The 72,089-nt window shown below is 39.5% G+C and overlaps 2 protein-coding genes across 2 annotated transcripts in view; both read right to left on the bottom strand.

Moving 5' to 3' along the window:
- Positions 1 to 17,987, bottom strand: part of LOC114534204 (alpha-1,3/1,6-mannosyltransferase ALG2-like) — a 23,489-nt gene extending 5,502 nt beyond the window's left edge. Inside the window, exons 1-2 of the mRNA XM_028555761.1 lie at positions 17,521 to 17,987; positions 15,565 to 15,867 (exon numbers count right to left, since the gene is read on the bottom strand). Coding sequence (XP_028411562.1) covers positions 15,565 to 15,867; positions 17,521 to 17,977 — 760 coding nt within the window. The 5' untranslated portion in view covers positions 17,978 to 17,987. The remainder of the gene's footprint in view (positions 1 to 15,564; positions 15,868 to 17,520) is intronic.
- Positions 17,988 to 44,682: 26,695 nt separating this feature from the next.
- On the bottom strand, positions 44,683 to 70,055 carry LOC114534182. The gene is made up of 8 exons (XM_028555735.1): positions 69,941 to 70,055; positions 67,404 to 67,547; positions 57,543 to 57,633; positions 56,856 to 56,947; positions 51,411 to 51,626; positions 46,569 to 46,735; positions 45,686 to 46,089; positions 44,683 to 44,913 (listed from the first exon to the last, which is right to left on the bottom strand). Exons 1-8 carry the CDS (start codon positions 69,970 to 69,972, stop codon positions 44,683 to 44,685), a joined length of 1,377 nt encoding a protein of 458 aa, XP_028411536.1. The 5' UTR covers positions 69,973 to 70,055.
- Between the last annotated feature and the right edge of the window lie 2,034 nt (positions 70,056 to 72,089).

Genomic DNA, 72,089 nt, shown 5'->3' with positions numbered 1-72,089 from the left:
TATGCTGTTTTCAGAACATTTTTTGCTCCCAGAAACGCTACTTTGAGTTTAAACGCCTATATCTTGGCTAATATTGTATAGAAATTTACAAGGCTTACAATAAAATTTAAGTTAAACGCCACAAGTTCACAAATTTCTGCACCATCAAAGCTTCCCATGGTCATTACCATCATCCATGGTTTTGAGGAATTGAATAAAACAGATTTACGGGCGTGTTTGATAATTGAGATCTGTTCGTCAGTGATGTTAACGATTGTTTTAGCTCAAGCAATGGATTTATCAAAGAGTTCTTCGCTGATTGAAGGGTAGTAGTCGACGATATCAAAGGAAACGAAATTGTATTCTGATTTGTGTTCGATATTTTTGAACCAGTCAATCACAGATTGGGAGTTTCTACATTGATTTACTTTAATGGTTGATCGGATTTCCTGATTGATGGTGTCTAGAATGACTTTGCTGACTTTTCCGAGCTCGCTTTTTGCTGGATTTATTAATCGGCATTTGGGGTTCGATTCAAAGTTTTCTTTATGGTCTTTCAGGGTAATATAGGCTTCCGTTTCAGCCATAACATCGATTCGGTTGCTAATGTTCAGTTTAGAGGAAATTTCGCGTAGTTCACTGTTGATATCATCTGTTAGCTGTATGATAGTTAGGAGATTTGTATGATTCGCGTTAACACTTATTGTATTCATTGGAAATTTCGTAGATGTTCTTTGTTTTGTCGGCGAATACGTATACGTTTTTGAGGATTTGATGTTTCTTAATATTTTTTCTATCGTGTTGAGGAATGGTTCGTTGACTTTTCGGAAGGATATGTTTTGAACCAGCTTCACCAGATCATCTTCAAAGGGTCTTAACTCACTCACGGCTGGAGCATTTTTATTTGATGGTAGATCGTAAAAGTTCTTGTCCGTTATTTTCTCACCTTTCAAGAAAGAATGTGCTCTCCATCGTATTCTTTGTGCGACACTTTCCACTTTATGTATCAACGTTCTTCGACACTGATTTTGCGTCGGCAATCCGATGTTCTTTAACGAGTAGTTGAACCGTATCTTATTCATTTAACGAATTATAATTTATTCTCGTTACGAAGAGTGCACAACTGTTTCCAGGTGCTTTTTAATAGAAATTATAATGTAGTATTGTCGTCCGATCAAGAACGGAAAGTGCTCAATACAAGGCAATTTTGTAGAGCATTTAATTTAATGTTTTCATTACAATTTTTTAAAATGAATAAGTTGCTACTCCACGTTTCATGCAACAAGCTATCATCAGGCATTAATTTATACGGTTAAGATGTAGTAATGTAGTCGGTTCAACTACTCATAAAAGAACATCGGATTGCCGACGCAAAATCAACAATCCCCTGAAGCAAAGTAATTACACCTCCAAACTACATTTTTCAACCCAAGAAACCAAACCTTCAACCGAAAGCCAGTCCAAACGTAAAAGAGCCAGAAAAGTCATTTGGTTCAACCCGCCGTATAGTATAAGACCGTACAAACCAATGTCGCTCGGGAGTTCTTGAAGTTGATTGACAAACATTTTCCCAAATCGTCACCCCTCCATAAGATCTTAAACAGAAACACCGTCAAAGTTAGCTATAGCTGTATGAACAACATTAAAAGCGTCATATCAAAACACAATAAGCGCGTGTTGAAAGAAAATCATTCCCAACAACCCAACAAAGCTAACAAAAATAAAAACCTATGTAACTGCAGGAACATGAACGAGTGCCCACTAAACAATATGTGCTTGACGAAAGATCTCGTTTACAAAGCCGAAGTGGAAACCGAAGACTCCAAGGATACCAAAACGTACATTGGTATGACAGCGACAACATTTAAGAAAGATACAGAAATCACAACAATAATAATAATAATAATTTTCCATTTATATAGCGCGCATGTCCTAAAAAGTCCAAAGCGCTTTACAAGTATAAAAATAACTAAGATGCTAAATAGGTTAGCTATATAATAGCATGCATTTACTACTATTTACAAGGTTATAAAATATTAAAATGTACTGAACTATGTATAATGGAACTAAAAACTATAAAGTCTTATTATTATCCAGGAAAATTTTAAAAAGATATGTTTTTAAATTCTTTTTAAAAGATGATACAGTGGATGACTTGCGTAGATCATAAGGCAATCTATTCCAAAGTTTCGGTGCACAAACAGAAAACGATCTGTCACCATAGGTTTTATAGTTGGAAGGAGGCACGAATAGAAGTTCATTTCAAACAAAACGCAGAGATCGACTTGATTTTCTGTATTCCAAACAGCAAGACAGATAAGGTGGGCAGAATCCATTCAACATTTTAAACAATGAGGAGGATTTTGAAAACAATACGATAATGTATAGGGAGCCAGTGTAGTTGGATCAGGACTGGTGTAATATGATCGTATTTACGAGACATTGTAACAACTCGAGCAGCTGAGTTTTGGACTGATTGTAACTTCGAAATTAGACGTTTAGGTAGACCATACAGGAGGGAGTTACAGTAATCCAACTTTGCTGTTATTAAGGCATGGATTATAATATAATCTCAACTGAGTCTTTCGTCAAATATTTCCGGATTCTAGAAACGTTCCGCAAATGAAAGAACGATGATTTGCAAATTTGTTTGATATGCTCATCAAAAGAGAATGTTTCATCTAGCATAACACCAACTAGTAGCAGTAGCAACATAGGGAATCAATTCATCTCCAAATTTGATTTGATCAAGTAGAGGGCGAGGACGAAACTTAGAGTGCACAACAAGCGAGAGTGTTTCATCTTCATTCAGTTTTAATCCATTGAAGAGGATCCATTTGCGTATATCAGCTATGCAGTTCTCAATACGTGTCTTCGCAGAATCGGCATGACTATCAGCTTCAAAAGACACATATAGTTGAGTATCATCAGCAAATATGTGATATTTAAGATGATGACGTTTAATAATATCTGCTATAGGAGCTGTATACAACAAATAGAGAACGGGTCCAAGGAATGAGCCTTGCGGAACTCCAGTTTTCAAATCACGAGTAGAGGAAAATGTTCCATTGATATTTACAAATTGACGGCGGGAAGATAAATAAGATCTAAACCAGAGGAGAACAGTCCCAGTGATTCCGAAACGATTTTCCAGTCTAGACAGTAAGATATCATGACTTATGGTGTCGAATGCAGCCGATAAATCAAGAAGAACCAAGATAACCGGCTCTTTCCTGTCCAATGACTGCAAGATATCATTCTGCACCCGTAGTAGAGCCGTCTCTGTGCTGTTAAATGCCTTATAGAAGGATTGGAAAGCTTCATGCAAATTGTTTTGTGTGAGGTATTCATTAAGTTGAACGAACACTGCTTTTTCAATCACCTTCGACAAAAATTTGAGATTGGAAACAGACCGGAAGTTAGAAAATATTTCATAGTCAGCAGTGATCTTCTTTAGTAGTGGATTTAACATTGCAACCTTCAAGAGCTCCGGCATTGTCCCATTTTCCAATGAGAGATTTATTATCCTAGTATATACAGGAAGTAAGGTTTGATAACATTCTTTCAACACCGCCACCGGAATGGGATCAGGTAGGCAGGATTTCATCTTAGAATGGATCAAAAGTTCCCTGACGTCTAAGTCCGTTAGTTGTTTAAACGCACAAAATGAGGACATGGGCTTCTCGTTAACAACACAAGGTGGATTAAGAGCACTTCTTGCATGACATATTTCAACTTGAATTTTTTCAATTTTAGCAGTAAAGTAGTCGGCAAAAGAATTTGCCAGACTTTGATCGTTAAAAGCTTTTGGATATCTTAGATCAATATTTTTCTGAAGCAATCTATTTACTGTTTTGAATAATAATTTGGAATTGGTGGCATTTTCCGTTATCAATTTGTTGTAATATGCTTGCTTAGACTCATAAATCAATTTGTTAGCAGCTTTACATTGATTAACATAAGCTGTCCTATCACTCAGAGTTTTAGACAAGAGCCATTTTCTTTCAAGTTGTCGACGAAGCCTTTTTCCTTCAGTAATCTATAATCGTACCATGGTGCCTTCGGACGAATGGTAATCGTGCGTTGCTTTATGGGTGCATGCTTTTCCTGAAGATAGTGTAAGACTTCCTCATACTGATTACAAATAGATAATATGTCATTCGTGTCATTCAAGAGATTTGATTCATGAATATCTGCATTAAAAGCATTAAAATTAACACCTTTAAGTTTGCGGCAAGTAATTTTCTTTCTCTGACACGGTGGTCTGGACATATCCAAACAGAAACTAATTGCCGAGTGATCAGATATTTCCTGATCATAAACGTACAGATCACTAAAATGAATCATCAATATCAGTTCTAACCAAGACCAAATCCAACAAATGTCCACGTATATGCGTCGCTTGGTTCACTAGTTGCTTACAGTTGAACTCAATCACATCTAGAAATTGTTTTGCTTGAATGTCGTTTTGATCATCAATACGGAAATTGAAATAGATCTCCAAGAAGTAAAAATTCCGAAGCGGATAAAACAATCTCTTCGAGAAAACTTGAGAATTCCTCATAAAACAAATTGACTGTCAAACCATTATTTGACGAAGGCGGTGGACGATAAATAACAAGGACTCTGATGGACTTCGTACTCACAAAGGAAATATCCAGGCATTCAAATGATCTAAATTCTTTGTTATCTGAAGAATTACTAATGCAAATACTTTCTTTGTATGGGAAACCCACACCACCCCCGCAGCCTGTGGTTCTTGGTTTATGGACAAATTTATATCCTCTGGGACATAACTCGCGAATAATTAGTTCATCACCAGATTTATGAAGCCAAGTTTCAGTTATAGCCATTATATCAACGTCGTGTTCAACAACAAAGTCCTTGATAATCAAAGTCTTTTTACAGATTGATCTTGCGTTTAGTGTAGCAAACTTTATAGGATGCTTAATACAAGATGTAGAAACATTGACCACTGGAAGATTATTCAAATTTCGAGTCCCCAATCGAGTCCACGATTGTTGACAACGCTACGCCTACGCTTGTCTGCTTGAAGCGACCGATTTACAGTTATTCGCGTAGGAATCTCATGAAGGATTGGTCCAGGATTGATTGAAATATCCTTAAAAATCGTTATATCCGTAGGATCATGCCCAGGGATAGCCAAAGTTATTTGTCCATGTTTAGTCCAACACGAGATCACAGTTGATGTTCGATTAAACCCCGACATTGCCAAATTCAGCCGCATAGGTTTCACACCAACATTTACAAACTCACATTCAAATCTGTCAACAGCAATAACCATGTCATCGCGATTATAATCTGCATACACATTCTCGTCATTTACAGCATAGAATACTGTGTTAAATACTTTAAATCTCCCAACAAACAGCAGAAAAATCACAACATTTGACAGAGCACGAAAATCCATGCCTCTCGATCAATAGATGTTCCTGTCATTGGGGTCATTCCACTAGAGGTCATTCCACGACATACGAAGAGCAAACGAAACTTTTTAAGCATGATTGGAGATTGAAGATAAAAGGAAAAACATAATATTAAGTGGTCCATCGTATCCGTAGCAAATTCAATCAAGGCTGGAGGAAAACCCTGTAATTTATGTTTAGAAGAGAAATTGCAAATGCTACGTAATTGTAATTCTAAGTCGATCTTAAACAAAAAAAGTGAACTTTTCACGAGATGTGTGCACGTGCGCAAGTTCCACGCTGGACAGTTTAAACGAACACGCGTGAGCAAATATAGCGCGAGTAGTAATACGTGACATCTTAACCGTATAAATTAGTTGCCTGATGATTGCTTGTTGCATGAAACTTGAAGTAGCAACTTATTCATTTTAAAAAATTGTAATGAAAACATTAAATTAAATGCTCTACAAAATTGTCTTGTATTGAGCACTTTCCGAGTACATTATAATTCGATGATAATTCGATATATATAATATATATATATTATATATATATTATATATATATATATTATATATATTATATATATATAAGTATAATCTTGTATATATATAAGTATAATCTTGTTAATTATAATAACTTGTAGGTACACCACGTAAGTATTAAATACTGCAAAGCTTTCGGTCCGTTAACCCGGACCTTCATCAGTGCACTGATGAAGGTCCGGGTTAACGGACCGAAAGCTTTGCAGTATTTAATACTTACGTGGTGTACCTACAAGTTATTATAATTACTAAAGTCGCCATGCAATCATACAAGAAAATTATAATCTTGTTGTTCGAAAAGACAAAAGAGTGCTCAATACTATAAGATGTTATAGTAGAGCGAATTAAGTAGATGAAATTAAGTCTTAAAATGAATTTATTTAGCTATCGCTACTCTGAGTTTCACGATTATCTCGATCTTCAGGCGATTAAATTCAGTTCGTTGGATTGCGTGATTAACGGTCGGCTCACGCGCACTGTTAATGTTTGCGCGTGCGTTTGAAATTTCCAGCATAAAATTTATCGCGATGGCGGCATTTAGCATATAGTTCTGATCTTTTGTTTAAAAGTATATGCTCATCAGCTTTCATTAGGCAAAGTTTTTCTTCAATGCAGAGATTACAACGCTTTCCACCAGGTTTGTGAGGATAAGCATGACGCAGAATTGACCACTTCAACTCGAACTCCGTATTGTCTCTTTTCAATCCCCAGATATACTTTGAGAGCTCCGTCTCCTTTTCATACTTCTCGTTGTTAATTGACTTCTTGTGGTTACGGAATCTTTCTTTGAACGAATTTGCAGTCATTCCAATATATTCCTTAATTTGCCCGTCGACTGATGCCACCCTTGCCTTATACACAATGCTTTTAGTTAAGCAGTTCTTATTCAAAGGGCATTCTTTCGGATTTCTACAGTTGCAATTATCTTGAGTTGGAGCGACTATGGGTTTGGATAAAACTTGCTTGTTATGGCGAGATATTAAACTTTTAACGTTGGGCATGCAGCTATAGCTAACTTTTACTGTATTTCGGTTGAATAATTTGTGCAAAGGAGTTGTAGAGGGGAAGTGTTTATCGATAAGTTGTAGGAATATCCGAGCGATGTTTGTTTTCACTGATTTGCTAAATGGGGGGTTAAACCAGATGACGTTTCTTTGACGCTTACGTTTCGTGGATGGTGGAGAGGGCGGACAGCTGGACGAATATTGAAGGGGAACGTTGTAATTGCTCAACCCAAGTGCGTTTTCGTAGAAAGGTTTACATTCATCAAAGGATTGCTTGTCGGAAGAAAGTGCTGAGATACGTTTGTTGATGGATTTGGGAATTTGCTTTATGATTGATGGTGGATGGTTTGATCGGCTGTTGAGATACAATGGTTCGTTGTTTGGTTTCCTGTAGGGTGTGTATTTCCCATTGGTTAAATTCAGTGTAATGTCCAAAAAGTTGACAACTTGATGGTTAACTTCGGCCGTTATTTTTAGACCAAATTGCTGGAACATGTCATGCAGGATCTTCCTTGCATTGTCTGCACTCCTGCGGTTTACGCCTTTGATTACTGCAAGGCCATCGTCTCGGAAAAGCCCAACATATTCTTTGCCGAATTCATCCGCAAGTCTGTTTAGGACAAATAGACCAATCAACTCACAAATCTCGGCACCATCATAACTGCCCATGGTTACATCAAACAATGAATCGTTGCTTCGTTTTCTCCAAGCGTTACCGTTGTGGAATAAGAGGGATTTACGAGCGTGTTTGATTATAGAGATATCTTTGTCTGGGATGGAAATAAAGGATTGGGCCCAAACAATTGCTTGGTTGAGAAGATCTTCAGTGATAGAAGGGTAAAATTCAACTATGTCAAAAGACAAAAAGGTGTAGTTGGACTTATCTTCGATATTCTGGAACCAGTTGATGACAGATTTAGAATTTTTCCATTGGTTGACTTTTGTCGCACCTCTAATTTTTGAGTTGATGTTGTCTAGGATGACTTTGCTAATTTTTCCTAGTTCACTTTTAGATGGATTTATAAGTCGGCATTTCATGCTGGATGGAAAGTTTGGTTTGTGATCTTTAATTGTGATAAAGGCGTCGTGTTCAGCCATGGTATCGATGCGGTTTCCGATGGACAGATCATTAGTAATATCTCTAAGTTCTTCATTAATGACAGGTATATTGATATACTTGATTTGGACAACATTAATGACAGCGGCATGACATATATATATATATATATATATATATATATATATATATATATATATATATATATATATATATATATACACACAATACAATTGAAGATAAAGAAGTTAAAAACCGTTCGCTCGGTTACTCGAGTTTCACGCCTTTAAAAAGCGATCATCAGACTAACATTCCTTATATTTACAAAGCATTTATACCTAGAAAACATCCTTAAAATATTTACATAAGGCCAACAATTAAGTTGAATGCAAATTGCATAAGAGTTGAATAAAAAATAAAAATTGAATAAAAATTAGCATAAAAATTTGTTTTTGTGCCTACATGATGAAATTAGTTCTGACTTTTTGTTTAATAAATTGTTGTTGAGCATGACTGTTTGTGGAGCCCAGACTTGCGACGCGTAACAGATGGTACGAAGTCACTGATGGTTCGAAGACATCGAACGAGTTCAACGTCGAGCGACCAAGTTTATTTTATCTCTCCCGTTTAGAACCCCAATCAGCTACAAAGACGGCCTCTTAAAAACCGGACTCCTACCACTAACATACTGGCACGAATATTTGGACCTCCTCCACCTATTCAAACACCTTCAAAACTCCACCGATCCCAATATCTCTGTCAAACAACCTGGTCGTGCTACGAGAAGCAATCCAGCTGAAAATCCTAACCTTATCAACTTGAACATCCCTAAAGCGAACACTCTAACATTCCAAAACAGCTACCACTGCAGAACTCCAAGAATATTCAACTCTCTACCAACTCATCTTCGTAACTCTCAACTATCTGTTCACCGATTCAAAACTGGACTTCTGTCACATTAGACACCTAACCGAACATATATATGACGTAGACACTCCTCAAACGTTTAAAACAGTATGTATTAAATGTCATCTGTGTCGTTCATTATTAAGTCTTAGTGTTAAACTGTGTTGTTAAGTCACTATTTGTATAGTTCAATTCTAATAATTGTTGTAGTGACTTGTATCGTCTGTATTCTGCTCAGGCTAAAACCTTACGTCGTGTCCATCAGCTCGAAATGGAGGAGCTCACCCTGCAACAACGAAAGAAAGAGTTACAGCTGAGCGGAGAAATAGCCGCTGCCGAAGCTGAAAGAGACGTGTACGAGCAAGCCGAGGTCCAAGAGCTTAAGCAATCCGACCCTTCCCTGCTATTAGACGCTCGTACCGGAAGGTCAAAGAATCCCTTCGCAACCGAACCCACAGTGGACAATCAACATCAAAGTATGGAAAATACCCCAAGATCAATTCGAGGCAGGACTTCGCCAGCAACTTAACATCTACTCCACACGACGGATCGTTCCGACGAATTGTTGAAATACAAGACCAACAAAGCAACGCTCTCCAACAACTTATCCGCCAACAGCAACAGGGTGTCTTGGCTTTGACTCTGCCCCAACCAAGTATGCCAGTCTTCAGCGGAAACCCTGTCGACTATTGCGATTTCATCCGCTCCTTCGAGCATCAGATCGAGTCGAAAACCACAAGCCCAAGTGCACGACTCTACTACCTTGTTCAAAACACTAGCGGTTCTGTACAGGAACTCATGAAAAGCTGTTTTTCGATGAAAGAGGACGAAGGATAGGCAGAAGCTAGAAAACGCCTCAAAGAACGTTATGGAAAGGAGTACCGGATCGCCGCTGCCCACCTTCAACGGCTGGTCGACGGTCCATCAATCAAGAGCGAAGACACGAACGCCCTTCAGCAATTCTCGATACAACTAACCAGTTGCACAAACACGCTGGAGAAGATTGGATACCTACATAAGCTAAATAACTCGGAAAATCTGAGAAGGATAGTCGAACGCCTACCCTACGCGATGAGAGTCAAATGGCGAGACACAGTAGATCGGATCGTTGAAATAGAAGAGCGCGATGTCACAATAAAGGAGATTAACAAATTTGTAACTGCCAAGGCAAGAGCTGCAAATCATCCAGTCTTCGGAAAGATCGCCATAGAGAAACCCAAACCGCTTAAGCAGAATCAGAGGATATCACAATATGGAAAAGCTACAGGCTTCGCAACCCAATCAACCTCACAATCACCCAAATGTCCACAGTGTGGCTCCAAATTGGCTGTCTCGCTGTGATAAGTTTAAAAAACAGTCTCTAAAGAGAGAAGTTCGTCCGGGAAAAGAAACTTTGTATTAACTGCCTGTCAACTGGTCACTTCGTCCGCTCGTGCGAGAAAGAAAGTTTTTGTAAAGTTGATGGATGTGTCGGCAAGCATTCAACCTTTCTTCACCCGAAATTGTAACAACCCCTGAACACCAAGAAAATTGACTCCAAGCAGGAAGAGAAAATTCCGGAGGATCGTCGCTCTGAAGATAATCATTCCGAAACACAAGGTAACAACGCCAACAATGGTTACGTCAAGTCTAAGCCCGGTGGTAGTTCTCCAATCACAGGACTCGCAATCGTACCTATCGAAGTGAAAGCTAAAGGAAGCTCGAAGACGGTAAAAACTTACGCGTTCCTCGATTCAGGCTCGAATACCACCTTCTGCACCGAAAAATTGCTTGAAGAACTCGAGATCCACGGTACAAAGACGAAGCTGTCATTGACGACGATGCAAGCCGAAAATGTTCCGGAAGAATGTACAATGGTTAGCCTGGAGATCTCGGACCTCGCGGGCAATTCTGAAGTCAACCTCCCTACGGTGTATTCAAGGCCGAACTTGCCAATTCCGAAAAAGGCCATTGGAAGAGTAAATTCAATCGATGCAGACATTGGACTGCTTATTGGTAGCGATGTCCCGGAAGCTCTCCAACCTCGTGAAATGCGACAAAGTCAGAACGGTGGTCCATTCGCAACCCGAACGGCCCTTGGATGGGTCCTGAATGGTCCATTAGGCAGAAACGGAGCGAAGACTTCGACGGCGAACCTAGCTAATCTAACCTTGGACGAAAAATTCGAAAACCACTGCAACTACGAATTTAATGATTACAAATATGATACTAACCCAACAATGTCTCAGAACGATCGAAGGGCTCTCGGCATCATGGAAGAATCGGTTAAGATGGGAAATGGCCATTACGAGATCGCGCTCCCGTGGAAAAACTACCCACCAGACCTACCTCACAATAAAACCCAAGCCGAACATCGCTTACAATTGCTGAAAAAACGACTAAACAACAATCCCGAACTTCTTCGGAAATACCGAGATTTCATGGATAAACTATTCGAGAAAGACTACGCGAGCGAAGCAATCAACAACGAAGAAGGATCGTTAGGTACGCGCTGGTACCTCCCACATCATCCTGTCTTCCATCCACAAAAAACAGATAAAGTCAGAGTTGTTTTTAACTGTTCTGCGAAATACGACAACACTTCCCTTAACGACCGGCTCTTACAGGGGCCGGACCTAACCAACTCACTCGTCGGGGTGTTAACACGGTTCCGCGAAGAACCCATTGCGTTCATGTCCGACATCGAAGAAATGTTTCATCAAGTCCGCGTTCGACCAAGCGACAGAGATGCTCTACGATTTCTGTGGTGGCGGAACGGTAATCTCGAGAACCCTCCCGAAGAGTATCAAATGAACGTCCATTTGTTCGGCGGTACTTCTAGCCAAAGTTGTGCGAATTACGCACTGAAGAAAACGGCGATGGACAATGCATCGAACTTCCACGACAAAACCATCGAGACCGTCAAACGCAATTTTTATGTCGACGATTGTTTGAAATCAGTTCGCGACGAAGAAGAAGCAATCAAACTTTCGAAGGAATTACGCGAATTATTATCACTAGGAGGATTTAATTTCACGATCGAAGTGGTCGTCCAATTCTCGAAAGGTTATTGAATCCTTGCCGGAAGCAGAAAGAGCAGCTCAAGTCAAAGATTTGGATTTCGACAAGATTCCAATAGAAAGAGCGCTAGGCGTCAGGTGGAACGTGTCTTCAGGCACGTTCGGGTTCGCAATCGTGATTAAGGATCGACCGGCAACAAGACGAGGAATACTTTCGATCGTCAGTTCGATTTACGACCCCCTCGGATTCGTTGCTCCTTATATTCTCTCGGCAAAATTGATCTTACAAGAACTTTGTCGATTAAAGCTCGACTAGGACGATAAGATTCCTGATGAGAATCTAAAACACTGGCAAGCATGACTACACGATCTACCTCAACTTGAAAATTTAGCTGTCGAACGTTGCTTCAAACCAGCTACAATGAATGAGATCAAATCGACACAACTTCACCACTTGCCTCGCAGCAAGGTTACGGAGCTGTGTCCTATATTCGCATCGAAGACATATCGGGAAATGTCAAATGTTTGTTCGTGATGGGAAAATCCCGACTTGCGCCTATGAAGCCAGTAACGATACCCCGAATGGAGTTATCAGCGGCTGTAGTGTCTACGAAGCTCGACAAGATGTCAAGAAATGAATTGAGCTTGCCTACCGATCAATCTTTCTTTTGGACTGACAGCACTTGCGTTTTGCGCTACATTGAAAACACGACCAAGCGATTTCAGACGTTTGTCGCAAATCGAATAGCGACAATACATGATGCATCGACCCCCAAGCAATAGAATTACGTGGACACTCGTTCAAATCCTGCGGATGACACATCAAGAGGCGTGCCGGCAGACTCTCTTCTGCGATGGATCAAGGGTCCCGATTTCCTTACTAAGCCACCCGGAGAATGGCCAAGGAGACCTGAAGATCTGGGATCAACCACAGCGGTCCTAGACGACGACCCCGAAGTAAAGCACGGTTCGTTTGTTTGCGCTGCCAGTATAGCGCACGTTTCTAAGAAACAGTTTACGGATCAACTAATTGAAAGGTTTTCATCGTGGAGCAGATTAAGAAGAGTATTCGCCCTTATACTACGCTATATAAGAAATCTGCGTTCGCGACACCCAATCTCAACAGAAAGATCGGGGAGAATCCCTACCATCAGCAGATATCCCACCAATCAGTTTGACAGATCAATGCCGAACGTGAAGTTTTGAAACTTGTACAGCAGGGCTGCTTTGAGGAAGAGTTTCGACATCTTCAAAGTAAAAGATACAACAACTCGGTTAGCAATGCTAGCAGTATTGCAAAACTCGACCCTATCCTAGTCGACGGCCTCATTCGAGTCGGAGGTCGCATCCAACGAGCACAGATCAGCGATGACGCTCGTCACCCAATTATCCTTCCTAAAACCCACCACGTAGTCACCCTAATCACCAAATATTACCACCACGTCTCTGGTCACTCTGGGATAGAATACACGTTATCTTTGATAAGAGAGCGATTTTGGATAATCAAAGCACGGGCTACAGTTCGAAAGATATTGAATGCGTGTATTAGCTGCAGAAAAAGACAGTCTCCTGTCGTCGAACAAAAGATGGCAGGCCTCCCGGCAGATCGCGTAACCTACGGAAAACCCCCATTTTCCTCGATGAGAAAATTCCACGCTGCAGCTGGCCAATGGGACGCGTCCTTGACGTCTACACCAACCGTCGGGATGGTCTCGTGCGTTCTGTGAAAGTGAAGACAAGCTTATCGGTGTTGGTTCGACCAGTGGACAAGATTATCTTCCTGGAATCTGAAACTGCTCCAACAGACGATAAGTAGAAAATAATTAAGATTTAATAGACGGCGATAGCCAGGAGCAATATATACAAATATACACATATTCGATTAAATGCTAGTTTAGATTTATCATAAAGTTTCGAACCCATATAATTTTTAGGTAAAGGCTTCAATATCGCCTTTAAGGGGCCGGAATGTTGGTTTCGAAACGGACGGTCTTTCAAGTTGTTATTTTGTAAAAGACCTTCTGGCAAAAACAAGTTGTTATTTTCCGTTTCAGCGCAAAGATTTACATCAAATGCGTAAATTTGGTTAGGAAATGCGGTTGCCTTGCCTAGCCACACTATGTATCGACAACCCTCTCCACAAACTGTTAAACCGATCGAACATGAAGGTCAGTTACAGCTGTATGAGTAATATGGCAAATATTAAGAGCCATAATACAAAGATCCAACGTGAAACACGCGACGCCAACGACGAGTCCCCAGCTAATAAGTGCAATTGCCGTGTCAAATCCGATTGCCCGATTAATGGAGAATGTAAGACCAGCAATATAGTATACGAGGCAACAGTAACAGCCGAAGATCAAACCACAAGAAACTATATTGGTATGACAGACCACACTTTCAAAACCCAATATGCCGGTCACAAGCAATCCTTTGAAAAGAAGAAATACGCAATAAAAACATCGCTGTCGAAGTACCTCTGGAAATTAAAGAAATCAAGAATAAAGTATTCAATCAAGTGGTCAGTTATACAGCGAGACCGTGCTTACCGTGGTGGATCAAGACAATGCAACCTCTGCCTGGCGGAGAAACTTTGCATTTTAAATGCCGACAAGCGTTTCTTATTGAACAAAAAGTCAGAACTAATTTCATCATGTAGGCACAAAAACAAATTCAACTCTTATGCAATTTGCATTCAACTTAATTGTTGGCCTTATGTAAATACTTTAAGGTTGTTTTCTAGGTATAAATGCTTTGTAAATATATTATATATTAGTCTGATGATCGCTTTTTAAAGGCGTGACACTCGAGTAACCAAGCGAATGGTTTTTAACTTTTTTTATCTTCAATTGTATTATATATATATATATATATATATATATATATATATATATAATATATATATATATATATATATATATATATATATATATATATATATATATATATTACTAATTTGCAGTGCCTTTTACCAGTTAATTAGCATTATCATTAAATTACTGCTTTTTGGCTCTTTTCTGAAATTTTACTTCATCTCAGATATATAAAGCTGGGCTCTCATGTGCTTTTGAACAAGGCTCCTTTTCAAGGAAAACTGCATGCATGCCCGTCTATACGTGTCTTTATTCGTCTCTTAATTTTGAATGGACGAATATGAGATGACAATGCCGATGGCAAGCAATTCCTATATTTTAGGGACCCAGCGGTGGTAAACATATTCATATTATTAAACACAGGCTATATTGGGAAGGACAAACGATTTACTGTTAAAATTCTAATACCCTACAACTGAACTATACGCGGTGTGACTTTTTTTCTCAGACCCATTCCACGGGGGATTAATTCAAACTGCAATGAGTAACTCCAAAAATAGAGAAAATGGGGCCGGTTGTTCAAAAGCCGGTTAGCTTAACCCAGGGTTAACTCCAATTTGCACGTCTATCTTTTTTAATTACTCGTTTATGAAGTTGAACATGTTTTTTCACAAATATTTTGAGGACTAATAGAAGTCTTATTTTGTAAAGACTTGAAACAGCGGTGTAGAAGCATATAAACCAAAACAGCGAAGTGAAATTCAACCCAGAGTTAGCGCTAACCTGGCTTTGAACAACCGGCCCATTTTTTTTCCAAATAAGCAGACGTTCCATACCTGCCATAACCAAGTGAGTTTTTTTCCATTTTTCCAACGATATTTTATCTTTTAAGATCGCGAAGGCTTCCAGTGCCAATTGCAGATTCTTTTTTCTTTCAAAACGATTTATTGATAGAAAAATATGCTTGGCAGTTGCTGGAACTCCTTCTATATTGTCCTCCGAATCAATTCCTTGGTTGTATGCTTTGAAATTTAATGAAGGATACAGAACTCTTGGATTCGTATTTGTCAAAGATGTGAATGTTCTGAAGAAGGTTCGTGCTGTAAAGTTACTGTTAACAAGTATGCAATTTGCCATGCCTATAATGAAAAAAAATTAATCTATTAGACAAATGACGGTGATTATAATTAGTATGGTAGCAGATGTCATAACAATGATTCAATAAGAAGTGATTTGAAGATATTTTAAACCCCATTAGCCTGTATTTGCATTTGTATAATTACATGTTTCATCATATTGATGTGGATCACTTTGTTCAGCGCAGGATGAAATTTCACATCCAAATATAAAACATGCTGAATGATTAAAGTTTTAGAATCAATTTCAGAATGAGAATTAAAAAAGAAAGCTGTATAATATAAATATATTACACAGAAATTATATAAAAAATATCATACTAAATTATCATACTTAATATCATACCAAAAATGATTATCAAAAATCTGATCCAAATGGTCTATCAGACAATTTATCTTATCTGATTAACCATTGAAAACTGTACCATAGTATTCAATGGTTAGGTTGAACCATGCAACCGAAGATGAATTCCAACCATCTTTTTTAGAATTTTGTATCTGCGAAACGCAGATATATCGTGATCTCAAACATACCATATGTTAACACATAACCATTCAGCGATGGGCTTATATAATTAGCCAATCAGCGATTAGTTTATAATGCGCTTACACCACAACCTAGTTTAGTATAAAAGTTTTTCTGAACATGGAACTTATTCTCATGAGGTAAATAGTCAATCCCTTCGGAGATCAAAACAATTTTGCTGTCCAAACTAGATTGTTGTGAGCAGATACACATACGCTTAGCATACCTATTTTGTTATTTTAAAATGTTTTAATCAAGTCCCAACTTAGATAATAAAGATTAGTGAACCTAGCTGTTATGCCAAGCATTAAGAGGAAACATTTGCTCTGTCACTGCTTGTTCCAAGATCAGGCCCTTCAAACACGGAAACCATAACATAATGGATAATAGACCAATTAACTTACAATCTAGGTACGTACACCTTACTTATAATCTAAATCACTACGGCTAAAAAGAGCATACCAAAATTAGTATAATTGCCAAAATGTCAAGTATTACAAAAAATATAGCCATGCAAAGTAGCCAATTTTGTATACTTTTTAACTGTTGTAGGCCGAAATCGTTTAACTAATTTAGTCACACACTTCCTGCCTAGTAAAAAAATTAAACAAAATTGCCAAATTAACATGGCTATATTTTCTGTACTTTTTGCTGCCAAATTTGGTAATTTTACTAAATTAGGACGCACATTTCGTAAATTTCTGTGAGGTCATTCTGTATGTCTGTCCTCTTTTAGATCATGGCTCTCGACCAATGAAATTGCTTGAATTCTTAACATTATTATATAAATACCAGTACATGTTATTTTATCACAGATCTATCACACATTGTTGTTTGACAGGTGTGGTATCTTGCCATGATACATATTGACAAGGATGTCCTAATTATAGGATAACAACAATACTTGTATTCAATCTTTTGCAATGTTCAGCCTTGCGACAAGTTGCATGACTGAACAAGATGCCCCACAATTGGCGGCATTTTAAGATGAAAATACCTCTGACTCCCCAAATGTTGCTCAGCCAGGACTGCCAGGGTGACCTATATACGTACATTTGAGTGACTTGACAGTTTACATGTTTGTAGTACCTGCCTAGTCCCTCCAGGCTCAGTCCTGCAAAACACCATACCTGTAGTTTTTTCTTCAAGCCAATCCAACGGGGCACGGTATAATTTCTTCGCAAAACTTTGTCTTTTTGTCAAAAGCTGATCAGGAAAGTGGCAGTAAAACACAATTTTCGCCTTCGACAGTTTAAGCACTGGGATACACGCGGATATTTGGTCGCAAAATACAACATCCGCCTGATATTTGGAAAACATAACCAAATAGAAAGCGACATAGATCATCCGTATGTATGCAAACAATGCATAAAAATATCCAAAAAGATGACGAGGCAACCAATCGCCAATGCAAGTCACAGGAATTGAGCCGTCTTTCGTCTCGTGAAAACAGTGAGATGGATCATAATGAGCGGTGAATATATGCACTTTGTGACTGCGGGTTTTTAAAGCTAAAGCAGCATCGACAACAAGTCTTTCCGCTCCTCCAATTCCCAAATCAGGATGAACAAAAGCAACGACAACCATTTTGCCTTCACGGTCACCATTTAAATATCTCTTACATGAAGTTCTTTCGTCTTTCGACCAAACCCAGGAATTACTTGGCGTGCGCCAAATTTGCATTTTGGCAATTTAATGCGAATATAATTAATGCGAATATTATGTTGCCTAAATCGCGAAAGAGCTGCCTGCAATCGTTCGCAATGCCCATCAAATGTCTTGGAGAAAATTATTACATCGTCTAAATAACAAAGGCATATTTCAAAACTAAGGCGAGAGAGTACAATTTCCATCATACGTTGAAACGTTGAAGGTGCGGAGGCTAAACCAAAGGGCATGCGCAAGAATTCATATACACGCCCGAAAATTGATCAGGTTGTTGCATCAGGGGTGAACAATGTTGTGCTGCACCCCAGAAACAGTATTGTTAGCAATGTTGTTGAGCCTTGCTGAATCATCAGTGTTGATGCAATGTTGTTGTAACAAGTTGCAACAGCATTTATAGTTCAACAGGTTTCAACAACATTGTTAGCAATACTGTTTGCAGGGTGCGGCACAACATTGTTCACTCCTGTTTTTAACAACTTGCATCAACATGACGATTTTACGCGTGTAGGCCATTCTGCGTTGTGAAAGCGGTTTTTTCGCGGTCATCGGGATCCATAGGATGATAGGAACCTGCCAGTAGGCACTATTCAAGTCTAATGTGCTGAAACACTTTGCATCTATGAGCGAATCTAGTAGGTCGGAAGTATTTGGCAACGGAAATGCCTCACATTTTGAAACCTGATTTAACTTGCGATAGTCAACACAGAAGCGTAGTTGACCGTCCTTCTTGCGGACTAAAACAACAGGCGAAGCCCATGCACTAGTACTTGGTTGAATCACGTTTTGATCAAGCATTTCTTTAACATGTCTACTTGCCTCCTCTCTATAAGTATATGGTAAGCGGCGAAGACGTTGCTTGATGGGGTGGGGGTGCCCGTAGCAATCTGGTGACTAATTACGTCGAGATGTCCGAGTTTGTCTGAAATTAAACACGTCCGTATAATCCAAAAGTAACCGTTCGAGTTTCTTTTTTTCATGCGCACTTAATGAAGGATCGATGACTTCAGCTAACTTACTGCGAAGAGCGTCTGAAGCATTAACTGCTCCGCATGAAAACGTTTTTGTGTCGCGCGAATTGTGGTGAATATAACTAGAGGTACTGGAAGTGACTGATGAAACTAAAGGCGAAAATTGGGCGACGTTTACAATTAATCGCGGTTACAATCAGCGTAGACACGAACGGGAAATACTGTCCATTACGAGAACAAGAAAAAAACATGTCCCAAACAGACTCGGACAGAAAGAGATTTCCGTGACGATGTCTCAACAACTTCTTCTCGGCAGTCTGGAAGTTCGACGGCGACTGACTCTTAGGATACCACTAATAGAAGAAGCAAAACAAAGAAGTAACACAACTTTCGCAGAAATGAAAGAAAGCCTCATAAACAGAGGTTTCGATGAGGAAAGCATGGCAAACGAGCAAAAAAAATAATAAAACGTTTTAGAAGAAATTATTATTTGTTGCTGTAACTAATTGCAAGACAAAAAAATGTTAAAATCTTTAATCCATGTCTGAAATTTTCTTCTTTCCGGCCGCTAGTTCATAGCTACATTTTCATTTTATCAATAAAAATTTCAAGTGGGTATGAAATATCTCATTGAGCAGATGAGCACCTGCTCATGAGCAGTTACGGAGGTTACGAGCATCTGCTCATCTGCTCATCGCACAAAATTTGTAACCGATGTTCCACCTCATATTCCATGCAAGTACACAGATGAAACAACAATAGAATTCTTTACAAGTAACGAGAACAGTTCATCACAAAACATATATAGAATATTTAATATTTTTGAGTAACTCGATAATATGAAAATTGATGTATGAAAATGATTCGTGCGTCCCGATGACAAGCTTAGATGTCTCCTCAGACGTCCGACCTTGAATATACTATTTAACTAAACTCAATAATAATAATTTTACCATATACAATCCAATCCGTGGACATTATGACAGCCATCATCATATTCTCATGAAAGGACGAACTTGTACAGCGTATCGACATGTGTCTCACCAGTCTTGAAAAAATAAAATTCTAAAAGGACTGGCAAAAGAAAAATGGATACCGATTTTGGATGTCAACGGCATATTAACATTATGATATGAGGACAATTAAATCAAGGTTAACGTATGAACTGAACTGTATCACAAAGCATGCATAGAAAACGAATCTTTAAAATGAACATTAGTCTGAGGGGCTGTTTACATGAGCCCGGTTACCGGCCGAGATTCAACGAAGCGTGAGATGATTTTGAGGTATTAAAATGAACAGATAACATGAGCTTGGCAGTCGAATAATCACCATGGGTCAGTTGTTCGAAAGGCGTTTAGCTTAAACGGTGGATAAGTTCAAAATAAAAAATAAAATGATCTCTTTACTGGACAAATGAGCTGGAATATTTCGATGTAAATAGCTTAATTTTCAATGAAAGTACATGTTTAATGCATAAAATGCAGGTTCAGTCATTCATAAGATGTATGAGAGTACTTTTAAGTTTTGGCTTATCCACCGTTTAATTAGCTAAACACCTTTCGAACAACCGGCCGCATAACAATAGCATGTGCTTGTTTGGTGTCATAAAGACTTATTTCAATACCTCGATGTCCTGTCACGCTTCGTTGAATCTTGGCTAACCGGGCTCATGTAAACAGCCCCTAATGGTACTAAATATTGTCATACAAATGTGTAACCCTAGTAAAATAAAATATACTCTTCGCAAATTCTTACGGTGTGATAAATGAACCAGCAATTGTGTAACTTGAGTAAATTGGTGTCAAACAAACATATCGTGCGTATTTACGCTTCATTGCTTCATTGCATGTTTATCCCATTCCTCGCGCCCGCGCGTTATTCTACTCGCGCGTGGAGACTACGCACATCTTCGGAAAAATTCTATAGTTTCCGACGTTCCGTGCTGGGTCCAGTGGCGTAGCCAGCATCGATTACTCGGGGGGCCCATATTCATATATTCATGTTAACAGACTGTAAAGACAATTAATTTGAAAAGAAATTAAACCTGCGTATCACGAATATATTAATATTGGCCCCCCCAATTATCGTTCTGGCTACGCCACTGGCTGGGTCCACGCTATATGGGGCCGGGGGGGGGGGGTAACCTACACAAATGGTTATAAGGCCATGTTACGAGTCACGAAATATATTATAATAATTAATTAAATATGTAATGCATAATTATAAGCCCTAATAATATAATGCTACCATTCAATGGTTCTACCGTTCCATGGTTCTATGGTTCTATGGTTCCACGGTTCTATGGTTCTATGGTTCTATGGTTCTACGGTTCTATGGTTCCATGGTTCTATGGTTCTAGGTTCTAAGGTTCTACAGTTCTACGGTTCTACGGTTCTATGGTTCTACGGTTTTACGGTTCTACGGTTCTACGGTTCTAGGTTCTATGGTTCTATGGTTCTATGGTTCTAGGTTCTACGGTTCTACGGTTCTAGGTTCTATGGTTCTATGGTTCTATGGTTCTATGGTTCTATGGTTCTACGGTTCTATGGTTCTATGGTTCTACGGTTCTTTGGTTCTATGGTTCTATGGTTCTATGGTTCTACGGTTCTATGGTTCTATGGTTCTACGGTTCTAGGTTCTACGGTTCTGCGGTTCTACGGTTCTATGGTTCTACGGTTCTACGGTGCTATGGTTCTGCGGTTCCATGGTTCTACGGTTCTACGGTTCTACGGTTCTACGGTTCTATGGTTCTACGGTTCTACGGTTCTACGGTTCTATGGTTCTATGGTTCTTTGGTTCCATGGTTCTATGGTTCTATGGTTCCACGGTTTCACGGTTCTATGGTTCTATGGTTCTAAGGTTCTATGGTTCTATGGTTCCACGGTTCTATGGTTCTAGGTTCTACGGTTCTATGGTTCTAGGTTCTATGGTTCTATGGTTCTATGGTTCTACGGTTCTATGGTTCTAGGTTCTATGGTTCTATGGTTCTATGGTTCTACGGTTCTACGGTTCTATGGTTCTATGGTTCTATGGTTCTTTGGTTCTATGGTTCTATGGTTCTACGGTTCTATGGTTCTATGGTTCTACGGTTCTAGGTTCTACGGTTCTGCGGTTCTACGGTTCTATGGTTCTGCGGTTCTATGGTTCTACGGTTCTACGGTTCTACGGTTCTATGGTTCTACGGTTCTACGGTTCTATGGTTCTATGGTTCTTTGGTTCCATGGTTCTATGGTTCTATGGTTCCACGGTTTCACGGTTTCACGGTTCTATGGTTCTTTGGTTCTGTGGTTCTATGGTTCTACGGTTCTATGGTTCTACGGTTCTATGGTTCTATGATTCTATGGTTCTATGGTTCTATGGTTCTACGGTTCTACGGTTCTATGGTTCTACGGTTCTAGGTTCTACGGTTCTACGGTTCTACGGTTCTACGGTTCTTCGGTTCTGTGGTTCTATGGTTCTACGGTTCTATGGTTCTTCGGTTCTGCGGTTCTATGGTTTTACGGTTCTACGGTTCTACGGTTCTATGGTTCTACGGTTCTATGGTTCTATGGTTCTGCGGTTCTATGGTTCTCTGGTCCTATGGTTCTAAGGTTCTAGGTTCTACGGTTATACGGTTCTATGGTTCCATGGTTCTATAATTCTACGGTTCTATGGTTCTATGGTTCTACGGTTCTATGTTTCTATGGTTATACGGTTCTAAGGTTGTACGGTTCTATGATAAGTAAAAATTAAAATCCGAATAAACAAGACATCTTGAGAATCAAAATATAATTCAAACAAGACACAGATTGAGACTGTAAATTTTCGACTTTGTTACAAAGTCATCTTAGACTTAGACCGAATGAAATACAATACTTTAGAACGCATATATCAGTATACAACACGGAGAGAGAGCGCACGTGTCAATCCAGCATTTAGGCGGAAGGCGGGTAAACCAAATAGAGCAAAACATGATAGAGACATAGAGTTGTGAATAAATCTAAATATGTATTGTATATTTACAACAATATGTTAGATAGATTAATTTAAGGAAAGAAGGACCCGACAATTAAAATAGAGAGATTAAGTGAACAGTTGTAGTTCTTTGCTGGCTTTAAGTCCGGTGTTAAGGAAAGGTTTGTTATGTTTGATTAATAAGAGTGCTTCAAGAAAGGCGAGAATATGATATGAAAATAGTGTGAGAATATGAAAATACTTAGTTTTGAGTTTATTTAGCGTGGAGTGTATAACATTATTCGGATAACCATTCAAAGACATGAAAGATTTGATGATTTTAATTTGACTATTGAAAAGCTTTTCCGAACTACAAATTTTAAAAGCACGGTGGTAAAATCCCAAGCTGTTTTACGGTAGAATGGCTCGAAACTAGAAAAATGTGAGTACTGACCAGTGTGAATGTCTTTACGATAAACGTCAGTACCATCGACCGTGATTTTTATATCTAAAAAATGTGCGATACGGGAAAAGTGTCAACTTTGAAATTAAGGTTAGGATCGAAACTATTAAACTTTGTTAAAACACCGGAAATATCGGAAGACTTAATTAAGACAAGCGTATCATCAACATAACGTTTGTAGAATTTTATAGTGCTATCAGCAATTTATAATTCAGAAACTATTAAACTCTCAAACTCCGTTAGTATGATATTAGCTAAGACAGGTCCTAGTCCTTCATACCTGTTACCTGTGCGGAAATTGAACGCATACTAACATCTATGCCATCAAATAAATCACCAGGTCCCGACAAAATCAGTATGAGAACTATTAAAGACTGCCTCCAAGTAATCTTAGGCCCCCTGACGGATATCATCAACAGTTCATTTACAACTAATACGTTTCCAGAAGCCTGGAAAATAGCAGAAATCATACCAATATTAAAAGAAGGGGATCACGAAATAGCCTCCAACAACCGTCCCCTCTCAATGCTCAATGTAATCTCGAAGGTATGTGAGAAAGCGGCCTTAAATCAATTCACGAGTTTTTTAAACCGGACCGGCCACCTTACGGCACACCAGAGTGGAAACAGAAAGTACCATTCAACGGAAACCCTCAATATATTAGTAAACGATTTTTTCCTGAACGCAATGGATAACAAAGAGCTATCTGCCCTTATTCTGTTAGATCTGTCCAAAGCCTTCGATAGCATCGACCACACAATATTGCTTCAAAAACTAAGCAATATTGGAGTATCTCGTAAGGCTCTAAATTGGTTTAGAAGCTACCTTTCAGACAGAAAGCAATACGTACGCATTGGCTCTGCAGTATCAGAAACTCTTTCAATCACTCATGGCGTCCCACAAGGGGCAATATTGTCACCTCTGTTATTTTGCATCTATATAAACGACCTTCCAACAGCACCAAAAACAGCTAAGTTAGAATCATTTGTGGATGATTCGAAAATATTCATGTCCTTTCCAATCACGAATATAATCGATGCAAAAAGTAACATAGAAGAGGATCTTAAGAGGATTGCAACATGGTGTTTCGCAAATAAGCTGTTAATTAACCCTGAAAAGACAAAATTAATGCTAATAGGCACTCGACAGTTAATCGGAAACCTTACTGAAGGACTGGTTATCTCGTTCCTAGGAAAAGAGATCACACCTTCCTCTTACGCCAAAGACCTAGGGCTATTCATGGACAGTTATTTAAGTTATGATCATCATATACGACACGTCATATCATCTTCAATGGCAAAACTGTACCAAATAAATAGAGTAAAGGACAGCTTCGATAGCGAAACCCTCCACACGATTGTCAATGCCCTAGTGATGAGCAGATTGTATTACTGCTCTACGGTGTGGTCGAATACATCGGCAACAAACATAAAAAAACTCGAAAAAGTACAAAATTTTGCTTGTAGGATCATAACAAATACAAGGAAATACGACCACATAACACCAGTACTACAGGCGATCGGTTGGCTCCCAGTCAAGGAACATTTACAGTACAGAGATACACTAATGGCTTATAAATGCATGAACGAACTTGCACCGCCGTACTTATGTGACCAGTTTTTAAAACGAAATGCAGTTCACAACAAGAACACCCGGAATAAAGACGACCTTGACATTCCCCCATGCAAAACAACATCAGGTCAAAGAAGTTTTTGCTATAGAGCAATAAAAATCTGGAACATTTTAGATAAAGATTTTAAAAAACTACCTTTTAAAACATTTAAGAAGCACTTAAAGAAAAATATGTTAACAAATAACGTTAACGGAAACCTATCTTAGTTAAAGTATTAAAATCTTAGTATAACTATATAACTAGGATTTCTCTTAATTGTAAACATATTTTATAAACATAGCATAGTCAATAACGTAATTGTAGATAGAAATATACCTATTTTTAGCCTTGTTAGTACATACTGAAAAGCCCTATTGGGAGTATGTTTTATGTATAATAATAATAATAATAATAATAATAATAATAATAATAATAGTGATGAGCCCATAAAAACTCCGTCTTTTTAAACATAAATTTGGTCAGCAAAGGAAAAGGCTGTTTTGTTGCATGCAACAATCCAAAATGAGTTTTTCCAAAGTGCGTTTTTGCATAGTGGTTACTAACAATTTATCTTTGTAAATTCGGTCTAGAATGATGTTGACTGTGCGAGAAAGGGGAACATTAGTACACAAAGACTCAACATCAAACGAAACAAGTTGACAGCCATCCAGTGGCGTAGCCAGCCCAACAATTTACTCATGCTATGCTAATATTTTGGTGATCATTGATTGTGAAAACAATGAGTTTCTAAAGAAATGAATAATGATAATAAAATAAAATTTGCATAGCATGAGAAAATCGTCAGGCTGGCTACGCCACTGCAGCCATCTTGAAACAAACGTTTGGGGATGTTGTTATAGCATTCACCGCATCAAACGAATCAGAAGAGAATAAGAGTTTAAAGTGAGAGGATTTAGTAGAGACGATAAGAATTTGCCAACGTTATAATGAGGAGTGTTGGTAGTGTCAACTATAGGTCGGAATTTCGGAAGAGTGTCAAATTTCTTGTGAGTCTTTGGCAAAGCATGCGCTCTGCGTAGAACCTAGAACCATAGAACCATAGAACCGTAGAACCATAGAACCGTAGAACCATAGAACCATAGAACCGTAGAACCATAGAACCATAGAACCGTAGAACCTAGAACCGTAGAACCATAGAACCGTAGAACCGTAGAACCATAGAACCGTAAAACCATAGAACCGTAGAACCGTAGAACCATAGAACCGTAGAACCATAGAACCGTAGAACCATAGAACCATAGAACCGTAGAACCTAGAACCTTAGAACCATAGAACCATAGAACCGTAGAACCGTAGAACCGTAGCACCGTAGCACCTAGAACCATAGAACCATAGAACCAAAGAACCGTAGAACCATAGAACCATAGAACCATAGAACCTTAGAACCTTAGAACCTAGAACCGTAGAACCGTAGAACCGTAGAACCGTAGAACCGTAGAACCGTAGAACCGTAGAACCGTAGAACCTAGAACCATAGAACCATAGAACCATAGAACCATAGAACCATAGAACCGTAGAACCGTAGAACCGTAGAACCGTAGAACCGTAGAACCGTAGAATCTAGAACCATAGAACCATAGAACCATAGAACCATAGAACCAAAGAACCGTAGAACCATAGAACCATAGAACCATAGAACCATAGAACCTTAGAACCGTTGAACCGTAGAACCGTAGAACCAAGAACCATAGAACCATAGAACCGTAGAACCGTAGAACCGTAGAACCGTAGAACCTAGAACCATAGAACCGTAGAACCATAGAACCGTAGAACCGTGGAACCGTGGAACCATAGAACCATGAAACCAAAGAACCATAGAACCGTAGAACCGTAGAACCGTAGAACCATAGAACCGTAGAACCGTAGAACCGTAGAACCATGGAACCGCAGAACCATAGAACCATAGAACCGTAGAACCATAGAACCGTAGAACCGTAGAACCATAGAACCGTAGAACCTAGAACCTTAGAACCATAGAACCATAGAACCATAGAACCATAGAACCGTAGAACCGTAGAACCGTAGAACCGTAGAACCGTAGAACCGTAGAACCGTAGAACCGTAGAACCGTAGAACCGTAGAATCTAGAACCATAGAACCATAGAACCATAGAACCAAAGAACCATAGAACCATAGAACCTTAGAACCTTAGAACCTTAGAACCTTAGAACCGTAGAACCATAGAACCGTAGAACCGTAGAACCTAGAACCATAGAACCGTAGAACCGTAGAACCTTAGAACCTAGAACCGTAGAACCGTAGAACCGTAGAACCGTAGAACCGTAGAACCGTAGAACCAAGAACCAAGAACCATAGAACCATAGAACCATAGAACCATAGAACCGTAGAACCGTAGAACCTAGAACCATAGAACCGTAGAACCATAGAACCATAAAACCATAGAACCTAGAACCATAGAACCGTAGAACCGTGGAACGGTAGAACCTAGAACCATAGAACCGTGGAACCATAGAACCATAGAACCTTAGAACCATAGAACCGTAGAACCGTGGAACCATAGAACCATGGAACCAAAGAACCATAGAACCGTAGAACCGTAGAACCGTAGAACCGTAGAACCATGGAACCGCAGAACCATAGAACCGTAGAACCATAGAACCGTGGAACCGTGGAACCGTAGAACCTAGAACCGTAGAACCATAGAACCGTAGAACCATAGAACCAAAGAACCAAAGAACCAAAGAACCGTAGAACCATAGAACCATAGAACCGTAGAACCGTAGAACCATAGAACCATAGAACCTTAGAACCTAGAACCGTAGAACCATAGAACCGTAGAACCGTAGAACCGTAGAACCGTAGAACCTAGAACCATAGAACCATAGAACCTAGAACCCTAGAACCGTAGAACCATAGAACCGTAGAACCGTAGAACCTTAGAACCTAGAACCGTAGAACCATAGAACCGTAGAACCGTAGAACCGTAGAACCTAGAACCATAGAACCATAGAACCATAGAACCATAGAACCATAGAACCGTAGAACCGTAGAACCATAGAACCATAGAACCGTGGAACCGTGGAACCATAGAACCATAGAACCATAGAACCGTAGAACCGTAGAACCGTAGAACCATAGAACCGTAGAACCTTAGAACCTAGAACCATAGAACCGTAGAACCTAGAACCATAGAACCATAGAACCGTAGAACCATAGAACCGTAGAACCATAGAACCATAGAACCGTAGAACCATAGAACCATAGAACCGTAGAACCTAGAACCGTAGAACCATAGAACCGTAGAACCGTAGAACCATAGAACCGTAAAACCATAGAACCGTAGAACCGTAGAACCATAGAACCGTAGAACCATAGAACCGTAGAACCATAGAACCATAGAACCGTAGAACCATAGAACCGTAGAACCGTAGAACCATAGAACCGTAGAACCATAGAACCGTAGAACCATAGAACCGTAGAACCATAGAACCGTAGAACCATAGAACCGTAGAACCATAGAACCGTAGAACCATAGAACCGTAGAACCGTAGAACCTAGAACCTTAGAACCATAGAACCATAGAACCGCAGAACCATAGAACCATAGAACCGTAGAACCGTAGAACCGTAGAACCGTAGAACCGCAGAACCGTAGAACCGTAGAACCGTAGAACCGTAGAACCTTGAACCATAGAACCGTAGAGCCATAGAACCGTAGAACCGTAGAACCGTAAAACCATAGAACCGTAGAGCCGTAGAACCGTAGAACCTTGAACCATAGAACCGTAGAGCCATAGAACCGTAGAACCGTAGAACCATAGAACCGTAGAAGCGTAGAACCATAGAACCATAGAACCGTAGAACCGTAGAACCGTAGAACCGTAGAACCTAGAACCTTAGAACAATAGAACCATAGAACCATAGAACCATAGAACCATAGAACCATAGAACCTAGAACCATAGAACCGTAGAACCGTAGCACCGTAGAACCTAGAACCATAGAACCATAGAACCAAAGAACCGTAGAACCATAGAACCATAGAACCATAGAACCATAGAACCATAGAACCATAGAACCATAGAACCATAGAACCTTAGAACCTTAGAACCTAGAACCGTAGAACCGTAGAACCGTAGAACCGTAGAACCGTAGAACCGTAGAACCGTAGAACCTAGAACCATAGAACCATAGAACCATAGAACCATAGAACCATAGAACCGTAGAACCGTAGAACCGTAGAACCGTAGAACCGTAGAACCGTAGAATCTAGAACCATAGAACCATAGAAACATAGAACCATAGAACCAAAGAACCGTAGAACCATAGAACCATAGAACCATAGAACCATAGAACCGTTGAACCGTAGAACCGTAGAACCAAGAACCATAGAACCATAGAACCGTAGAACCGTAGAACCGTAGAACCTAGAACCATAGAACCGTAGAACCATAGAACCGTAGAACCGTGGAACCGTGGAACCGTGGAACCATAGAACCATGAAACCAAAGAACCATAGAACCGTAGAACCGTAGAACCATAGAACCGTAGAACCGTAGAACCATGGAACCGCAGAACCATAGAACCATAGAACCGTAGAACCATAGAACCGTAGAACCGTAGAACCATAGAACCGTAGAACCTAGAACCTTAGAACCATAGAACCATAGAACCATAGAACCATAGAACCGTAGAACCGTAGAACCGTAGAACCGTAGAACCGTAGAACCGTAGAACCGTAGAACCGTAGAACCGTAGAATCTAGAACCATAGAACCATAGAACCATAGAACCAAAGAACCGTAGAACCATAGAACCATAGAACCTTAGAACCTTAGAACCGTAGAACCATAGAACCGTAGAACCGTAGAACCTAGAACCATAGAACCGTAGAACCGTAGAACCTTAGAACCTAGAACCGTAGAACCGTAGAACCGTAGAACCGTAGAACCGTAGAACCAAGAACCAAGAACCATAGAACCATAGAACCATAGAACCATAGAACCATAGAACCGTAGAACCGTAGAACCGTAGAACCTAGAACCATAGAACCGTAGAACCATAGAACCATAGAACCATAGAACCTAGAACCATAGAACCGTAGAACCGTGGAACGGTAGAACCTAGAACCATAGAACCGTGGAACCATAGAACCATAGAACCTTAGAACCATAGAACCGTAGAACCATAGAACCGTAGAACCTAGAACCGTAGAACCATAGAACCGTAGAACCGTAGAACCATAGAACCGTAAAACCATAGAACCGTAGAACCGTAGAACCATAGAACCGTAGAACCATAGAACCGTAGAACCATAGAACCATAGAACCGTAGAACCATAGAACCGTAGAACCATAGAACCGTAGAACCATAGAACCGTAGAACCATAGAACCGTAGAACCATAGAACCGTAGAACCATAGAACCGTAGAACCATAGAACCGTAGAACCGTAGAACCTAGAACCTTAGAACCGTAGAACCATAGAACCGTAGAACCATAGAACCGTAGAACCGTAGAACCTAGAACCTTAGAACCATAGAACCATAGAACCGCAGAACCATAGAACCATAGAACCGTAGAACCGTAGAACCGTAGAACCGTAGAACCGTAGAACCGCAGAACCGTAGAACCGTAGAACCGTAGAACCGTAGAACCGTAGAACCATAGAACCGTAGAACCGTAGAACCGTAGAACCGTAGAACCTTGAACCATAGAACCGTAGAGCCATAGAACCGTAGAACCGTAGAACCATAGAACCGTAGAAGCGTAGAACCATAGAACCATAGAACCGTAGAACCGTAGAACCGTAGAACCTAGAACCTTAGAACAATAGAACCATAGAACCATAGAACCATAGAACCATAGAACCATAGAACCATAGAACCTAGAACCATAGAACCGTAGAACCGTAGAACCGTAGCACCGTAGAACCTAGAACCATAGAACCATAGAACCAAAGAACCGTAGAACCATAGAACCATAGAACCATAGAACCATAGAACCATAGAACCATAGAACCATAGAACCATAGAACCTTAGAACCTTAGAACCTAGAACCGTAGAACCGTAGAACCGTAGAACCGTAGAACCGTAGAACCGTAGAACCTAGAACCATAGAACCATAGAACCATAGAACCATAGAACCATAGAACCGTAGAACCGTAGAACCGTAGAACCGTAGAACCGTAGAACCGTAGAACCGTAGAATCTAGAACCATAGAACCATAGAACCATAGAACCATAGAACCAAAGAACCGTAGAACCATAGAACCATAGAACCATAGAACCATAGAACCTTAGAACCGTTGAACCGTAGAACCGTAGAACCAAGAACCATAGAACCATAGAACCGTAGAACCGTAGAACCGTAGAACCTAGAACCATAGAACCGTAGAACCATAGAACCGTAGAACCGTGGAACCGTGGAACCATAGAACCATGAAACCAAAGAACCATAGAACCGTAGAACCGTAGAACCGTAGAACCATAGAACCGTAGAACCGTAGAACCGTAGAACCATGGAACCGCAGAACCATAGAACCATAGAACCGTAGAACCATAGAACCGTAGAACCGTAGAACCATAGAACCGTAGAACCTAGAACCTTAGAACCATAGAACCATAGAACCGTAGAACCGTAGAACCGTAGCACCGTAGCACCTAGAACCATAGAACCATAGAACCAAAGAACCGTAGAACCATAGAACCATAGAACCATAGAACCTTAGAACCTTAGAACCTAGAACCGTAGAACCGTAGAACCGTAGAACCGTAGAACCGTAGAACCGTAGAACCGTAGAACCGTAGAACCGTAGAACCGTAGAACCTAGAACCATAGAACCATAGAACCATAGAACCATAGAACCATAGAACCGTAGAACCGTAGAACCGTAGAACCGTAGAACCGTAGAACCGTAGAATCTAGAACCATAGAACCATAGAACCATAGAACCATAGAACCAAAGAACCGTAGAACCATAGAACCATAGAACCATAGAACCATAGAACCTTAGAACCGTTGAACCGTAGAACCGTAGAACCAAGAACCATAGAACCATAGAACCGTAGAACCGTAGAACCGTAGAACCGTAGAACCTAGAACCATAGAACCGTAGAACCATAGAACCGTAGAACCGTGGAACCGTGGAACCATAGAACCATGAAACCAAAGAACCATAGAACCGTAGAACCGTAGAACCGTAGAACCATAGAACCGTAGAACCGTAGAACCGTAGAACCATGGAACCGCAGAACCATAGAACCATAGAACCGTAGAACCATAGAACCGTAGAACCATAGAACCGTAGAACCTAGAACCTTAGAACCATAGAACCATAGAACCATAGAACCATAGAACCGTAGAACCGTAGAACCGTAGAACCGTAGAACCGTAGAACCGTAGAACCGTAGAACCGTAGAACCGTAGAATCTAGAACCATAGAACCATAGAACCATAGAACCAAAGAACCATAGAACCATAGAACCTTAGAACCTTAGAACCTTAGAACCTTAGAACCGTAGAACCATAGAACCGTAGAACCGTAGAACCTAGAACCATAGAACCGTAGAACCGTAGAACCGTAGAACCGTAGAACCGTAGAACCGTAGAACCGTAGAACCGTAGAACCGTAGAACCGTAGAACCAAGAACCAAGAACCATAGAACCATAGAACCATAGAACCATAGAACCGTAGAACCGTAGAACCTAGAACCATAGAACCGTAGAACCATAGAACCATAGAACCATAGAACCTAGAACCATAGAACCGTAGAACCGTGGAACGGTAGAACCTAGAACCATAGAACCGTGGAACCATAGAACCATAGAACCTTAGAACCATAGAACCGTAGAACCGTGGAACCATAGAACCATGGAACCAAAGAACCATAGAACCGTAGAACCGTAGAACCGTAGAACCGTAGAACCATGGAACCGCAGAACCATAGAACCGTAGAACCATAGAACCGTGGAACCGTGGAACCGTAGAACCTAGAACCGTAGAACCATAGAACCGTAGAACCATAGAACCAAAGAACCAAAGAACCAAAGAACCGTAGAACCATAGAACCATAGAACCGTAGAACCGTAGAACCATAGAACCATAGAACCTTAGAACCTAGAACCGTAGAACCATAGAACCGTAGAACCGTAGAACCGTAGAACCGTAGAACCGTAGAACCTAGAACCATAGAACCATAGAACCTAGAACCCTAGAACCGTAGAACCATAGAACCGTAGAACCGTAGAACCTTAGAACCTAGAACCGTAGAACCATAGAACCGTAGAACCGTAGAACCGTAGAACCTAGAACCATAGAACCATAGAACCATAGAACCATAGAACCATAGAACCGTAGAACCGTAGAACCATAGAACCATAGAACCGTGGAACCGTGGAACCATAGAACCATAGAACCATAGAACCGTAGAACCGTAGAACCGTAGAACCATAGAACCGTAGAACCTTAGAACCTAGAACCATAGAACCGTAGAACCTAGAACCATAGAACCATAGAACCATAGAACCATAGAACCATAGAACCATAGAACCATAGAACCATAGAACCGTAGAACCATAGAACCATAGAACCATAGAACCGTGGAACCATAGAACCATAGAACCATGGAACGGTAGAACCATTGAATGGTAGCATTATATTATTAGGGCTTATAATTATGCATTACATATTTAATTAATTATTATAATATATTTCGTGACTCGTAACATGGCCTTATAACCACACAAATTCTACAGCAATATTGGGCAGAATATCTGCGATGGAGGAGAAATTAAATAATAGAATTGATGAAGTTGCCTTCAAGTATGCAAATCTAGGAAAGCCGATGATTGTAATTTAGAGCTGTCAAGCGATTATACAGTATAACTAGCATAAATAATTAAATGACAGGCTAAAAACCGAGAACATTACCCTTAAGGCTAATTTCCACTCAGGAAAAATCTCCTTTGGATCGGAACAGACAGGAAAATTTCCTTTGTCGGTGAGTTCTCAGGCGGCGTTTATACAAAGGAAACTTTCCTTGTCCTGTCCGATCCAAAGGAGAATTTTCCTGAGTGGAAACTAGCCTTTAGGCAGAAGTTTGAGTACTCTACAATAGTATTTTCAGACCTAAATACAAAAATTAAACAAAAGGACGAAGAGAAGCAGAGTTTGGTTGTGGCGTTAAGGATTTTACATAAGAAAGAGATCTCAAAAGAAAGTGGGAATAAAAATAAGCCTTTACTGAGGTGGCTAAAAATTGGAAACAACACATTATTCCAGCTGGAATAATGAAACCACCGCGAAGTCGAGAATTTCGGCTGGAAAGTTCTCGCCGGTCTCGCTTTCGCCGTCTGAAACCCACACCTGCTTTTCACTAGCGCTCGAGGAAGACTAGCTATCCGAGACAGAGGTTGAACTCTCGCTGCTGCTAGAGTCACTCGTATGACTGGAAGAGTCCTTGTAGGTCTTGGAGCGTTTGCTCTTTTTAGACTTACGGCTGCGTTTAGATTTCGCATGTTTACGTTTCGGGATTTTGAACTCGCCGAAGGATTCGCGAGACGTTTGTGCCTTAGGCGGCGTGTTTTTACTTGACTCGTGGTCAGAATGTTCTCCTCCGTCGCTTTCTGACGGGTTCTCATGTATAATCTCCTTTCGAAGGGTTTTAGTAGTGACTTTTGACATAGTTGTAGTCAACGAAGAAGCGGGAGAACGGGGAACTAGGTCCTAGTTTTTTACCTTATAAGGCTATTACTGTAAATTAGCTGTATTTGCGAGTTTATGAGGAATAAAGCATTGTTATATCGAAACTTCTGTGTTTGAAATATAATTCGTGTTTAACAAAATATGTCTTTTACACGAGTTGTTCTCTGCTTCCTGGTCTGTCTGCTTCTGGCTGTGGACGTTGATGCTTTTTCTTTTTAGTCGTTTTGCGTTTCTTAGGACGACTTTTCCTGTTGATCTATGCTTTTCTCTTTATTTTCCGTTTTCTACTTCCTGTTTGAGCATAAGTTTTAAGTCGATTAGCGATTTTTTCTTTGCGGTGATAACAGCTTCCTTCCCATGGGTTTTTAATGGTTCTTTCAGATCCCGTCCAGAAGCTACATCTCTTAACACATTTGCTTCTGCATTTAAGGCTAAATTGCCAACAGCTTTCGTCCACCTTTTACCATAGGCAAGACAACCCTGGCAACAGAGCGAAAAAGTCCCCCAGGACCAAAACCTGTCTGTTGCCCATGTCCACGTTGCCATAAACTACCCTAGCTCAAAGACGGGCATTCCGTACCCCTGCCGTTTGTTAATATGTTATGATCTACACAGTCAAAGGCTTTTTTAAGGTCAAGGAAAATAACTCCCGAACACCCTTCATCCATGTTTAGTAGCCATTGGTTTGTAGCACGGAGGAGAGATGTTTGAGTGGAGTGTTTTCTCCGAAATCCTGCTTGTTGTTCAATGAGTAAATCGCTCAATTCTAAGGACGTGTAAAGTAATTGTTCTGAGACTAATTTCTATAAAGGTCTATAATTGCCACATATTAATTTGCTATCAGATTTATGTATTGGCGAGATTATAGCGATCTTAAAGTCGTCAGGAAATTTGAATTGAAGCATTAAATATCGCTGATAATGAGGGAGCTACTTTTTCAGCTGCATCTTTGAGCAGTTTTGGAGAGATTCTATCATGACCTGCTGATTTACATGTTTTCATTACAGAAAGTAATTTGTAAACTTCTGTTTGAGAAATATTTCGTATAGAAAATTCTGTACTTGTATGAGTTAAATAAGATTCCGGCGTCCTAACGCTATTCGGTATTTCATTATTCAAAAATGGACTATTATGGAATAAGAGGCCGTGATCTAGCTAGGTTTAAGTCCTATCTTACCAACAGGATTCAAATTTGCAAGGTAGATCAAACTATGTCTAAGGAAAGACTAGTTAAATGTGGTACACCAAAAGTCTCTAACTTAGGCCCCATGCTGTTTCTGCTATATATAAATCATCTTCGGCATATATGTTTGCTGACGACACAAATACTTCCACTCAAGGTAAAACTGAATTTGAAATACAAGAGCGCTTAAATATCGACTTGGAGAATGTGCACCAATGGCTAACTTCTAATAAACTTACCCTTAATAAAAAGAAAACAGAATATATGGTTGTTCGTTCACGACAACGCATTTCAAACATTTTAGCAGACCCTATAATCAAACTTGGTGACTCAATGATAAAGCGAGTCAACAAAACTAAAACGTTGGGGGTCATCCTAGATGAGCACCTCTCGTGGAACGAACGAATACAAAATATCGTTTCAAAATGTTCAAAAGGTATAGGAATGATTCGGCGAATTAAGAAATTTGTCCCCCAATCGACCTTGTTAAAAATATACAATGCTATTGTGTTGTCACATTTCAATTACTGCAGTCTTGTTTGGGATAACTGTTCTGATACCCCTTAAACAAACTGCAAAAATTACACAATAGGGCTGCTAGGGTGATTACGGGTAGAACATATGAAACCAGGATTAAAGATGTTCTAAAAGAGCTAAATTGGTCCCCATTAAGTAAACGACTAAAGATGTATTTTTATGCACAAAATAAAAAATAATACCATACCAAAATCAGTTACAGAAATGTTTCAAATCAAGGAGAACCAAGCGTACCAGTTACGCAGTAATAATGTGAACTTGTGACTGTGCGCAGATGAATTAACTTACAATTCATCAGAGGATATACTGCTGAAGAACACAAGAATAGTTATTCCATTTAAGTTACTCAATTATCTAAGCTACTCAAGCTACTCAATTATCTAGATCACGTTGGTCATCAGGGAATCGTAAAAACAAAAAGTTGCTGCGAGAAAAGATCTGGTAACCAAATATGGATCGCAAAGTGAAAGAGATGATAGACAAATGTATTGCCTGTCAAGCGGTTGGAAATAGCAACAAGCCAGAACCAATGAAGATTACACCCACAGAAGATAGACCATGGACAACAGCGGCAATTGACTTCTATGGCCTAATACCCAGAAACGGACAATATTTACTGGTAGTAATTGATTCGTATTCCAAATTCCCCGAAGAGGAAATAGTTAATTCGATAGGTTAAATAAAATAAGTTAAATAAAATTTTCGCGATTTTGTTTCTAGTCGTGTAGTTCAATTACAGCCACATGGACAACGTCAAGCCACAAAACCCCATTTTTTCTAACTGGCGTAACATCGCCAAACATTGGAATTTCCTCGCAATCGCAACCAAGTGTACCCCACATCAAAAGAAAACTAAAGAGCGAAAAGGCAACGATCCATTGCTACAGGTCATCACACAAGCGAAAGAGGACCAAAAAAGAAGGGTCGAAAATGCTTTCACTATAGAGATCCGCTGTTTCCAGAGCCGATAGTCTTTCTTGCATCTGAACAACAACTGAGAGACATTGAACGTTTTTGTACCGACCCGGCAAATTCTGCAATGTTGGTATAGACGCAACTTTTCAAATCGCATGATTCTACTTTACCTTCACTGCATGTTTTTATTGGTCCGGGAATTTTCCATAAGCAGAAGCTTTAACGTCGTACAAGACACTTCCCCTTTTAATGTCCAAATACCACGCTAGAACAGGTGGGATTTTCGTTCGAGGAACAGATGGGGAAGAAAACATGGCAAAAGCCTTCTCCATTTCTTGATAGCAGAGTATCGCGTTGCTATGGATGCGGGGATCCGCTAAAACCAAATCCTTCTCCACCACACAAAATATATCAAGGACGGGGAAACGCAAGTCTCTTCATTAAACTCACCGGTATATATACACGTTAGCCGTTACACATCATAATTTATACCTGCACCCTGTCACTTGCTCGACGATCTGATCCCATTTCTTCATAAAGAAAACTGTGATCTGACATTTGTTAAATTGGGACTTAATTTTCATCAAATTAACCGATTAACTGTTTATACCATAAATACATTTTTAGGAAATAAGTGAATTAGTTATACAGGAGATGTTAGTAAACGTTTTTGATTGAGAAAGGCTAATTACCACGTTCTTTGTATGCCTGTAAATAGTAGACGTTTTCTATTTCGTTATCGCAGTCCAATTCCGACGGCAAATAAAGGTGGGGGCAAAAGTGACAAGATATTTTGTAACGTGTTGTTGTGTGTATTGTGTGTGTCCATGTTTTACAAGTCCATGTTTTACAAGTCCATGTTTACAAGTCCATGTTTTACAACTCAGTCCGATGCATAGTCCGGTCCACATTTTACAACATGCCTCGTGAAACGGGTAAAATTAACGCGATAACTATTCTTTTTTTTTTCTTGCCGTCCGAATTCATATTTTAGCGTTTCCTGCAATCTGATTGGCTATGCGAGCGGTCCGTATGAGACCGTACGGACCGCTCGTACGGACCGCGCGAGATTTAGAAGCACGCACGCATGGAGGACGGTTAATAAAAAAATAAATCCATTATTTACCAGTTTAGTCGGTCCGTATAAGGAAATATTTCCCTCGGTCTCAAAAACATCCCTCGGCCTTTGCCTCGGGCTGTTTTTGAGACCTTGGGAAATATTTCCCTATACGGACCAACAATTTGGTAAATAACATATTATATACAGTACAGTACTTATACTTGTTAGTAAAATTCATGGTATTGCAAGACATGCTACGTAGAAAGACTTGTAGTGGTCTTGCGCTTGGTACAGCCACCATGAGAGACCATTATTGCAGCACAATGCCCAGTCATTGACCTAACAAGCTTGTTTGTTACATCTGGATCAACAGCCTCATGTGATGCGAAAATGGTCTCTTTGATTCTTCCACATGTCGGCATGGTCTTTTATCTAGCCTCTTCCTCACTTATTCCCAAAATGTTCAATGAGGTCTACGTCAGCTATCTCTTATAGCCCTGGGCTGGTCAATATCACTTTCTTTCAGGCTCTTTTCTGTATGACATGGTACCCCATCTTACTGGAAGATATAATCTCCACCAGAAAGCCATCTCATCTATTAGGAAAGTTCTAGATACAAGCCAAACATACCATTTTCCGTATCTAATCGAAAATTTACGATCTTGGGACTTTCTAAAAGGTGGAGAGAGCTTTGCAAGTTGAGACTTTATCTTTGAAAAAGATAGGGCACCATGCGACAGAGAAAAAAGCCCCACAGAAAGAAATATCAATCAGTACAGGGCAACGAAAGAATTCTGACCTGAACCTGTTTGAATATCTTTGGTGAGGAAGTGAGGAAGAGGTCAGATAAAAGACCATCTCGACATCTGGAAGAATCAAAGAGACCATTTTCGAATCATGTGAGGCTGTTGATCCAGATGTAACAAACAAGCTTGTTGGGTCAATGACTGGGCATTGTGCCCCAATAATGGTCTTTCATGGTGGCTGTACCAAGCCTAAGACCACTACAAATCTTTCTACCTAGCATGTCTGGCAATACCATGAATTTTACTAACAAGTGACAATTTGGCCTAAAATTTTTGCACCAAAAAAAGGAAGAACTTTTGCGCGTGTTGATGCATAATAATCTCACGTGATCGATATATGCATATACTTGCTCAGGACAACCTTTTTGACAACGACAGTATATATATATATATTATATATATATATATATATATATATATATATATATATATATATATATATATATATATATATATACATATATATATATACGAACACGGGTGATGTGAAGCCTTGCCGTATGGGTCGCCCAACAGCGAGCGTATCTTTATTCCCACACGAAGAATATATTATCATGGACTGTTTACTGCGAACGCCGCAAATACAGTTGAATGAGATAGCAAGCTATATCATTAATGCTACTGGCTCTGCATTTGGCCAGGAGACACTGTGCCGAGCTCTCTATAGGCTTGGAATAACACGCAAAAAGGTACAAACATTATGACATTATTTAAGTTGGAATATATACTTAATACCGCACGCTGGAAATCATATAACTATATTTATAAGACGCAAGCCATTCCACCTTTTTCCAATTAATTACAAGATTTTAGTTGTTCTTTATCAACTCTTCAAGCCAGATTTTCTTTTTCAGATACAGGGAATTGCCCTTCAGCGAAGAAACGATATTAGGCTACAATTCATGGCCGAAATCCGCCTTTTTGACCCAAACCTGCTCGTTTTCCTCGATGAAACAGGCATTGTATGTACTAAATAATACCTTACTGTAACTGGATTGCACAAACTAGTAGATTTCTTATTTATTTGGTTCTACGTTTTAAGGATAAACGAATTGCTCGGCAATATGGATATAGTGCTCGTGGGATACCGCCTGTTGTGAGCGACTATAGCTATGCACGGTGGACACCGCGCTTTTCCATTATTTCGGCAATATCGTGTGATGGACTTCTTGCGAACTGTTTGTTGAAGAATCCCGAAGAAAGATTTGAAACACGCTCCTTTATCTATTTTCTTGATGAACAGCTTTTGCCAGCTATGAATCGATTTGATGGGGAAAACCCGCGATCCGTTCTCGTTATGGGTGAGATTTGAAAATAATTAATGCAAATTCGCTGTTCCAACATATGTCTCAAGGGATGACTAAATTTGTGATCATGTTTTGATCTATTAATATCTGTTTAAACAAAACTTGTTGATGCAGAAAGATGCAACTGCTAAAACTAGTAATATGCATATTTTTAACAGATAACCACCCAACACATCATGTACAAGAAGTTGTAGAACGAGTGTACGACAGACCTGATTTGAATCCTATTGAAGAGGTTTACATATAGCTTGCTATCTCATTCAACTGTATTTGCGGCGTAAGCAGTCCATGATAATATATTCTTCGTGTGGGAATACGCTCGCTGTTGGGCGACCCATACGGCAAGACTTCACATCACCCGTGTTCCAAAAGGTGCTGAGAGTACGATAGACGGTTTTTGAACAAACAAATAGCTGTGCTGCAATTTCGTCGATGTTTCTTTCGTAGAACAGTCGTTGATAAACCACTGTCCACCTTAAATCATCCGAATATGGTCTTGGCATTTTCTAATCGTTCACCTTGCTATACTCGAACTCGCAATTAACACGCTTGTACAATCCCACGCTTGTTGATGCATAATAATGTCACGTGATCGATATATACATATACTTGCTCAGGACAACCTTTTTGACGACAGTATATATATATATATATATATATATATATATATATATATATATATATATATATATATATATATATATCACTCATGCATGTAATTATTCTTGCGTATAAAAAGTTACGAGAGAGCGGAGTAAACGGGGAAAAAAATCCAATTTTGAAACGTTTCGCGGCGGACGTAATGTTTATCAAATTTTTTGAAATTGCGATACATAGCACAAAAGATTCCAAACTTTCACCTCTTTAACTGAACTTGGATTTTCAACGTCTCATTTCCTTTGCACAAGCGGTTAAAAATGAGGCTTTTACAAACCGTTCTCCCGCTTTTCGAGGTTAATTTTTCTGTTAGATAAGTCAGATGATGCTAAAATACGTAGACGTAATAGACGTAAATATATTTTTGAGATATCTTGATAAATGATAGAATATTTTCTGAAGATTTCTGAATATTTTAAAATCTTCTAGTTTTTTCTGATACACCCAGTATATATATATATATATATATATATATATATATATATATATATATTAATATATATATATATCTTTAACGGTCTACCAGAATCCGCAGTATTACCAGTATAATTATGCTATTTATTCCATAGTAACCTACGTCTTCGCATATCTTTACAAGTGTTGAGAATAGTTTTGTAAATAAAGGATGAGACTGTAAAACCACATGATTAAAGTTGACTTGTACGAGAAATATATTTGCTTTCAATGTTACAAACCATGCGATTGCAGTTTACATATTTAATATTAATTCCATTTATAGTTTATATAAAATATGCATGTGTTCATTTAAAGTCCAAGCTACACGGTAAGAACGTCAATAACAACAACATTCAATAACATTCCTTGTGTAACGCCAAAACTGACTATGTGACAAAAATCGTCTTTCCGAAATTACTTTCCGGAAAAGATTGAATAATAAAGATAAATAATAAAACATATAATAAAGTATATTAATAAACTTCGAATAGAAAAATTTGATCCCCCATTGCCAGAAGTAGTGCCTAGCGGGAGTTGTTTTGAACAATTTTGATTCAGTAATTTAGCTTGTAGGTACACCATGTACGTATTTGACACTGCAAAGCTTTCGGTCCGATAACCCGGGCTTTCATCAGTGCGATAACCTAAATACACATTTAACCGTCACTTAAATACATATCACGTTAGTCGTGATTTGTTAGCTCGCGCCAATAATTAAACGGTTTCACTTACCAAATAATTATGAAATTATTATGAACTTATTTCACGAGAGACTGCTTATCATTCGCTAAAATGCTTGCATCTTTCCATTTACTGCGATGATCATAAGTCCACGCATGCATGGTGAGCTACAGCAGACTTATCCAGTTTACCTTTCTCGCAGTTCGTCTTATGTTCTAAGACGAACATGCTTGAACATTTTTGTAACATGGTTATGTTCTTATGTCTTATGTTCTGTTTGTTTTGCTATGAATGAACAGCAAAGATATACACTGCTGAAGGCCCGGGTTAACGGACCGAAAGCTTTCCAGTATTAAATACTTACGATGTGTACCTACAAACTAAATTACTTATCGACTGTCACCATGCAAGCATACAAGAATATTAATAGTTTTGATTCAATTTGTTGGTAAAACAGAAAGTTTTTTTGTGGGAAACTTAAATGATTGCTGACGCCTGGAAAATAGTATTTGTGGTTTTTTTGCGAGCGTGGAAAAACCTCTGGCACCAATGGTATAATAATAGGTCTAAAGGCGCGAAATTAATACCCCAATAGAACAGAAAAATAATCGCGTACCTGCATAGAAATAACAGAATTTCAACTGCTATAGTGATATGTAGGGAATGCTGGAGATGACAACTCAGTTTTGTCATGCAAATGTCGAGAATTTGGCTTATGATTAATTGATATTTGTACGCAGATTAGCTTGTGGCCAGAGGCATCAGTTGCCGTCCCGTAGTGATTTTTGCAACCTACGCAAAAAGGAACAACGAAATAAATAGTAACCATATGTTACAAGAGTTACAAACACAATTTGGTTAATTCTTAAGATTGATACATTTGTCCAGTTCTTCTGTAGTATCCACTACTCGGCCACCAACGGAAGAGAGCAATTTTACAGATATTTCAGGACATGATACATCTCCAACAACAATACAAGAAAACTGTTTATTTAATGTTAACGCTTTCATCATATTACTGCTTTGGTCCGCCCGAAAACGGCCACTGGTAACCAGACGACAACATATCGCTTGAGGCGCCAACTTAAAAAAGGACTCCGGGCCTTCGAAAAATTCCAGTGGATTTACATCTTCAACATTACCAAAATCAATAAATCGAACTCGGTAACTTGCCTCCTTCATTGCAACAACTTGAGCACGATACCAAATATTATCTTGGGAGAATTTGGCACAACCCAAGGAACCAACAATTACATTCTTCTTTTCCGGAGGATGGTTTTCTCTGATATATTCGTTTAATTTCCGCACACACTTGTGCAGTTGGCTTACTAACGACGGGTCAATCATTTGTGCGTAAAATCGTTCTGTCGTGGAAACATCGTTTACAATTACGTCAAATGGTGTACTCGGCAAGGTGGGAATAGGAAGGACGTTTTGGCATACCATCTGCTCAGGAGAGACATTTTTCGGACTTGGCACTGCGGATTGCAGTCCAAATTTCTGACTACCAAGGGAAATTGGCGGTGTTGGCTCTGATGTGCTGTAATCATCAGGTAGAATGCGCATACTATTAGGAACAGAAAGTGCTGCAGGATATTTGACGGGTATCTCCGGCGTGATGGTGGAATGTTTGCCTGCGGGGAAGATAGAGCTGCTGCATGAAATCGCTTGCTTGGAAAGTGAAATGTTGCTTACGTCACCAGGCAGGTTGCTAAAAACCACAGGTTTTCCTCCTGTTGTTGTTGGGCAGTGGGAAGGTAACGATTGGGTCTTGTTGTAAGACAGTGGGTTGCAGCTTGGAGAAATAGGTTGGATTAAAGGTAGAGTAGTCTCTTTGTCGGGAAAACAAGGTTTGTTGCTACGCAAAATAGGTGTTTTATCGCCAGCAGGAAAGTGCTGACCCGTGACGGGTTCTTCTTTGGATGGAATTTCCCCTTTAGGTAAATCGTGCCTAACAGAATCCGGCGTTGTAATTTTGTCTAAAATTAAATGCCCTTGGTTGACAATCTCATCAACGACTGAACGCATTACACCGTTTATTTCCACATTGATCTCCAGCACTAATGAGTCTTGAACGCTTTCATGCAGTATGGCTGAGCCCTTTTTATTCAACATCAATTCATTACAGAAATGAAGAGTATCTGTTGGCCACTTATGAGTCGGCTCTTCGATTGTATGCAGAGAACACTTGGTCGCAAGTTTAGGAATCAGCGCTAAGGCTTCCGTGATCTTTCGAGAATTGTACACAGTTATATTTTCAGTGTTCCCGAAATCAATAAAAGTAACGTTGATGGTATAATCTTTATTGACACAATTCACCTTGGCACGGTACCAAATATCGTCATTAAATTTCGCGGCGATCAGTTGGCCGGTGACTGGCATATATTCTGAATACGTGGACTTCTCGTAAGTTTCATTAAGCAGGGAAGTAAGCGAATAAACAATTCTTTAGCAGTGTTCATGAACCAAATCCAAAATGAGTTCGGTGTCAAGAAATAGCATACTACAATATCAAAGGATATTGTAGAGGGTAATACATCATTAGGTACGTTTGAAGCCATTATGACGTTGATATCCGCTGTATGAGTTGCCTAAAATTATCCAAAGGTTGTTTAAATCGTGTTACTGGAAATAGTATGAACAGGGTCTCCAAATGTGGAGGAGGTTCACTTTTACGCTATAGACATTTTTAGACCCTTTCCATATGACGTCACATTAGGCATCTCGTGGACAAATTAACCTAGCATAAATTTTGCAAAAATGTAAATTTTGGGCCAAATACAGAAATATTTACTAGTGTGAGAAACTTTGCTTCGTTAACTGCTTTTGACCGCTATATAAACCTTCACCGCTCGCGTAGCAAGGTAACATCTGGAGGACAACTTTTAATGATTATGACGTCAGTGCAACGGGTCGATACTTAATTTTAAGGTAGGTTACAGTTGGTAATGTAAACAAACGCTTTCTTTACATAATTATTGAATCGCCATATCTCTGTCCTGTCAGAGTATTTATTACTATTTATTTCACTATATCTCTAAATGAATAAGAAATAGAGTTTATGTTCAATGAAAATCATGCGAAATTTGGATAATTCATAAATCATGGAGTCCCCAATGGTATGAGCAGAACCGCCGCTGTAACATACATGTCTTTAAGAAAGCCAATCATAATATGTAACTTTCTTTGCGAATCTTTGTGCGAATTAAAATCATAGTGCGAATTAAAAAATTGTTTGATTTCACGCATGTTTACAATGTTTGGAAATAGATTCGCATTCTAGCTCACCATTGGGAGAATACAGTATTCTATATAAGGATGCTCGTTGCCAAACCACTTGAAAACAAATTAATTGTAACTTACCACCCTTGGATCAGAATTAAGCTCTTCGCAAGGAGATTCTCTTGATATTACAACACCCGAATCCTGACAAAAAGAACTATCGAGGGAAACATCACCGTCATTTCGCTGTTCTGTATTTGGCTTGGCTTTCCTTGAAGTTGAGGACTCCAATGAAATATCAATACAGTCAAAGTCACTATCATTATCAAGATCGTCAGGCGCAGACATGGGTCCGTTTGTTGCTACTGGAACCTTTACCTCTGACTTGGCAGGTTTAGAGTTATTCTGATAGGTACACACAAGTTTATGTCGTACTCTGTCGATCTTTTGGCATTCCCTACTGCAGTACGGTGCCTTACACGCAGAACACCGTTGTTTGCACAATTTGTCACAGCATGTACAAGGCATCATTATCCGCGGTGTTGCTATTAACAATGATAAAGATATACTTAACGGACCGTATATAGGTTAAAATAGCGAAATGCAGTATTATTTTATATAGAAGCACGTGGTTGCGTTTGAAACAAGGATTTTTCGTCCATTTTTAGAAGGTAGTCCTACTAGGGGTGTTGGACACGGGAAACATGTACAGAGATAAGGTATTTTGTAGAATAATATGCAATCGCTGTCGACCCGTGATTTTGGAAGAATTAGGAATATATGTTATATATTCCTAACCGCGCTCAATCAATTAATGTGGTTTGGCCAAGACCTTACAGTAGGTGAAAACCGCAATATAAAAGGCAATCCCGAGGTATTTATTTGCGCTTAAGTAATTTGTGGCATCTGTATCAACTGTATATCATCTGTTTACAATGAAATCTAATGAAGCTGCCACTCAGCTTCTATTCATTACAAAACACTTAAATTACACAAAAGTAATTTCATCTAACCGTATATATACCTGCAGATCCATTATTAGCCTCAGGAAATAATTCCTCATTCATGATCGACTCACTCTTGATCACGTTTGACAGTTGTTGTGGTATGCAAGAATTTTGGTCGCTATTTTTGTAGTTTGCTTCTCCTTTTAAGCGGCCTAAACTTTGGTCACAAACATTTTTTCCACCCCTAAAATTGAAGTGATGTTGGTCGTAATTTAATAGAGTACAGACCATTTCAAGGTACTTTTCGCATGATGCGGATATATGGATAATAGATTCAATGGTGGAGGAGATGTATAAGGAGGATCGGATCAGGCAATATATAACATCATACATCATAAATGCTTGCCGATGTTTTTCCAATAGCGAAAGAAATACATTGAACCCGTTCGTTGTTACACGGGATATGTTAAATAATTAGGTAAAAGAAACATTTTTCGTGTTTCTATACAGTTTTACTATAAATTTCGAGGTGACTATTGATTTTCCTGCATTCTGATTAGTCAAGATTCACTGTCACTAGTCAGTGACTATAGCTTTTTGTTTTTGTTTTTCAAATAAGAAATTTGAAGTAATTATAATTTTTTATGAAATTAAGAATTACGCTCGTACTATAAATGGTATCAATATAAATATTTGAAGGTAATGCATCACCGGTTGGCCGTCTACATGCTGCATTACGTTGCATGTATTTATAGACTTTCACAGTTAAGTGAGAGTTAATACTTCACTATAGCTAAACCTTCAAAATGTCAAAAGTTCAAAACTTTATATAGACCGATGACGAAGTATCCCTACTTCTAAATGTTGCCCACGGATATAAAACTAATCAGATACATGCCGGTTTTGACTGGGAATCAGTTAAAACAAATATGTTGACATCACAGAAATGTTTGTCAAACGATACCCAACAACTGTAAATGGTGTAATTGACCGTGAAAACTTTCCAAAGTTTGATCCAAAAAAGCAATTCAGTAAAGGAAGAGTATACTAACAAAGATCAAAGCCATCCGAGTTAAGTACAAAGCCTCGATAGTGAAAGACGAAGTGGGGGAGGGCGTATAGTGGCCACCTTCTTCGATATATGTTCAAGCATTTGGGCAGGTTCCACGTCGGAGTTGCGTCCTTTAATATTAGCGACCTTAAGCAAGTAGGACGCAAACGCGACGACGACGGCTATCAATACAATGGGTCATTGAAAAGAAATGAACAATTAAAGACCCATGATGGGTTTTAGAAGTCGTCTTCGTTCTGTTTACAACGGGAAAACGTGGTTTTTTACGTCTTGCCTAGAACGGGTGCATTTCAGGACCCAGCGAGCCCTACCTCGAATTACGCTCTACAGAATTGTCCTTGAACATAAACACAATGTTCTTAACGCCTTATACTCACTAAATCGGTACAATTAATAATATACAACAACAACTTTGCCATAGCATTTATTTAAAGAGTATTTCAACCGCGCCGCCGTCGTGCTGCCGTCCTACATGCTTAAGGTCCCTATTGGTTCAGTTGAGAACGATGCCGGAGAAAAAGAAGACGAAGTAGCTGAATTTACAACTGCACAATTAGATCACGAAAAAAATGGCTGTACGCCTGCCATTGCGATGACTACGATGTCGACGAAAGTTCCACCTTTGTAAAAACTCCATCAAACAAACCAACGTCACCCGAACATCTGGACGAAGAGATTTGATTGATTATATTGAAGACCAACGGAATAGGAAAATGAAAAAGAAGCTACCGGCAGAGAAAGTTATGATTGATAGCATACCGTTTTCAAGCTCTTACGATTAGCGTTACGATTTCACATTTTTTCATACCGCCATCGCGGGTAGGAGCCCCTAAAAGTAAGAATTTCGTTTCGTTTTCAAACTCTGCCGGTATCATGCATGTGAACGGGATTTCTTGAAGCCTTTCTTGTAGGTATGACCCAGGCCTCTGGCATTTTACCTACGAAATTTCCGTGTGGAGGCCTGGATCATAAGAACAAGAAAGGCTTCATCAGTGGGCTTTATATTCCGCCATCTTGGCTTCAAATTTTTCGCATTTCATTCAGTACACTGCTCGACACCTATACAATGAATAACAACATCAAGTACTGTGCCGTTAAGGGTGTACGGATACTAAACTGGTCTTTTCTTCGGTGTGATGCGTTGGCACTATATACTTCGTTTGGTTAAAAATGACAAACCAATATCTGTTGTCCAACATTTAGTCTGGTGACTGGTGATGTGACTTTATTATCTCGGTACAATATTAGCAAGTTTCCATTCGTCTGGAAAAACGCCCGTCGCAAGTGACTTATTCAAAAGCTTCCCGTACGTCCATATTCTTTCTTCGGGATAAGACGCAAAATATCACCAGTTATCCAGGGTAACGATGACCTCTTGCCTTTTGAATTTTTTGTGAGGATATACTCACGTGTTGCACTTGCAAACTTTTTTTACATTGCGACCACGCAACGTTCACATTTGTACTGCTTTCTATAATGTTCGCAAGGTCAATGTTATGCAAAGTCGAGCGCAGCCCTTGGAAGTAGCCTTTTTGGTAGTCGTACATGTATTTATTCAGTTTAGTTGGAGCTTTCACATCAGCGCCCACCTCGAAAACAATACATGATGATCAGTAACAATCCCACTCTCTTTGGGTTGCAAAATATCAATCGCTTTAACTTGATCAGGTCCAAGATGTTTTCACCTTTAGTTGGTATAAATGGTTTACTTGCGTAAGGAAGTAGTCATTCAAAAGTTCGGTAAAACGTAATTCGTGAATCTAATCAATTTCTGTCTGCGTTAGGAGGTCTATAGCCAGTAGCGTAGCCAGCCTGACGATTTGTCCCGCTATGCTAATATTTTGGTGTTTATTGACGGTGAAAACAATGAATTTCTAAAGAAATGAATAATTATAATAACACGAAATTTACATAGCGGGACAAAATCGTCAGGCTGGCTACGCCACTGTCTATAGCAGCAGTATACGCATCGTTTGGTTCTTGAGTTCGTCATCAATTCTACAGAGACTAATTCAAGTTTGCGTTGTTATTCGACTGTTTCGTGTACAGAAAGAAACGAACTTCACTTAACCACCAATAATACACCACCTGCACGGCTTCCTCTGTCCTTTCGATGATCTCGTAATCGTTTGATAATACTTCTGCGTCACTGATATTTTTGTTCAGCCATGTTTCCGTGACAAAGGCGAGGTTAGCATTTTCTCCGTAAACAAGATATTGCGCGAGATAGACTTGTTTCAATTTGTCTTCCGAGTGGACAATTTGGAGCAGGATTAATTTCAACATCGTTTGAAAACAGGATTAGTATTAAAGGCGAACACGACCTTTGCAACAGTTTTCGTCCGTGTGAAATTCGGATAATAGATAGTGATCAAATTTTCTTGATGCAAGAACTTTTGTGGTAGCGAAGAACAAGTTTATATTCTTGAGAACATTGACGACCATAATTAATCACACAAAGATAACGACGTAAAACAATTTGGGTAAAATCATGTTCATTTACGCAATGAATTTATTTTATCAAGTTTGAAAAACTTTATAACGTCCGTCTGATGGGCCGAAGCCCATCTGACATGCAGTGGCAACCTGGAGGCCTCACTAAATCAATCAATCCGTAGTAGCGACGAGCGGTGTGTACATGGGCATGCAGGGACGTAATCAACGCGAGCTGATGACTCGCGCTTATTAGCAATTCCTCGTTCAAGATCAAGAATTACAATGATCTATTCCCTAGAGAAGGATGATTATTTCTGACTTTGGTTTCCTCACCCTCTAAAAAGTCGAGAGCGATTCGCTCTAACGTCACCAATGAGCAATATAGATAGTAATATAGATTAGTAATACTAGCCCTTTGAAAAAGTTTGGCTAAAACTTTTTTTACGATAAGAAGGCTTTGACTCAAATGTCAAGGTAATACCGCAGCACTTGTTCCCTAAATGAGAATGCGCTGAAACTTTCCAGGGATGTAGTTTATGATAGTTAAAACCAAAAGAAAAGTCGGGGTGCCGACGTCGCCATTTCAATTTTTTTATCGTTTTACATAAGTATTTGTAATTGCGCAACTGTAATTGGATTCATCAATGATCCTTAACCGTTGAATATACACTCTTGTGTAAGTAGTGAAATACAAGAGGAAAGGGTGTTTCAGTGAGTTCAAAAGCTACTGTCGCAAAAAAGTCTTTTTCCCAAATTCCAAAGATGTTTTATTAGGTTTTTTTTCCAGGAGTATGGGCAAAAAGTTCAATATTGCGAGTAGTAAGTAGGGATCCAAGGATAGTGCAAATTTCAAAAATGCGGAATTACCTTGGCTTAAAATAAGGAAAATATGTTTAAGCTAGCGAAGTTTCGAAAGCGAAAGCGCGAAACAAATATAAGGATAAGAAAAACTTTGAGCGGCAATGACCCACATTAACGTTGTTTGTAAACTTCAACGCTTAGAATCAGGGGTGGATCCAGCACTAGTGCACCAATTTGCATGACACAAGAAAACTGCTCAAAATAGCCATTTTGTTTTGTAATGCAATTAGTGCACTAGTGCTGGATCCACCGAAGTACTCAAACGACCTACACATATATCAAAAGATTTCCCAATAACTGTATGCGTTCGCGTACGCTTAGAATACCGTTATTCGCTAAGTGCAAACTTTTTATAGGCAAAACGCTATATTACACTTCGCCTATAAACTGACTCAAAAACTCAACATATACAAAATTTTGAATCTAACAGGACGTGGTGATTACATTTTGACTTCACTTACCCCTAAGGGAGCTGCACTGTATAACATAAACGCTAGGTGTAATAAAGACGAAGAATAATCAATCAAAGCTATACGTTTTATATACTTACACTTTATGACATTCATCAAAAGGAGATTGTCCATTGTTTGGATTATCTTTGGCAGTTCCATCCGATGAACTGTATTCTTCATCGCGAGAAAAATAATCGTCATCCCGTCTTCTGTGCGCAACTCTAACGCGAAGTTTCTCTTCACTACCAAGACACAATCCATCATATTCCCCAATAGCTTTTAAAGCATCTTTCCAAGTATAAAATTTAACAAAGCTAAAAAATTAATATATTTTTTAAATATTGATTTTATATCCATAAAAAATCCTGGAAAAATAATTTCCACCGAGCAACAGCACGTAATGGACTGCCCTCGTAATGAATACATACGTTGATATGCACTTGATATTATGAAACATGTCAGTCAATCATTATTTACTCACCAGGCAGGCGCTTTAGTAGAAAAACATATAACGCGCGGGTACGAGGCATGCAGAAAGGACTAATCTTTTGTGGGATAATCACTGTTGTGATATCACGAAAAAGCCTCTGTAGGAAAACTCGAGCAAGATTTGATCACTGAACAAAATTAACTTTTTTCCAATTATATATAATTGCGAACGGTGGTGTACTTTATATCAAATCACTAAGAGTCTACTGATTCCACGAAGGTAGCTTCTTCTGCAAAAGTCACGGCCAGTCAAATAGACTGTGTCATTCTGTGCATGACCGATTCAGGAAAGGTTGTGTTTAGTCGTCAGTCTCCTGAACATGTCAACGTGGCTGATGTGATAGAATACAGATTTCCTCGTGTTTGTAATCACGATGACCGCTTTGAATAAAAAAAAGAAACAAATGTACATCCGGAGTATTTTCCAATATAGCCGTTTCGGATGGCCCTACTTTGCAACATGTCTTCGGCTTTTTCAAGTAGCGTTTTGTTCGAACAAATCATGGTGTAGGTTAGCATTGTGTGACATGTGTACTTGCACGTACTATGATTGCGGCCGAATTGGCGCATGCTCGGTGAATCGAAACTAGCCGCTAAGCCCGCCGTCGCGGCTAATTTTTTGGACGTATGGCAGTAGAACTGTAGTCTACTGTTCAATCAGCGTTGTAGGTTACAAGTGTGGGTTGGCGTTAGAAGCTCGGTCCAGCTCTCATATTTTGTTTACTTAAGAGCGGTGACGCACTAGTCGGAGTTGGTCATTTGCTTAATCGACCATTGTTAAAACTTGTTCACAACTTAAAATATTCTTCATCAACTTAAAGTACAATTACCAAATTATTACTTTGTGAACCGTATCTTAAACTTATAAACTATTTTACTAATAATTTTATTAAATTAAGCTTTTCGTGACGTACGGCTTCAAGTGCTTAACCGAGCAAAATATAACAAAGAAATGATTGACATAAACTTGTATCCGCCTAGAAGATCGTGACACTTGAACTTTGTACGACAGTACTATTGTTTGGGAGGAAATCCTATGGGCTGTCACCTCATGACAGGAAAAGTAATTTTGTTATTCCGGAGGGTCATAATAATATTTACTTTACACGACGTTTTATGTAACATGTTCCCCGAGTAATTTCCTCATCGATATTGACCTTCTATTTATTTAACAATGCTAAATTACATTATACAGGGTGTAAAAAAATTAGTTATTTTTAGTTAAATTTAGTTAAAAAATGAAGAAGTACTGGTTCGACAAAAAAGTTCATAAAAATCACCATTTTTCGCCGATGGGAACTGGACGTTTGTTTTATTGAAAATTAGTCCCAAAGAGCTTTAAAATCTAATCATTACTAAAAACTAAAACGCAAATTTATCGCAAAAATTCTGCTTATGTTCAACAATAGAAGTTTGAAGATGTATGGAGGTCTCATTTCGAATTCCCATTGGCGGAAAAATTTGATTTCGAGCAACAATTTTTAAAAGACGATAACTCGGCCAGTTTCTCGATATAAGAACGGTATAAGAACGGTATAAGATCGTAAACTAAATAAGCTAATCTTTGCTGCCATATAAAAAAGGCTGCCATATAAAAAAGATATCGTTTACTTTAGTATTTTATACGCAGCAGCTTGTCAAAGTTGGATTCGAATTTTTTTTATACACACTGTATAAGCGCATTTCGTAACACTAGTGTATACAAGTTGATGTTATTAGAATTGCTAATTTAGGGTAACATAAATACCAGGTAATTCGATGTGATCATTAACCGCATTGGTGGCCCTTTGGGAATACCATGCATCAAGAAACAAACGTTGTCGGTAATTGTTTGCTTTGTCTACAGGGTGTATTAAAAAACTGCAAATACCATAGTTTGTATGCACAAGATTATACAATAGAATTAAGCACATAACACTAGGGTACGCAAAACACAATGGTTAGGGAGCGTTAGTAAACATGGTAACCCTGGGAAACATATATATATACACTAGCGGTCAAAAAGAACTGCTCAAATTGGTATTTCATGTATAGGCAAAAGTTTTATCTTGTTACAAAAGATTTTACTTTCTTTTTCCATAAATAATGTTTACCGCGTGTGGAAATGTCCCACATTCTTCGCCAAGTCTTTTGACCTAGATAAGCGTTAAATCAAAAGTCGTAGTTTATTCCAGTTTCAACAAGAGTTATTCAGTCGATAAGAAGAATTTAAAGCAAGTTACGAAATCATGGGTCCAAAGCCAAGAATCAGTCTTGAACGTCGAGGAATGGTGCTGGCATTGTCGAACGAAGGCTACTTCCAACGCAAGATTGCTAGCAGAATTGGCTGCAGCCAAAGAAATGTCAGTGACATCTTAAGAAGAAGAGACTCACTGGCAGCGTTAAAGATTGCAAGATACTGGGCAGGAAAAGAAAGACAACAAGAAGAGAAGACAACATCTTGGTTCGAAAAAGCAAAGCTGATTGCTTTAAAACCGCTCCCGAGATTAAAGCAGAGATGCAAAATGAGCATGGAGTCAATATCTCTGTTTCCACCACCCAACGAAGGTTAAGAGAAGCTGGTTCAATGGCTGCAAACCAAAGGAAGAAGCCACGTCTTTACCTCGCCGCACAAGAAAGCACGTCTTCAATTTGTGAGGATGCACAAAAACTGAACAACAGAACAGTGGTCAAAAGTCATCTTTAGTGACGAGTCACGATTTCTACTCCATAGGAGTGATAATCCATAGGAGTGATGCAGAGATTACAACGCTTTCCACCAGGTTTGTAAGAATAAGCATGCCGCAATACTGACCACTTCAACTCGAATTCCGTACCGTCTTTTTTCAATCCCCAGATGTACTTGGAGGGTTCCGTCTCTTTTTCGTATTTCTCATTGTTAATCGATTTCTTGTGGTTACGGTATCTTTCCTTGAACGTATTTGCCGTCATACATTCGACAGAATCTGTTCATTTAATGGTCACTGACCATATTTATAACGCTATTGACGAAAAGAAAACCACTGTCTTGGTTTTGCTTGATTTGAGCAAGCATTCGACAGTATTAATCACGATCTTCTCTTACACTAATTAAAGCTTTGCGGTATTTCATTGTCTACACTTGAATGGTTTAAGAGTTACTTCTCTGGCCGAATGCAAGCTGTTCGTACTGGTAATGAAACATCTGAGTTACTCCATGCAGCTGTAACGAAAGGAGTCCCACAAGGAAGTATCCTCGGACCCTTGTTATTTAATATCTTATTAATGATTTTCCAACTATTCCGCTAAAGAGTAATTTGGAAAGCTACGTTGACGACTCTAAATTGTTTTCATCATTTCGTGTCAGTGAAATGGAAGATGTGGTATCGATAGTGAACGAGGACCTTTCTACTGTCGCTACATATTTATGTAATAACAGTCTTCTAGCAAACCCTGGTAAAACCAAGATAAATGTTCTTTGGTACATCCCAAATGTTGAAAAAATCCAAGGAAATATCAAGTTTACGTTTCTCAGGACGGCTATACAACCGGTGGACAACGCCAAAGATCTCGGCTTGATTATGGACTCGAGTTTGTCCTTTGACGCTCGCATTGATGAAGTGGTTTCTTCATGCATGAAAAAATTATATCAAATAAATAGGATAAAGAAATTATTTGCTCCACGCGTCCTGGAAATAATAATTCAATCAGTTGTTCTATCGAAGTTGTTTTACTGTTCATCTGTGTGGTCGTCCACTACTCGAAAGAATATTTGCAAACTTCAAACAGTGCAAAATTTTGCTGCACGTATATTAACAGGAGTTCGTAAGCATGTTCATATAACGCCTGTTTTAAAACAGTTGAAATGGTTACCAGTTGAAAAAACTCTATATCTATATGAACCGAGATTGCGTGATGACGTACAAATGCATGAAAAATAGAGCACCAGAATGCTTGTGTCAAAGGTTTATAACACGATCTGACATAAGTCGTCGTGTTACACGTCAGGAAAATAAATTGCATAAACCCCTATGTAGAAATTCCACTGCTCAGAAATCTTTTATATAGAGAGCTATATACAGTTCAAAGCTTCAAATATAATTTAAGGATGAGCCTTCTTAATGAATCTCTAAATTAAGTATAGTTTTCTATACTTACCATACGTATTTTTTATACTTAGTAATATAAATTGTTGTAAAATAGATCTATAGGTAATATAAATAGCATAGGACATTTGTAAATTTGAGCTGAAAAGTCTTGCGAGGAGTTCAAATAAATTATGTATGTATGTATGTATGTATGTCATACCGTCGACTGATGCCACCCTTGCCTTACACACAATGTTTTTAGTTAAGCAGTTTTTATTCAAAGGGCATTCTTCCAAATTCCTGCAGTTGCAATTACCTTGAGTTGGAGCGGTTACGGGTTTTGATAATACTTGCTTGTTGTGACGAGATATTAGGTTTTTAATTTTGGGCATGCAGCTGTAGCTAACTCTGACTGTATTTCGACGGAATAATTTATGTAAAGTATTTGTAGAGGAGAAGTGTTTCTAACTAAATCCATTTTAAGACTTAATTTCATCTACTTAATTCGCTCTACTAACATCTTTTAGTATAATTTCAGTATTGAAAAATGACCTTTGAGCATTCTGATTGGCTCCTTCAGCAGTAACTATGAGGCAATAGTTACTGCTCAGAGCAGTCTGAGCAGTAACTATTGCTTTTCCCCCAAAAAACATGGCTGAAAATACTCAAAATCGTTTTGGAAAAATTTCGGAAGCAGAAATTGAGAACATAAATCAGTTGTATTTAAAAATAAAACTTTTTCAATACTGAAATTATACTAAAACAATTAGTCGCCTCAGGCTCGGTGATTACAAGCCTATATTCACTTCGCCTTCGGCTCAGTGAATATAGGGTTGTAATCACCTCGCCTTCGGCGACTAATTGTTAAATAGTATTGAGCACTCTTTTGACTTTTCCAAAAAACCAAAATTGCGGTCAGATGCAGAAAAAAATTTGTTCTTTGGACCGAAAAACCACAATTTAATCTAAACCATTAAGATGAGAAATATCGTATCATATCGTACTCACCCATATTTTGTATCATTGCAGGAATCTTTTGGAGGCAAAATTTTGCAAGACTGTACCTTGCCAACAGCCAAAAACAAGTTTTTGATACCTTCCTGTAAAAAATAAAAAATACCCATCAACTTTCTTAATAATGAAACATGCACCCTTCCTGGTTTCGTGTTGGAGTTGCTGCCATTTGGATGATGTCAGATGAAACAAAACCAGGCTCAATAGCCCGTGCCGAAAAAGAGCACAGTACGCACTCAACTATATGTAATACACAAACAAAAATCAGAGATTCCAGAATGATGCGAAGGCAAAGGGCTGAAAAAACGTCTGTTTCAGGTATATTAGAGAATTTTTAAATAACTTACGGCTAAACTTCGTCTTATCGTATTTTTTTTTCGTTATAAAATCTAGGAATTCGGGTTTTCCGCCAAAGGAATGAGCTATTCTTAAAGTTCATTGGCTGCATTTCAAGCCTTGTTTAAAAAGCTGATTTTTAACGATTAATTGCAATCCTTCACAATGGAAAAGTATTCCTCCCCCCTGGGCCCCCTCCGGCCGAGACAAGTGGGGCAACCACTGTTAATGTCCCCGATTCCGACTCACTGCAAAGATACGGCATAATTGAAAGGGGAGAACACCGATGTTTTTGTCGATTTGATTAAAATCAAAGCAGAAGAATGCAATGCACATTCAACTTACATTAGTTATAGTTGATGGAATATTGCCAATATATAAGGAGATATCTTCTGCCGGTTTCTCTGGTGACTGTTGCAAACGTTTCTCTGGAGATCTATAATAAAAAGAATTTTAACATCATTGCAGAACATAAATATTCTTAAAAAATTCCCTTACAGGCGGAGAAAATTTTTGCGCTGCTATTTTCAGAGTTCTAAAAGGTTCAGAGTAGGCTACAGAATTCAAACAAAATTAAATTTTAACAGATAAGCGGAAACAAATGGTGCCATATTCCCGAATGATGTGGGCAATTTGATAACTTTACAAGAAACAATTCACGATGACAGGTTTTGCAACGATTTTTTCCATTTATTTCTACTAATAGAACTAACCAGAAGTAAACATAACTAATCTAATTTAAACTAACCAATTAGAAAATAGTGCTTGCGTTGTGATTCGTTTTGGGATTTACTTTTGGGGAATTATGTGAGAAAGCAAAGTCATATATATTACTGTATGCATGTGGCTTTTCGCGGGCAGTCTACCTCGAGCTGCTACCTTCGTTGGAAACTAGAGATTTTCTGCAGAGCTTTAAAAGATTTATAGCCAGGGAGGAAGGCCGGACAAAGTAATGCTGAAACGTTCGAAGCCGCAGCTAAATGGCTGATAACAGCGCAGAAAGACGAGAAACTCGACGATTTCCTGGCATCAAATCAATCAAAGCCGCGCCCCTTGGTGAGCAGTTTGAGAGATTAATCAGACTGGTGAAAAGAGCTTTAAACAAAACGATCGGGAAAAGTTGCCTCAAATGGAACGAGTGCCAGGAAGTTTTACTTGGTTTCATCACTATTGAGGTTTCACTAAATAGTATAGGCCTCTCAGTTATGTCGAGTACGATGTAAAGTTGCCTACACTGACACCTAACTCTATGTATTCGTCGGATCAACGTGTGAACCAGAGCTTGAACCATGAATCATGTTGAAGAAGTTGATTTGCGAAAACGTGCGAAGTATCTACTAAAGTGTAAAGATGCTATGTGGCAAGGTGGACAAACGAGTATCTTCGTGGCTTAAGAGAACGTCATAGTCAGAAAACCAAGAAAACCTCATTTACTGTAGCGGAAGGTGATGTAGTGATAATCCAGTCAGATGAACGAAGTAGAGAAAAATGGCCTCAAGGACGTTAATGTATAGTGTTAGATAACAATCACTATAATATTTAACAATCATTCGCTGAAGGCGAGGTGATTATCGAGGAATATTTCCCGAGACGAAGTCGAGATGAATATTCCCCGATAATCACCGAGCATAAGGCGAATATTTGTTTTAGCATTTTTCCACAAGGGAATTGACACAAGAACTGCATTTGCTCGCTTATCTCTTTGCAGGAAACGTCCACAAAACGGCTAGCCGTCAAGGTGAATATTAAAGCATAATACGACAAATTTGACCAATCAGAATGTAGGATTTTTCATATTCACTAGTGCAAAAATAGGTACGCAGCGCGTACATGTGACAACCGCTCTGTCTTTGTCATCTGAGTGGTATCATGGATATGGCTGGCAGAATAACTAGTGCTAATAGTTGTACCCGTTTGTCTTGCATTTGGAGTTCGAAGTCGCACCATTCAGTTTACCTTTTTTCAAAGGTGACAGGTTGTGTATGTAGCCAATAACGGCCGGATTATTTCTTCTTGAAGCCATGAATATCGTCTGATTAAACTGATTCACTGAATCAGCACGGTAAACTGGGTGTGACTTTTTATACTAAAGCGCGTGGTTGACACTACTGTATAGGGTGTCTCAAAAAAAACGCGACAACTTAAATATGCAAGAATATTAATATTGTTCGGGTTTGCACCATCGTTCAGCTAAAATGACTTTTAGCATTTCAAATGAAGGATTAAGAGCCATTTTCAATTCCCAGAGGTGCGTATCTATTGCGCTTTAGAGCTGTATTAATGTTCTGCATATTTAAGTGATTGCGTTTTTTTTAAGACACCCTGTAGTCCAAAGAATGGGCCATGTCATTACCGGAGGTCATTGGTGCATGTGTAAAATCCTTTGTCAGTCAGAGAAAAATACAATGGATCAGTGACGGCCTTTTATTTTGCGTTCCTGCCTGTACTTATGTTTACAGAAACTGATTGTGCATGTGAGCTATATACTAAAGTTTCAGCAGACAGCATTCACATCTACAAATATTACATGTTATTATTAAAGTATAGAAATTGCATTTGGTTTTGCAACGCATCCGCTGTATTGATTAAGAGCGATTAGCCGTTTTCACATCAGAAGACGAACAAATCGTCTATAGACAAACAAACCGCCTGCTGTCGGCGGTCTGCAGGTGTCGTCTAATTACTGTAGCTGTTTTCACACTAGAAGACCATATGTGTCGTTTAAATATTGATTATTATATTTGAGTAAGACGTGCAAAGTTCAAACAGCTCAAAAATGTAAGCAAAACAACGTACGTATAGAAAAGCTGTGTTGATACTAAAATAATTTGCATTTGAATTGCATATTTGATTGCACCGGAAAGGTTGGCGATAAATGGCGAAAACTGCCGAGTGTGATGTACATCAGTTGTGTGACGAGTGTGACGTCATGGTCGAAGACAAGCATTCAAGCAAGCAAGCAAGCAAGCAAGCAAGCAAGCAAGCAAGCAAGCAAGCAAGCAAGCAAGCAAGCAAGCAAGCAAGCAAGCAAGCAAGCAAGCAAGCAAGCAAGCAAGCAAGCAAGCAAGCAGCAAGCAAGCAAGCAAGCAAGCAAGCAAGCAAGCAGCAAGCAAGCAGCAAGCAAGCCTCTGACATAGTGGCTACCGCTTACGCGGTAGTCACAAAAATACTAATTACTAGCTGTTGCTCGGATAGGGACTGTTTAGACGAATAATTAATAGATTTAAATTAGGCTTATATAATATGTAGAGCGAAAGGTGAAAACTCTATAGACAAAGAAGAGATTAGACGTGTTAAGAAAGCGAGCTGTCGCGGTAAAATGTCGCATGTAACAAAGATTATAAATCGAATAAATGCTTTGATGCTTGAGCAGGCGGGAGTGAAGGAAATCGAGAAGAATACACTTAAAGAAGCACTTGAAGGGGACAAAGCGTACCACAACGAACACGTACTTAGTTTAACAGATGATATATAGACATGAACCTTGCCCTCGACAAGCTGATTGAGCTTGAGGAGAAGACAATACATTGTTTGACTCAAGCGGACGAATACATTATAGGATGTAGCAAGAACTGTTGTTCGAGTTCGCGTTCATCTAAAAGCAAAAAACAAGTAATTTCGGAAAAACTGTCGTGTAAATAGAAAGAAACCGCCGATTCGGAAAAGGATCGCCAAGCAGAGGAAAGAATTGAAAAGCTCAAAGAAAAATTAAATTATGAAGAGAAGCTGCAAGAGGTTAAGGTTCAAGCGTTGGAGCTTGAAATTGAAATTCATCGTGAGATGCGATGCCGTAAAGCAGAGCGCGAGTCAAACAAAAACTGATAAATCTGATATAACTCATTCGGTTGACGTAAAGCGTAGAGTGAAAGGGAAAGATTTGATCATTAGAAATCAAAGGTTTGAAGAGTGTACGTTCAAGAGTGGATGTTGATGCACTTCGAGTCCAATGTCCTGTATACTCAGGATTAATCCCCGCAAGTGCTAGAGCGTTCTTTAACCATCTTGACACCGTCTGAGCCGTTATGGGTGCATGAGGGGAAACTATTGCCAACAAAAGCTTAGATGATCTGTGGAATTTCGCCGTCCTGCCCCGGTATTCCATCCGAGTACGGACTACGCAGAATTTGGCATTCTCTGGATATGCAGATTATCTATTATATATATGCTAGATTGCTTAACATGAATCGTCAAGGAGAACTCCCATGATTCATCTATCTCAGTAAGGAACGACAGGTCTAATGCTGCTAGTTCATGGGCCCGTGCTGCTGATGTTAAGGCTAACAGCAAAACTAATTGCCACGAAAGTTCTTTCAAGCTAAGTTCCTCGACTGGCTTTTGTGCCTTCATAAATGCTAACACATCTCTAACCCACCATGTAGTCCCTAGGCCGTGGGGGTTTAGCTTGAAGATCCGCTTCATAAACCGCGACATTATGGGTAGTTTCCCCAGCGGAACATTACCTATTGGGTCATGGGTTTGAGAGATAGCCGATCTGTATTCTCCGATCGTCCTGTAGGCTAATTTATCCTGGTCTGCTAACTCCGCCAGAAAGAAGAGAACGCTGTCTACAGGGGCAGTAAAGGGACACAAAGACCGTTTAGCACACCAGCCTGCCCAAGCGTTCCATGGGCCTGAGTACCGCTTCTCGGTGGCTTCACTCCAGGATGATAGGAGAATTCTTGTAGCCGCCTCTGAAAGTCCTGAATTGCGATAGCGTTCCCGGATACGGGCCATACCGTCAGTCGGAGCTTGTCTTGGAGGGGATGTTCCTTCTATGGCTCGAACGGAAGCGAAATCAGCAGATCCAGTAGCTGAGGAAACCATGGTTGTCCCTGCCAACAAGGGGCTAGAATCAGAGCTGCTGCCTTGTCCTGCCTTATCTTGTTCAGGATCCGCGGAAGTAATATCACTGGGGGGTATATCCAGCTCCTCCATCTGCCCCAGTTGCATCGGAAGGCATCCGTTGAAATTGCTGTTGGGTCTGGGTGACGAGAGACATATTGTGGAAGAACATGGCTGGTCCGTGACGCGAAGAGGTCCACTGATGGCCGGTAGAACCGTTCTACCACCCGCCTGAAGAAAATCCGGGCGTAGACACCACTCCAGGTTGTTGTTGAAACATCTCGATGCTGCATCCGCTACCTCGTTCGATGTTCTAGGGATGTGCTGTGCCGTGACCCAAGACTTTCTCTCCAGCACTAGGCCCCACAAGTCCAATGCCTGTGCCGAGAGGGCATGAGATCTGGTCCCCCCCCTCTTGTTCACATATGCGACGGCTGTTGCATTGTCCATCTGCAGCAGAATGTGTCTGGGGGACTTCTCGGAGTTGAAAAAGGCTTGTAAGGCCAGGTATGCTGCTTTCAGCTCCAACATATTGATATGAGATCTTCGCTCCTGTGGGAGCCAACGACCACCGGTCGTCACCCCATTCCAGGTTGCCCCCCATCCAGCTAGAGAAGCATCTGTTGAGATGGTCTGATCGAAAGGTGTTGTGCAAGTGGCTGGCAATTGAAGGTAGCAATTTGAGGCGAAGACCACCACCGGAGTTCTCTCTGGCTCTCCTGGGATAAAGTCAACTGAAATTTCCTGTGGTGCCTGCCACAGTGCAGCCTAGTCCCAGGCCTCTCATTGCGCGTGTTTTATATTTCCGTGACGTCACCGAATGAAACGCGCGCGAGAGGCCTAGCACAAAATGTTTTCAAATCTTAACGGCCCGTTTAATGCTGTCAAATTGAAATTAGAATTGTTATTACAAAGTAACTGTTTGCAATTTACAGCAATAACCGTTATAAAGGAAGCGAGAATAATTTAAATTGGCGGATTGAAGCTTATTATAATCATAAACATGTACGTACGGACTCGAGTTTACTTGATAGTCGATAGCGTTGACAGCGAATGACATTGAAACGTTTGTATGAATATTTCGAAGTCCTGGCCGTATAATTAATATCCCGTAGCTTATTTCAAGCAAATATTTGACTAGCGACGACGAACAAGGCCAGTTAACCGCGTCGTAGATCGTAAACTGACCTCAATACAGAAAGTGGGGACAAAAAGTCCCCACTTTAGCCAAAGTTCCCGCCTCGCCGCGTATAAGGAACGTTAAGAGGCCTAGGGACTAGGCTGGCAACAGCGGTAAATGGCTGTGGCCTGGTCACGTTGAAGGCTGCGATAAAACAGTGGTGCCCTCCAGACATTCGTCTGAGCAGCATGACTCATCCTGCCAACTAGAGAAGACAGCCTCTCCAGGGATGTTTGTTTTGTCTCTAGAATCTGTTTTGCTTCTCGAACAATTTGCTCTAGTTTCTGTGGTGGGAGTGAAATTGACATCTCCACTGTGTTCAGAACTCACCAGTTTCTGAATTGCGTGAGATGAACATTTTCCTGTTGATTGTAAACCCCAGGTTCTGTAGAAGACTGATGACCTGGTGGAAAATCTTGAGCAGAACACCTTTGTTCGAGTGCAGCAGTAGTATATCGTCCAGGTAGACGACTAGACGGATTCCTAATGAACGAAGCAGGGCAACTACAGGTTTCAGGAGCTTGGCGAAGGCCCAAGGGGCCGCTGAGAGACCGAATGGGAGGCAACCGAACTCGTATAGAGTCCCTTGGTATAAGAAGCGAAGGTACTGGCGGTGTCCTAGGTGAATGGGCACAGTATAATAGGCGTCTTTTAAGCCTATCTTCATCAGGTAATCTCCTGGCTGGATTAAAGCCCTCACCACTGGAAGGCTCTCCATCTTGAATGGTTGAGATTCCACAAATCGGTTCAGAGCTCGGAGATTTATAACTGGCCGGTATTGACCTACACTGCTCTCCTTCTCGACTAGATATAGAGTGGACACAAACTGTCCCACCACTGGTTGAACTTGTTTGATGGCTCCCTTGGTAAGAAGCTCCTTGACTGCATTGCTCATTAAGTGTTGTTGTGATGACCGTGGGCGAAGGGAGAATGAGTTAAGGGTATTTTGTATCCCTGAATAGTTTGTAGGACCCAAGGGTCCTGAGTTATCTTTTTCCAGTTCTCCAAGCAACGAATAAGACGACCTGCCGCCAATGGAGAACAATGTTGTCTGTCTATTAACACAGGAAACAGATAATCAGCTTGGTTTGCTTGCTGATGCTGATTCTCCTCGGGCTCCTTGGGTTTTAAATCGTTTTGCACCTGCCCGTCTGGTACTTTGTTCACGATGGTTATAGTTCCATTGGTGTCTCCTTCCACCTGATGTGATGGTGGAAGGTGAGCGCCCTCGAAAAGGCTGACGAAATGGTATGAATATCTTTGATGAGGCAGGTCGATCTGGTGGTGTGCTTATCAAACTCTTGTTGGTAGTGTTATGGTTATGCTCATCTCTAATGCGGTCATGAAAACGATCTGGGAACAGGTGTTGATCCGAGTACGTTTCCCAACTTCAGTTAAATATGGTGAAAACCGATGCTGTCGCCAGGAATTCAGGCGAACATTAGCATTTCCAAGCAGCACCAGAGCGTCTTCAAGCATACCTTTAATCAGGTCAGAGTCTGGCCCCTCCTCATCCTCCTCCATGGGGCGGTCAAGAGCAGTGAGGGCTGCTAGAATGGGTCGTGCAGTAAGAAGGAAAGCCCCTTGCTTCTCTGCTAAGGCATCATCAAAGGTGAAGACATCCTTGGTTTTGTGGTACCCATGTCTCTTCCGTATCTCTTCTTTCATGCCTGCCTCCATGGTGGAGGCAGTTGAAAGGAATTCGATACCCGTTAAGGGGGTAATTCTCTAAGAGCCCCTGCCAGGTCTCCTTGGGAAGAGATTTGGAGAAGGCTTGGATGGTCAGTTCTCGGAGGTCTGTGGCAAGATCTGCCTGCGGGTCCCCCCAGCCAGAAGTCGATGGGGCAGACATCTCTGCCACTGGTGCTGTTGCCTCCTCCGGTTTAGAAGGGGCTTTAATGGCTTCGCCAGCGCCCGCCTTATGGATCGGGACGTCTGGCGCACTTTCGTTACCCTAGAGAGTAACAGAAGGCGGTCATTGACTCAAACCTTCAGTCGTTATGTGGATACGACTACCTAAACACCAAGGGCGACATCGGGGGCTATCGACACCTAGAAGGAGCTCTATATAACCCCCAAGGTAAATAATAAAACCCAAACCCGTAATTTCAATAATAATATACACATAAATATCATAATATATACGAGATAACATGTAAACAATAAGGAAATCTCTATCACCACATTTTCATAATAAAATCGCATCAAAACGCCTGAAAGAAAGGAAGGTTCGGTACTTACGGCTTGTATTTCCGTCGTAGACATATTTCCAAGGAAGATTCCTAGGGGATGCACAATAAAACTCTGGATTTTGATGAATATTTATAAGCTCCGACAAAAAAATGCCACAAGAGAAAAGAGGACGGTTGGGACATGCGCAGTTCGTTTTATTAAAAGTGGTATCAAGACCCCTCGCCGCTCGAGATCTGCAACAGTATTGTGAAGATCAGTCGGAGAAGATGTGAAGGAAAATGGCCCCTTGTTCCCTCAAGATCCATGAAAGCGAACGGGAGGAATCCACAATCAACATACGAAAGAAGCTGTTAGTGGGGGTGAGACTTTCTCCATGACCACGCAAAAGAATCAGTTGATCATGTCAGACTATTGATGTTGAGGAAGTATCCCTATTTGCAAGATGCCGATGTTATTTTGGACAAAAAGGGAATCGACCTATTAATTGGGCAAGATTATCCAATCCTATTGAGGCAACTAGAGACGCGGTATGGGAAGCCAGATGAACCAGGTCATTCCAATTTTAAAGGAGGGGGATTATGAAACACCAAATGATAACCGTCTCGTTTCTCTGCTTCCTGTGGCCTCTAAGACCTGCGAGCGGGTGGCGCTCAACCAAGCGTACGCCGATGACAAAGGACTTGTTCGGTCAGCAAAAGTTATAACGAACAATGGAACAATTTTAGACCTGTTACCCTACCAAGCTTATTTTATTACTACCACAGCAGTAGAGTGTTTATACTCGCCCAGACTGCGCTAGTCTGGAAGGAAGGATGTTTAGACGAATAATTAATCAGATTTAAATTAGGCTTATATAATATGTAGAGACATGACTTAAAGGTCAGAAAGCAAGAGATGGGAAAGTTGAATGTATGAGACATTAAACTAAAGTGAGAAACAAAATAAAACGTGAAAATGTTATTAGAAATTAGAAAATGTGACTGACAAGTTCTTAAAGTTATATCAGGGACACTAAGTTACATTTATTAATACATAATGACATTTACTTTTACTAATAAAACTAAAAGGAAGTCAACATAACTAATCTAATTAAAACTAACCAATTAGAAAATAGTGCTAAATGCGTTGTGATTCTTTTTGGGATTTGCTTTTGGGGAATTATGTAATAAGAAGAATTTAAAATAAAATTAAAAAATCAAGTGATTGTGAAGTCTGAGGTTTTTGGAGGTGATTCCCCATGATTAGGATAAAAAAACCCTAAAGAACCATATGATAAGGAAAGACAGTGGCGTAACAAGAATGAAAACTAGGTGCTTGATATTTGGATGATAAACAACCACCCTCCGCCCCCGCCCAATTATTGTTCTAGCTATGCCCCTGAGTAAAAAAAGCTTCTATCAATCGACCTTTTGCATAATAGACCAACTTTTAATTTAGGCAACTAAAAGGAAATTTCCGAAATGTGCATACTAAATTTAGAAAAATTACCGAGTTTGGCTGCAAAATATTGTAAAGTACGGAAAGCATGCATAGCAATGCGAAGTTGGCAATTTTGTATACTTTTTCACTACGGCCGGAAGTGAGTAAAAAAGTATACAAAATTGTCAAATTCGCATGGCTATATTTTCCGTAATACTGTCAGACATTTTACGGCCAAACTTGGAAATTATACCAATTTTGGTATTTCAACTTTTTAAATTAGATTCTAGAGGTTGAAAGGGTCTAAATTTCGAGTGGAATTATACACACTTCAAATTCAAGCAAGGAACAGTTGATGGAAAAACAAGTCAAGTGGGCAGTGGCAAGATTGCATCGGCATCCATCAACTGTTCCTGGCTTGAATTTGAAGTGTGTATAATTTCACTCGAAATTAAGACCTCTCGAATTTACCTACATCGAGTGAAGTGCCAATAATCATAATTTTTTTAAACTAAATAGATTAAGGATACCAGTAGCCTAAATTTGCCTAATTAGTACAATATGTTACTTACTTTTTGCCAGGAAGTTCAGCTTTAAGGACATTAAAGTATTTATAAGAGTTAAATGTTGCGCAAGAAAAGTCTTCATCCATTGGATTCCATGAATCAATTTTGTCTGTTTTTTTTGCATCTGGTAGGTTGGATTTTTGTACTGTGCTGAAATTAATGAAATTGATGTTTTTAGCACTTACAAGGTTTCATATGTCTTCAATCAGGGTGAGGTTGATTAAAGCCTCTCACCATAGGCGGCCCAAAATTGGCGGCGAAAACTTTTTCGGCAATTTGTGAATTGCATTGACAAATTGCCGAAAAAATTTTCGGCCGCTAATTTTGGGCCGCCTATGCTCTCACTCACGCACTCATTGCAAAAACTAACTCGCAAGCTTGCTGCGGGTAATTTCGTTCAATCACAATGCTTGACAGCTCATTTCAATTAGATGCAAACACTTGCAGCGAGCTTGTGAGTTGATTTTGCTATGAGTGGAAAAGAGCCTTAAAATTATATGTTACCATGGGCAGAGAATGTGCAGTTCTTCCAAAATTATTCGATACCCACTTAAAATGTATATAATAAGAGAAAATGGTACCACAAATGCACACAAATGCAGTACTTTCACCAAGGTAGCTTTTATACTGTATGCTCACACTCTTCCATTAGCCTTCTTTAATAATAGCTATAGAGTTGGATGAAAACTGCAGGGGGAAGAGATGTACAGTAGGAGGCAAAAGTTTGAGTCCAGTCGTTGTAGAATTCCAGTATTAAATCCTGGCAGCGTATTCGAGTTAAGACATGCGTGCTAGTGTTTCAGTACTGTAAACTATATTAATTGCACACTGTTTTGGTCCTAATGATCTAAATTATAACAAAATAAAGTTCTCATTCCTTTACACTGCCCAAGATGGGTGGGAAAAAGGGCAAAGTGATGGTGCACAAGGACAAATAGTTGCATTAAGTATTGAAGGATTCTTTCCTCGTAAGGTCGCAGAAAAAGTGAGAATTTAAAAAGGTTGTATGCAACTAACCTTGGACGGTTCGAAGAAACTAAATCCTACTCAAGCAAACTTTTAGCTGCTTTGGTCATGCTCGGTTTGGCAATATTGAAAGATATAATAGGATCCTAATTAAAGAAAAGTATCATCCAATTCTTCAAGGACATGGAATTTCATCTGGTACAAAGATGATCGCACGTCTAACTACATGATAATCACCCTAAGCACATGCACATCTTCTATGTGCCAGAAATCTTTTAGAAGCAAACTCATTCTGGTGATCTCGTTGTCATGGCTTTCCACCTCATATTCCAGATCTAAAACCTATGGAGCACTTGTAGAACCGTTTTAACCGGAAGAGGGCGAGGCACAGACCCGCCAGCCAGGCTGACTTGAGGCAAGTGGTCAACGAATGCTGGCAAGGTATTGAACGTGTGACATTAAAAAACCTATGGAATCTATGCGAGCAAGAATAAAGGTCATTTCAAGAGCAAAAAGAGGGAACTAAGCAATGACATGTAAATGCATGTTTGCACATTAAAATACGTAAAAATGAATATCATAACATCTCATAGTTGTTGTACAGCATGTATTTTTCTGTTTACTTATTTACTTTTTTCTAGTTCACTTATCGGTAAGGTTTTCTGTAGGATATTAATATATGCTGCTAAAACAATGAAATACAGTCACTGGACTCAAACTTTTGCCTCCTACTGTACATAACCTAAGGTTATCTAATAATTAAGACTTGAAGGTATATTAGAGTCTCATAAAAACCTAATTGACTTGAGTACTAATAGATTTGAGTAATATAGAGCTAGATATGATCAACAATTACACCTGAGTTTCTTCGTCAAATATATTGAGGGGAGGCCCAGCTCAGCGCATTAAAGTTGAAGAATCATACTCTGTATAACTCATTTGGGAACAAAAAGCAAAGTGATGTGATGTGATTGTACTGTCTTATTCATATAACACTTTGTAGCTTTCAATATATCTCATAATTTTTTCAACCAACCAAATCATAAAATGCAGAGAGCCACATTTAGGAAAAAATCAGTTAATTTTACTCTTTCTTTGAGCAAAGTAGAATATAAACAATTGACTCCCAAATAGAATCAGAGTTTATATTATATTATTAGTTTGTGTAATTTTGTAATTTATTTGAGAAAGAGTGTAATTTTAGGGCAATTCATGTTTTGGTGGACCTATTTGGCTAAATAGCCACCCATTTTTTTACATAATCAACCATGACTCCCCAAAACATGTCCCACATATTTGAATATCTACACCAAAGTGACCAAACTGGTGTTCTCACTATGCCTAGTTATAAACAATCAATCCCGTGCTCACAATGAGGCTTTTTGATGATGATGCTATTTGTCCTCGCCGTGAACATGTTTCAGCTTTGAAGGAAGGTGAAATAATAGAGAGAATCGAAGAATTCATATCTGTGTCCGGACTGAACTAATGACACAAGCGTGGTACTACGATAGGAAGGTTGTAATTTTTTTTTAAACGTTCTCCAGCTAAGCTTTTGCTAAGTATCAAAATTGTACCTCACTGCAAAAGGCAAATTCTCCAATTCCATGATCTTCTCTGATACCAAGTAATCAAATGAACGAATTTAGAAAACAGACTGACACTGTGAGTCTGTGATAAAACTGCACGCGTGTTGTGTTGTCCCACTGACCTATATAGTAATTCCTGGAGGACTTGCTCCTCCCACCACTGAGCTATATTAAATTCACTGAGCTATATAATCATTCCTGGAGGACCGGCTCCAATGACCGTCTCCAAATGTTTTTTGCTCAAAAAGTGAAGCAAAAAACATAGCGGATTTTGGCCTCTGTGACGTCATTTTGACGTCACCTGGTCCCCTTTGCCCATGGTAATACCACTGACCAGGCTCAATTCTGAGCCCGCTATAGTAATTCCCCCCTGGTTTTTATGAATATTTTGTTTCTTCCGACTGCCGTGAAACCTTGTTGTTCTGTTTTTTCGATATATTTTTTACCTAACCCGTAATAAAGCGTTTATACAATAGTTATAACCAGAAGTGATATTTACATGGCATAGGTCATACCTTGTGCCTCAATGATCTACAGACGATTTATTCGCTTTTTGTAATGCATCTTAGTTTAAACCTGTAAAGGTGTCCCTGTGTGACCTAAGAAAAGTCATTGATGCTTTCAGTCATGTATTTGATATGAAATTATACCTAATAGCAGGAGTAGTTAATAAGGTGATTTATGTTAAAAAAAAATGCTTATAAAGGTTATGGTTGACTGATGTTTTCAATTTACAAAGTTAGAGATGGTAATATAGTCAGTATTGTAAGAAATTTTCAGTGGTGGTGTGCGAATTGGCTGCAAATATTGAGAATATGGCTTTTGGTAAAGGGTGTTCTGTAATAGTATCAGGGTAATGGTGCTGTAAGGAAAAGTTCAGAGTTGTAAGGGGAAAATTTTGGGTGGTGTTGCATCAACTATGTTTTGCTTTAGGATGAGCTGTGCATGCGCGATACCATACTATAGGCACAGATTAATACCCAGATGTCTCTGTTCTCATTAAAAAAGCTTAAGCGCTTGTTCAGCAAGTGACTAGAGGAATTCCAAAATGGAGCCGAACTATTTTATACATGGAAAAAAACCTCCTCTCATTTGCTAGCGAAAGGGACTGTGTACTAGTTTGTGTCTGAATCCATCATCATCTATACGCGCTTTGGAAAAGACTTAAGTGAGTTAAGAGTACCTCGTTTTCAATATTGTACGAGTATTTTATCTTTTTTCGATTGTCGTAGGAGCGAAAAATTATAATCCTCGTTTGACGGTATATTTTCCAACATATTTAATTAAAAAAGTGTGTGAATATCTTCACATTGACTGGCACTTCCTGTGATCTGGGTATTAATCTGTGCCATAAGTGGGCCCGTAGAGATTATAAATAGAGAGGTTTAGCAGCGACTACGAGTACGACTACGAGTACGAAATTCGTCATTTTCGCGCGTTATTTCTGCGCCAACAGCTAAAACTCGTAGTCGTTGGGCTTTCGAGTACGAAATTTTTCAACAAACTCGTACCACAGATTAATCTGTAACAGGTTTTAATCTGTGCCCGTACTCAAAAGCCCAACGACTACGAGTTTTCAGTTTTGGCTGATGGCGTAAACAAACAACGCGCGAGAATGACGAATTTCGTACTCGTACTCGCTATTCGCTTCCAAAGCTCCCTAATAACACTAGAGGGGGCATCGAGGGAATTAGGAGAAATTGGGGAGCGCGTTAATGGGGGGCAAATCTAAGTCCCGGATGTTCACTCATTCACGATGTCCGAGGCCAAAATAAGTCGTTTTTAACGAGTTTTTTCCCGCTAAAATATCATTCCAGGATATCTAAGCCTCTAAGGTAGTATAACCATTTCAAAAAAGCACTGTTTTTCCTTAAAAACCGAAAAAGCGACCTAAAAAACGAATATGAAATTTTTCAAAACATATTTTAGCTGTCGCTAACGTGGTTGCATCGAGGAGGCATCGATGTAGCCAATAGGCGCTGACGCTTTGCCAAAGAATACGTATCACGGTATCATCCTTCCGTTATATGGCACATGCATGGGTTGGCTTAGCATGCATGCATTTATTCTTTAGCTATTTTCTTTCAGTTCATGGATTCTGATCATTTAAATATGGAGAGCGCAGTAGACTCAGATC

This window comes from Dendronephthya gigantea, unplaced genomic scaffold (genome assembly GCF_004324835.1).
Source record: "Dendronephthya gigantea isolate DGI-Jeju-01 unplaced genomic scaffold, DenGig_1.0 000098F, whole genome shotgun sequence".
NCBI lineage: Eukaryota > Metazoa > Cnidaria > Anthozoa > Malacalcyonacea > Nephtheidae > Dendronephthya > Dendronephthya gigantea.
Note: the sequence above shows the minus strand (reverse complement) of the source record. Positions and strands in the feature narration are given on the sequence as shown.

Coding starts and splice junctions, on each gene's coding strand:
- LOC114534182 (XM_028555735.1), bottom strand. CDS start 69,972: ATGGAATTGGAGAATTTGCCTTTTGCAGTGAG. Junction 67,548..69,940: donor AATTTGCCTTTTGCAGTGAG/GTACAATTTTGA, acceptor CATTAATTTCAG/CACAGTACAAAAATCCAACC. Junction 46,090..46,568: donor GGCTAATAATGGATCTGCAG/GTATATATACGG, acceptor CATTGTTAATAG/CAACACCGCGGATAATGATG.